General features: G+C 41.6%; 1 long non-coding RNA gene across 1 annotated transcript; it reads left to right on the top strand.

The window, feature by feature from the left end:
• Nucleotides 1-33,737: 33,737 nt before the first annotated feature.
• On the top strand, nt 33,738-49,854 carry LOC140906894 (uncharacterized). The gene is made up of 2 exons (XR_012157288.1): nt 33,738-33,839; nt 49,712-49,854. It is a non-coding gene; the product is annotated as an uncharacterized LOC140906894 (long non-coding RNA).
• The last annotated feature ends 22,235 nt before the right edge of the window (nt 49,855-72,089 follow it).

Genomic DNA, 72,089 nt, shown 5'->3' with positions numbered 1-72,089 from the left:
AGTATTTTTCAATAAATACAAGGCACAAAAAATGTCTCACTTATCTGAAATCTAGTGTAATCTTCAAAAGGTGAACATCAACTGGAGTTGTGTGACTAAATTCTCAGGCAGCACTTGGAAAAAGCACTCCAGAATGCTAACTGCCAAGGCAAACTCAGAAGTTTATCTAATCTACCAGAACAAAATACTTGCATTCATATAATCTGGCACATGGGAAAACAAAGAAGCAGCAGTATTTCTATTAGAGACTGAAATTTCCTCTGAACTGTGTTTATTGCTCAGGTACCAAAGTTATGGGTGCATTAGAAATACCACAGTCAGAGAAAGTAGCTAGATAAATTTAAAAGACTGGATATCTCTGTAGAGGACTAGGGTTATACTTCAGCTGGGGGGAATCATAGAATCAGAAACATAGATCTGGAAGGGACCTCAAGAGGTCATTTAGTCCTGTCCCCCGCTCTGAACAATGTGAGAGCAAACAAAGAAAAAAATGACTTGAAAATGGGACCCTATTTTAAAGTGATTCTAGAAATGGTTCATTTTTCTGTTTTAATTTTAAAATGTTGTCTTTTTAAAAAAAAGTCCCAGTTCTTGCCTGCAGCTGAAGATGACACCATCAGTTCAGGCGGCTTATATCACCTTTCCACTTCTACCTTGCTGTCCTCTGGGACAATCTGAGGATATAAACTACAGCAGCCTAAAGTTCTCTAAATTATATTGGCTGTCTCTAAGGCTACGTTCTAGTCATGGGTATTTTTACTAAAAGTCATGGACAGGTCACAGGTGGAAAAAAAATTCATGGCCCATGACCAATCCATGACTTGTACTATACCCTGACTAAATATTGGGAGTGCCACAGGTGTTCACTGGGGAGCTGTGGGTGCTTGGGGGAGTCCAGGGACAGCAGCCCAGGGCACCGAAGGGAGTGGGCGCAGGTGCTGGGAGGATGGTCTGGGGGGTGCAGCGAGTGCTTGGGTTGGAGCAGCCTGGGACCCTTGCTGGTCCTGGGGGGGTAGGTTGGTGGGGCTGGCAGGCTCCCTACCCGGCTTCTCGGAAGTGGAAACATGTCCCTAAGCTCCTAGCTCTGCGCACTGCCAGTTTCACAGCTCCTGTTAGCCGGGAACCACGGCCAATGGGAGCTGCGGGGGCGGTTCCTGCAGCGGATTGATGTCATGAGGAGTGTGACGCTCTGTACCTCAGAGGAACACCCTACACCATGTTCATCTTTATAAAATGATTGTGTTGTATCCAATGCATAGTTTGTCACATTGGGTGTCTTCGGAAGGCTCATGATGCATTGAGCATGGTTGTTATAGTGATGTTATAGTAATTGTTTCAGTAATGTTATAGGTAATAATTTCATGTATATAGTTATGAGGCTGAAAATGTATCCTCATGGCTTAAAGCAAGCCCTGGCAAAAGAGCAGAGAGGCAGTTCACACCTCATCAGGGCAGGTATTGGACAAACCCAGCCCAGCCTCACAGGAACAAAGGGCGCTGGCTTAGGCAGCAACAAAAGAATCTGTTAGACTCTCGAGGGAGTCACCCCCCTTACTTTGGTCAGTTTGGAACTGCGATGAGTAAATGCTCACCTGAGGGGGGAGGGCAAAGCCAAACGTGAAGAAAGGACATGATTAAAGGGAGACACATTTGCCATGCTCTCTTTCTCTCTCTCTTCCACTTACATCTACAGACATCACACCAAGCTACTGAAGTTCTGATCAAAGGGGAGAGCCTGGCTGAAAAGCAACCAGCCAGCTGGTGGTGAGAAGCATTTACGTTTATAAGGACATTGAAAGTGTTAAGATCAGCTTAGAATGTGTTTTGCTTTCATTTCAGTTGACTAAATCTGACTTGTTATGCTTTGACTTATAATCACTTAAAATTTATCTTTCATAGTTAATCAATTTGTTTGTTTATTCTACCTGAAGCATTGTGTTTGATTGAAGCGTGTCAGAGACTCCCCTTGAGATAACAAGCCTGGTACATATAAATTTATATCATATGTTTATATGTAGCATGGGGCACGGGTCACTTGCTGGAGGATTCTCTGCACCTTGAAGTCTTTAAACCATGATCTGAGGACTTCAATAGCTCAGACATAGGTGAGAGGTTTATTGCAGGAGTGGGTGGGTGAGATTCTGTGGCCTGCATTGTGCAGGAGGTCAGACTAGATTATCATAATAGTCCCTTCTGACCTTAATAGCTATGAATTTCTTTGTTAAACTGACAAACTCATATAAGCTTGCAGCATCCAATGGGCATAACTGGACATTGCAAGACGGAGGTTCCTAGGATTGTGTCTGGGACTGGAGATATTGGCTAGTGTCATTCGGTTGCACAATCCAAGGAGCAGCTTACATGCCAGAGGCTGTGCGTGAACAGCCCAGGAGTGGGGGTTCTCACAGCAGAGCAGGGTAAGGCTGGCTTCCAGAGTCAAGGTTTGGGGTGACCTAGCAGATTACTGGTCCAACAACACCAGAGGGGAATGTCACAGTAAGATGAGGATCTGAGGATTTAGAGAGGAGTTGTTTTAGAATTTTTACTTCACATTCTGATTCCCCATTACTCTGGGGGAACAAGGGTCTGGATGTGATGGGACAAACTGTAGGTCTCAACAAACCTCTGAACAGTCTCACAGGAAAACTGTCAGAAATTACTTGCTCTGGAATCCCAAAACTGGCAAAGATGGGTTTTATCTTCTCCACAACTTCACTTGATGTCATGATGAGCAACTTGGCAACTTCAATAAATCTTGAAAACTAATCAGTTACCAAAGGATAAGTTGTATTATGCAGCTGGAAAAGGTCAGTCCTGACTTTCTGCAATGGTCTATCTGGTAGTGTGGATGTACTAACAGTTCCAATGTCTTGGTACTCACAGGAGCACAATCATCACATTTCTCAACTCTGTTGTAGTTGTTTACTCAGGCCGAGTTACCAAACAGACTGTTAAGCTCTCTCGCTGCATTTTGTAATACCTTGGTGTGAGTCATGTATTCTGTCAACCATTTTCTGTTGCACTGATGTAGGGATAACCAGTCTGAACCCAGTCAACAATAGACCTTGGTTTATGGAAAGAGCCCCCAAAGCCACTCAATATGGGTGCATAGATGTTTCTTGCTTTGTCTGGGTTGTCTATCCTTCTCTGCAATGGGTCATGATTGGATCAGTACTTCATCTCCCTCTTGTTTATTTTTCAGTTCTTACAGGTGTTTTCCTGTGATTGATAAAGTATTAAGTACTGCATCTACAAAACCTTCTATGAGCAGCCCCTCCTGTTTCCTCTCTTGCTGTGGTGCATCTGGGATTTGGGACTGGAGATCATATCGGCCATAGTGAGGCTCTTTCCCAGCACATGAGTAATCGAGCACTAAATCTTCATCAGTCTCAATCTAAAATATTATATCCTAGGTCAGTGATACTCAGACCTCAGTGGTTCAGGAGTCAAATTAGAGATCAACATTACCCAAAAGAGCTACAGTAGTGTGAATTCATTGTTTCATTTACTATTTTTAAGAGTATAAAAGAGTATAAAGAGTATAAAAATATTGCTCGGGCATGTAGGAATGATATCAGGAGGGCCAAATCGCACCTGGAGCTGCAGCTAGCCAGAGATGTCAAGAGTAACAAGAAGGGTTTCTTCAGGTATGTTGGCAACAAGAAGAAAGCCAAGGAATGTGTGGGCCCCTTACTGAATGAGGGAGGCAACCTAGTGACAGAGGATGTGGAAAAAGCTAATGTACTCAAAGCTTTTTTTGCCTCTGTTTTCACTAACAAGGTCAGCTCCCAGACTGCTGCGCTGGGCATCACAAAATGGGGAAGAGATGGCCAGCCCTCTGTGGAGATAGAGGTGGTTAGGGACTATTTAGAAAAGCTGGACGTGCACAAGTCCATGGGGCCGGACGAGTTGCATCCGAGAGTGCTGAAGGAATTGGCGGCTGTGATTGCAGAGCCATTGGCCATTATCTTTGAAAACTCGTGGCGAACGGGGGAAGTCCCGGATGACTGGAAAAAGGCTAATGTAGTGCCAATCTTTAAAAAAGGGAAGAAGGAGGATCCTGGGAACTACAAGCCAGTCAGCCTCACCTCAGTCCCTGGAAAAATCATGGAGCAGGTCCTCAAAGAATCAATCCTGAAGCACTTGCTTGAGAGGAAAGTGATCAGGAACAGCCAGCATGGATTCACCAAGGGAAGGTCATGCCTGACTAATCTAATCGTCTTTTATGATGAGATTACTGGTTCTGTGGATGAAAGGAAAGCAGTGGATGTATTGTTTCTTGACTTTAGCAAAGCTTTTGACACGGTCTCCCACAGTATTCTTGTCAGCAAGTTAAGGAAGTATGGGCTGGATGAATGCACTATAAGGTGGGTAGAAAGCTGGCTAGATTGTTGGGCTCAACGGGTAGTGATCAATGGCTCCATGTCTAGTTGGCAGCTGGTATCAAGTGGAGTGCCCCAAGGGTCGGTCCTGGGGCCGGTTTTATTCAATATCTTCATAAATGATCTGGAGGATGGTGTGGATTGCACTCTCAGCAAATTTGCGGATGATACTAAACTGGGAGGAGTGGTAGATACGCTGGAGGGGAGGGATAGGATACAGAAGGACCTAGACAAATTGGAGGATTGGGCCAAAAGGAATCTGATGAGGTTCAATAAGGATAAGTGCAGGGTCCTGCACTTAGGACGGAAGAACCCAATGCACAGCTACAGACTAGGGACCGAATGGCTAGGCAGCAGTTCTGCGGAAAAGGACCTAGGGGTGACAGTGGACGAGAAGCTGGATATGAGTCAGCAGTGTGCCCTTGTTGCCAAGAAGGCCAATGGCATTTTGGGATGTATAAGTAGGGGCATAGAGAGCAGATCGAGGGATGTGATCGTTCCCCTCTATTCGACATTGGTGAGGCCTCATCTGTAGTACTGTGTCCACTTTTGGGCCCCACACTACAAGAAGGATGTGGATAAATTGGAGAGAGTCCAGCGAAGGGCAACAAAAATGATTAGGGGACTGGAACATATGAGTTATGAGGAGAGGCTGAGGGAGCTGGGATTGTTTAGCCTGCAGAAGAGAAGAATGAGGGGGGATTTGATAGCTGCTTTCAACTACCTGAAAGGGGGTTCCAAAGAGGATGGCTCTAGACTGTTCTCAATGGTAGCAGATAACAGAACGAGGAGTAATGGTCTCAAGTTGCAGTGGGGGAGGTTTAGATTGGATATTAGGAAAAACTTTTTCACTAAGAGGGTGGTGAAACACTGGAATGCGTTACCTAGGGAGGTGGTAGAATCTCCTTCCTTAGAGGTTTTTAAGGTCAGGCTTGACAAAGCCCTGGCTGGGATGATTTAACTGGGAATTGGTCCTGCTTTGAGCAGGGGGTTGGACTAGATGACCTTCTGGGGTCCCTTCCAACCCTGATATTCTATGATTCTATGATTTTCATATATATAATTCTCACAGCAAAATGACTGACCAAGTATTATTATTATAGCAACTACACTTGGTTAATGACATAACAAAAGCATCCTGATTAGTTAATAACTCATACTGGTTAATTATTAAGTCACACAATGTTTTAATATCATGTGCTGAAACACAGGAAACACATTAAAGAGCCACTTGCGGCTCACAAGCATCAGTCTGAATATCACTGTCCTAGGTGGTAACTCATCTAGGGTTTTTTTTTAACCAGGAAAGAGACTAGTGGTTTGTGAGCAGTTTCCACATGGAATGCTGTGCCCACAAGAAGGACTCTGAACTGTTAACAAGCCCATATAATGGCCAGGGCCTCTTTTTCTACTGGTGCATAGTGCTGTTCTGTTTTGGTGAGTGCTCATGAAGCATATGCTCCTGGACACCAGAGTAAAGGAAACTGTTCCTGAAGGAGGACTTCCTGTATCACATAGGGTGAGACATCAGCTGAAAGTGAGAGTTATATAGGGACAAAAGTCATGGGTATTCAGGTCTTATTTTATTTCTCTAAATTCCTCGCTCTGTTTAGTTCCCCAATACCAGGAATTTTGTGGACTTGAGATCTCACAATGGTTTTGACATCTCCACTAGGTAAGGTAGCAATTTTCCCATGGTGTGTTACCATACTCATGAATAGACATACCTCACTGACATACAGACTCCTTCATCTGGGTAATTGCTTGCACTTTCTCTGGATCTGGTCTGACCCCTGATCAATCAATGATCTAGCCTAGAAACTTAATTTTGTCTTTTATGGATTCACACTTGTTATTTAGCGGTATGCCTGTCTTCTCTAATCATTTCAGGACTGCAAAAAGACATTGGTCATGTTGCGTTTGAGTTGATCCATAGATAAGGATGTCATCCATTCGGCAGAGAACCCCTATCAGAATCTCTAGGAATTGTGCCAGTTTCCTCTGGAAGTATTCAGGAGCAGATGATATTTCAAATGGTAATCAGTGAAACAAAACCTTCCAACAGGTGTGATGAAGGTGGTTAACAGAGAGGATTCTGCAACATGTGGTATCTGCCAGCATACCAATTGAGCATCCAATTTTGAGAATTTTGCTTCACTAAGTTATCCTAGGGTATGTTCCATGCAAGGGAGTACATCACTCTCTACAGGCATTCTCATTTAGCTTGTTAAGGTTTACAAAGATCTGAATTTGACATTTGGTTTTGGGACCACTACCATGCCTGCACACCATTCTGTATGGGTGTCTATTCTGGAAGTTTTACCCATTTTCTCCTTGTGGCTGAGCTCTGCTTTCACTCTGGGTAGTAAAGGGATGGAGACTCTTCTAGATGTGAACAGAGCAAATGGTTTTGCATTTCGTATGAGCTTAGTTTCCCCAGTCTTTGAAACAATTTTGGGATCCTCTTAATCTCAGGTTCTAGGTTCATCTTGACTAGTTCTATCCTTATTACTAGATCTAGTGTTGTGATTGCTGGGCAGCCTAGCAGAACAGTGCATAAGCCATCTACAACATAGACCTCTTGATATGTATTCTTCTCTCCCAGTTTTGGAGTGATCAGAATATTCCCTTTTCACATTTAATGGGGACTGCCCGGGCCTTTTAACAACTCTTCTGGCACTCGAAGTTTTGGTGCATTTATCCTCGTATAAAGTGATTCTAGAATCACAGTTACAGTGGCACCTGTGTCTATTTTAAAGCCTATTTCATACTTTCCCAAAGTTTCAGTGATTTGTTGTGGTCTTCATCTAAGGGTCAAAGGTATGCAATTGCAGTATCACCTAGGTCATCTTCTTGAATATAGCTGCTACCATGTGTTTAGACCAAGAGACTGCTGCATCGAGTCATCTTTTTAGACATTTCCTGTATTGACTTGCTGGACAAAACCATTTCCTCTGTAGTGGTTTTCCACACCAAGGGCATTCTTTTTCTTTGCTTCATGTATGCATTACTCTTTCTAGACCCTGTGCTGGTCAGGACGAGTATAATTTTTGGGCATCCTGAGGTACTTTCCTCCCCATATCTGTGACATCTATGCTGGGTCCTCCTCAAAAGCTATCCCTGAGGAGAGTCTGTTGCTCCTTTACATAGCAACTTTGGATGACTATATTGTTGGCTGTCTCTAGTGTGTGAGGTTAGGCTCATATCTAAGCACTGGCTCAACCATCTGTTATCATGACTTTTGGGACCCAGTTCTGCTCTCAGATGTATGTCAGATTGACGTCAATGGGAGTTGCACATTCATTTAAAGGCAGAATTTCATTCTTAAATTTCTTTCATATTATGAGGTGAGTAAGACAAACATAAGCTAGTGACAGATACCATATATGCCCAAGAATCAGTGAATTGGTTCAGCTAAAATACTTTGAATATTATGCTAAAATTCAAATAAAATGCAAACAGACCCTTTTTGAGAGTCAGAATTTCATTAAGCTGTCCCCACCCACTATTTTTAATTTCTTCACCCTTCAGAGCACTTGGATTTTGAAATGCCACCAGAGTGCTTGTAGTATAGATATGAGTGAAGTTTTTCAGACAAAACTTTTTTTTCCATTGAAAAATGCAGATACAGGACAACCAAAATATTTTAGGAATTCATGTCAAATTCACTAAATTGTTTCATCCATGCTAGCCAAAACATATATGTTAGGTCAGGGATTGGCAACCTTCGGCACACAGCCCATCAGGGAAATCTGCTGGAGGGCCGGGATGGTTTGTTTACCTGCAGCATCCACAGGTTCAGCTGATCACAGTTCCCACTGGCTGTGGTTCGCTGTTCCAGGACAATGGTGGCTGCGGGAAGCAGAGGCCAGCACATCCCTCGGCCCTCACCACTTCCCGCAGCCCCCATTGGCCTAGAATGGTGAACCATGGCAAGTGGGAGCTGAGATTGGCTGAACCTGCAAACGCTGCAGTTAATCAAACTGTCCCGACCCGCCAGCGGATTTCCCTGAAGGGCTGCATGCCAAAGGTTACCTATCCCTGTGTTAGGTGTAGTGTACACCACATTAATGGGTATTATGCACACAAATTATAAGTGTTGCAAAGTTATGTTAACTGAATATATTATCCCACAATTCTGTTCACCCACGTCAAGCATCCTACAAGATTTTGCAAAGCTGAAGTCAACTTTGGCATTTGAAAATAGGAAACTTGTCAAAGCAATGATGCATGTATACTTATTACCAAGTACAGTTGAGGAGTACTTTCATGGCTCATTAACACTTGCAATGTAGTATTCAAAACAAAATATTGGAAAGCATAGGGAGGTACCAAGGACAAAGCTGGCACAGACTAGTGGCTTAAACTTAAACCTTAAGTAATGTACAGGGAACTTTTACCTTGTAAACGACCGCTATTTACATAGCAAGCAGGTTTGAGGCATATCTTTGAAGCACACCTTTGGTGTACGATGAACATACTGCAAGATGAAAATTGCTTCCCAGAAGAGTATGTGCTCGTTCACTCTTGCTCTTTCTCTCACTCATATAGTGTACTGCTTTGTCTTCAGAAAATAAGTTTGGTTATTGGCTCTCTTGAACATTTATAATGAACTGTGAGTGTAGTCAAACAATTGGGTACAGCTTTTAATCAACAGTCAAAAAATCAAAAAATTGAAAACATTGAAAGGTTCCATCATTTTCAATTTGAAACTACTTTTCATTTTGAATTTTACCTCAGTTGTATTTTAAAAAGTAAAAATGTCAAGTGAAACTAACATTTCATTGAACCATTTGAAACATTGAAAAATGTTTTTTTTTTAATTTTTCAGTAGTCACCAAACCAAAAAAAAAATCAGTTATTCACACAGCTCTACTAGGTGCTTCCTGCCCCACAAGAAGGAGGAAGTATTCGTAATCTCATGACAAAGCTTGTTCTAGTGAAATTACCAGAACCGCTTTGCTGACCAGCATTTAGGACCGTTTGAAATGCCGTGAACAAAACATTTCTTGTCAGAAAATTGGGTTTTGATGAAAAAAATCAAAGTTTTTCCATAGGAAAAGATGGATCGTGGCAAAAATTTCCATCATTCATGGAAATTGTACCTTCCTGCATCATGTTGCACCATAGCAGCTCAGCCACACAGAGTGCATTAGTGAAGATGGAGCCCAGTCAGGAAGCACAGCCCATAGAGGAGAGTGGAGAAAGGTGCACAGAACTAAAACTCCCATGAGGCACTTCTGTGGCTCAAGCATACACAGGGATTAATGTTGACCCAAAATAAAATGTCCTACATTTCCAAACTGAAGTTTTGCAACAAAAAGTTTCAATATGTCAAATATCCAGATTTGAGCAGAAAAAGAAATGTCAGAATGTCAGTGTCTGGACAGATAAAAAAACCTTTTGAGTTGGACATGAAAATAGCAGCTCTCACACACTGCAAGCAGTCATCTCTACCTGCAACGTTCATTTAGGACAAGTCCCAAATTCCACTGAAGTCATTAGTGAATTCCTGGTTTGGATCAGGTCATACTCCATGTAATGTTCACTTAAGCAGAAGAAAATTATTTATCTAACCTTCTGAATTGAATGACCTTTTGAGGTTTACCCATCACTGGAGTCGCTAGTGTAAAAATGTTCCCCTTTTTTCTAAAGAAAAAAATTCTATAATTAGCTTGCCTGGGCAGATATGAAGCAGCAAGTAATTGAAAAAAATGATTTAGAGCACTAAGTCTGGTTATACAGCTTTTTGAAAGACAAAAGGTATGTAAAAGCTATTAAAAATAAGAAGAAGGAATCCAAATAGGTTTTCACATTTGTCAAGATTCCTTCCCCACTCTGAACTCTAGGGTACAGATTTGGGGACCTGCATGAAAAACCCTCTAAGTTTATTTTTACCAGCTTAGGTTAAAACTTCCCCAAGGTACAAACTATTTTACCTTTTGCCCTTGGATTTTATTGCTGCCACCACCAAGCGTCTAACAAATATATAACAGGGAAAGAGCCCTCTTGGAAATGTCTTTCCGCCCAAAATCCTCCCAAAACCCTACACCCCCTTTCCTGGGGAAGGCTTGATAAAAATCCTCACCAATTTGCATAGGTGAACACAGACCCAAACCCTTGGATCTTAAGAACAATGAAAAAGCAATCAGGTTCTTAAAAGAAGAATTTATATTGAAGAAAAAGTAAAAGAATCACCTCTGTAAAATCAGGATGGTAAATACCTTACAGGGTAATCAGATTCAAAACATAGAGAATCCCTCTAGGCAAAACCTTAAGCTACAAAAAGACACAAAAACAGGAATATACATTCCATTCAGCACAGCTTATTTTATCAGCCATTTAAACAAAACAGAATCAAATGCATATCTAGCTAGATTACTTACTTTAAGTTCTAAGACTCCACTCCTTTTCTGTTCCTGGCAAAAGCATCACACAGACAGAGAGAACCTTTGTTTCCCCTCCCCTCCAGCTTTGAAAGTATCTTGTTTCCTCATTGGTCATTTTGGTCAGGTGCCAGTGAGGTTATCCTAGCTTCTTAACCCTTAACAGGTCAAAGGGTTTTGCCTCTGGCCAGGAGGGATTTTAAAGGTGTTTACCCTTCCCTTTATATTTATGATAACATTGTTTTCAACTTTGGGTAAGTAAACTTTGTTCAATATTGCTTTAACTATGTACTACTGATGAATATGATATTTTTTGCTTGAATCACTTACACTGGATTCATTATTTCTGGATGGCTCAACAGATAATAACCTTGGTTCAGAGATAATAATCACAAATCAAATTCAGAGCATCTGAATAATTTTAAAAATTTGGTATCTAGATTATCTTGACTGTCACAAAATTTGTCCAGTCATCTTCTTGATTTTGTACTGATCTTGCAAGAATACTAGTGCATTTATTCGTTTAACTTGGGAGGTAGATAATTGGACTAATTAAATTACAGAAGTAGGGTTACTCAATTGATCACTCCAGGGGGGTAATCAGCTGGAATTTACATTAATACAATATTAACAGTGTAAGTTAAAAAGAATAGCAAAGAATTACATTATGAGAAACATAGCTTGTTCAAGAATGAATACCCCCCCCCATTTGTTTAGATGTTAGACTGTAAGGCTGCATCAACTTCTTTACAGTTTTATTAAGTGAAGCTTTTCTCCATTTATCTTATCTGTTTACCACAATCAGAGTTTAGAATTCATGGAAAATATATACATCATTTCTAGACAACAAGGTTAGCATACTATTATCATGTTAATCATCTCAAGCTATGCACCAAATCTTTTATCTTGTCTTTAATATGCAAAAGCAGAATAATCACCTTCATTTTTTTTTCCCTTTTCATTTTGCATAGCCTGTGCATTGCATGGTACACACCTGATGCACAGCATAAACTGAGGAGCACAAACTGACCATTTGCACAATGAGAAAACTCATCTAGTTTGATTTGTTTCAGTTAACATAACTGGGTGGATTACCAAAGGCTGTATCTAATAAGTAAAAGTGGAATACAATCACTCTGGATTCAAATGCTCTGAAATGTGGTAAGGCCCTGCTTCAGGAAACTACTTAATGTGTTCAAATCAGTGGGACCAGTAGCTTCAGTGGGACCAAAGCACATGTTTAAGTGCTGTCCAGAAAATGGCTACTTTCATGAATCAGGACATAGATCAGAATTTGAATTTCTTAGGTGACTATTTTTTCTATAATAGACTGATCCAAATCTTCTGATCCAACATCCCTTGAATTTTGGTGAAGTTTAGAATATTTTTTAGATTCAAACTTTGCAATTTGGTCTTATCTCTGCTAATAAAATGAAAGGTAAATTATGGTTTTGAGCTAATCAGTTGCCACATTCATGTTGGTTACTAATTAAATAACCTTTACAAGGACCTAAAGTAGCCTGAAAAATAATTATCAATATGTATTTTGAGAAAGCTCTCAAAAGATCTCAATGCAGTAGCACAGTCCTTGTCTCAGAAAAAGGAAACAAAGTATTTGTTACTTGAAAGAAACTAAAAGCAGCCTATTGTGCAAGAGAAAATAACTTGGTGAATTAAAGTGAGACTGAGAACCCCTAATCAATGGAACCAAGCTCTAAAAACTTTCATAAGCTTGGAAACTATAAAGGGTTTTTCCTTCTCTAGAATATGAATCAGTATCCCTTGCTTAGGCTACCCAGATTACAAGCTGACAGATGTAAGACTACTTGAGTAAAATATGCAATTTACCTGCATACAATATTACCACAAGGAAAACCACAGAGATTTCTCTCTCATCTTTTGATAAAATTGAAATTCAAGATGTTCTCTCAGAGGTGATAACCCAGATGTGCAACCCTTATTTGCTGATTAAGGACTCTTTGAATGAGTAAGGGCCCTGCAATTGCTTACTAAACCTGGTTGTACCCAACTACTTCATGTATTGTGTTGTGTTCTGCATTTGTACAGCACCTAGGACAATGAAGGCCCTGGTACATGACAGGGTCTGGTAGGTGCTAATGGAATAAAAGTTTGTAACTAATTATTGCTATAAATATCATCAATCCCAACCGTGAAGCATCTATTTGAAAATGTAAGGCTGTATCTTAACAGTTGACATCATGTATACAAATGGGTGGAAGTGAAAGTCATATCATCAGGTACTGGTGTACTCAGGCCTCTTTATAAGGAACCTATTGCAGTTCTAAGCCTCATTCAAAACTGTCATGTAAGTGTATGATTTACTGTCTCTTTGTGGCCTGGACCGTGTCCTCTTTGTTTGGAAAGTGCCTAGCACATTTTGGGCAGTACTGCAACCTAAATAAATAAATAAATAATAATAATAAAGCATAATAAGGAGAGAACATGCCTTTAGTTGATTACCTTAGCTATCAGCTTAAATGCAGTCCTCTGTCCTTCATGCATACGTTTGGGCTTCAGTGCGGCTTTCATAAGTAGGGGACTTAATGTCATATCAGGAGTGTGAATAAGCCATCCCCCAGAACAATGTAAGTTACACCAACCTAAGTGTTGGTGTGGACAGCACTATGCCTACAGGGACCTCTCTCCAGTGGGCATAGGGCATCTTCACCAGCTTCACCACTGTAGCGCTTTTAGCGTAGAGTAGCCCTCAGTTCCTGTATCTTTCAGTTCCTATTTGGGGTAGCTGTCCTTGTCCATATACAGTAAAAGCATCTGTCTGAGAGGGAATGTTGGTATACTGATATATTCTAAAAAGAAAAAGAAAGCTCCTCTGGAGGGATGAGATTCAAACAGAGGTGAACAGTTACCTTACAGAAGAACTTAAAGTATTTCTCAAGACACATGTAAGGAAGCTTTTTAATTGTAAAGGAAAACTAAAGCTGATGGATCTACTCAAAGCAAATGAGATTAAATGCAGAAAGATATTACAGAAAAGTTCTGAGAAGAGCTTATGGGGAAATGTGTGACCTATCCATGCTTAACAGGGTTAGCTTTATTTGAAAAAGAAAAAAACTGATTTTTGTCTTTGTTGTTGTTTTGGGTAGATTTGTTAAATATTAGTGAAAATCCCTTTCTTGTATAAGAGAACAGCAGAATTTAAAGGACTAGAATACAGCATGAGAGAAAAAGGAAGGTAGCAGATATGCTGTAAACACCCTTTGATGTTCCTGACCAGGACACTGGGTAACTGCTAATTAGGGGCTTGTCAACACAGCCCCAGAGAACACACTACAGGGATGCGAGTTATAGCATGCCAAGAATTGTTGTGCTGTAGCTACCCTGTGTAGACAGTGTTAGCATGAACCAAGAGGTAATTAGTTTGTATTAATACAGTTCTGTTTCAAACAGGACCATGTTAGAGCCCCATATAATCAGCACTGCAGGGCTGTGTAGATAAGCCACAAGTCACACAACTGAGATGTGAATTAAATTAGGAGTATATAAAGTTTGAATGCAACAGGTACTTACAGAACACAGCAGCACTGCACAACAGATCATATAAAGTGATAGAGAAGAAACTGCAATGGGAATTCAGGAAGGCAGAATGTAATCACTATAGGGCTGGGTGAAGTTTTTTGGGCAAATAGTTGATTCACTGAAAATGCAATTTCCGTTGACCAAAAATTATTTACAAGTTTCACATGAATTTTACCAATCATTTCAGCTAAAAATAAATTTTGAGAGAGTTAGAGTCACAAGGGAATGTATGTGCCATTCACAAAATAGCTGAAGAACAAAGAGGGCTAGTCTTGTTATATCTGTTAGCTCAGTGGTTAGAACGGGGATACGGAAGACCAAAGTTCAAATCCATAGTCTGGAACAGCATTTTATCGTTTCCTCCAGGCATGTGTCTTAACCAGCAGACGATATGCTATTCTGCAGTGGGAATCTCTCCTATAAAAGATGTTCTACTTGATATAAAATACCTGAATAGTCAACAGTGACCTATTCAGGGCTCCAAGTTTACTGTACTTTCTCCAGGTTGTTCCATCAGCAGGTGAGTTTTATATGTGAATAATTTTAACTGGGAACTAGACTGTGAGTTTATTAGCCCTGGTCTACACTAGGACTTTAGGTCGAATTTAGCAGCGTTAAATCGATTTAAACCTGCACCCGTCCACACAGTGAAGCCCTTTATTTCGACTTAAAGGGCTCTTAAAATCGATTTCCTTACTCCACCCCTGACAAGTGGATTAGCGCTTAAATCGACGTTGCCGGCTCGAATTTGGGGTACTGTGGACACAATTCAATGGTATTGGCCTCCGGGAGCTATCCCAGAGTGCTCCATTCTGACCGCTCTGGACAGCACTCTCAACTCAGATGCACTGGCCAGGTAGAGAGGAAAAGAACCGTGAACTTTTGAATCTCATTTCCTGTTTGGCCAGCGTGGCAAGCTGCAGGTGACCATGCAGAGCTCATCAGCACAGGTGACCATGATGGAGTCCCAGAATCACAAAAGAGCTCCAGCATGGGCCGAACGGGAGGTACGGGATCTGATCGCTGTTTGGGGAGAGGAATCCATGTTATCAGAACTCCGTTCCAGTTTTCGAAATGCCAAAACCTTTGTCAAAATCTCCCAGGGCATGAAGGACAGAGGCCATAACAGGGACCCGAAGCAGTGCCGCGTGAAACTGAAGGAGCTGAGGCAAGCCTACCAGAAAACCAGAGAGGCGAACAGCCGCTCTGGGTCAGAGCCCCAAACATGCCGCTTCTATGATGAGCTGCATGCCATTTTAGGGGGTTCAGCCACCACTACCCCAGCCGTGTTGTTTGACTCCTTCAATGGAGATGGAGGCAATACGGAAGTAGGTTTTGGGGACGAAGAAGATGATGAGGAGGAGGAGGTTGTAGATAGCTCACAGCAAGCAAGCGGAGAAACCGGTTTTCCCGACAGCCAGGAACTGTTTCTCACCCTAGACCTGGAGCCAGTACCCCCCGAACCCACCCAAGGCTCCCTCCTGGACCCAGCAGGCGGAGAAGGGACCTCTGGTGAGTGTACCTTTTAAAATGCTATACATGGTTTAAAAGCAAGCATGTGAAAGGATTACTTTGCCCTGGCATTTGCGGTTCTCCTAGATGTAGTCCTAAAGCCTTTGCAAAAGGTTTCTGGGGAGGGCAGCCTTATTTCGTCCTTCATGGTAGGACACTTTACCACTCCAGGCCAGTAACACGTACTCGGGAATCACTGTAGAACAAAGCATTGCAGTGTATGTTTGCTGGCATTCAGCCAAAATCCGTTCTTTATCTCTCTGTGTTATCCTCAGGAGACTGAGATATAATTCATGGTCACCTGGTTGAAAGAGAGTGCTTTTCTTCAGGGGACACTCAGAGGAGCCCATTCCTGCTGGGCTGTTTGCCTGTGGCTAAACAGAAATGTTCCCCGCTGTTAGCCACAGGGAGGGGGGAAGGTTGAGGGGGTAGTCACACGGTGGGAGGAGGCAAAATGCGACCTTGTAACGAAAGCACATGTGCTATGTATGTAATGTTAACAGCAAGGTTTACCCTGAAAGAGTGTAGCGACTGTTTTATAAAATGTGTCTTTTTAAATACCGCTGTCCCTTTTTTTTCTCCACCAGCTGCATGTGTTTCAATGATCACAGGATCTTCTCCTTCCCAGAGGCTAGTGAAGCTTAGAAAGAAAAAAAAACGCACTCGCGATGAAATGTTCTCCGAGCTCATGCTGTCCTCCCACACTGACAGAGCACAGACGAATGCGTGGAGGCAAATAATGTCAGAGTGCAGGAAAGCACAAAATGACCGGGAGGAGAGGTGGAGAGCTGAAGAGAGTAAGTGGCGGGCTGAAGACAGGGCTGAAGCTCAAATGTGGCAGCAGCGTGATGAGAGGAGGCAGGATTCAATGCTGAGGCTGCTGCAGGACCAAACCAGTATGCTCCAGTGTATGGTTGAGCTTCAGCAAAGGCAGCTGGAGCACAGACTGCCACTGCTGCCCCTCTGTAAGCAACCGCCCTCCTCCCCAAGTTCCATAGCCTCCACACCCAGACGCCCAAGAACGCGGTGGGGGGGCCTCCGGCCAACCAGCCACTCCACCACAGAGGATTGCCCAAAAAAAGAAGGCTGTCATTCAATAAATTTTAAAGTTGTAAACTTTTAAAGTGCTGTGCTTAAAGTGCTGTGTGGCATTTTCCTTCCCTCCTCCACCACCCCTCCTGGGATACCTTGGTAGTCATCTCCCTATTTGTGTGATGAATGAATAACGAATGCATGACTGTGAAGCAGCAATGACTTTATTGCCTCTGCAAGCAATGATTAAAGGGAGGAGGGGCGGGTGGTTAGCTTACAGGGAAGTAGAGTGAACCAAGGGGCGGGGGGTTTCATCAAGGAGAAACAAACAGAACTTTCACACTGTAGCCTGGCCAGTCATGAAACTGGTTTTCAAAGCTTCTCTGATGCGTACCGCGCCCTCCTGTGCTCTTCTAACCGCCCTGGTGTCTGGCTGCGCGTAACCAGCAGCTAGGTGATTTGCCTCAACTTCCCACCCCGCCATAAACGTCTCCCCCTTACTCTCACAGATATTGTGGAGCACACAGCAAGCAGTAATAACAGTGGGAATATTGGTTTCGCTGAGGTCTAAGCGAGTCAGTAAACTGCGCCAGCGCGCCTTTAAACGTCCAAATGCACATTCTACCACCATTCTGCACTTGCTCAGCCTGTAGTTGAACAGCTCCTGACTACTGTCCAGGCTGCCTGTGTACGGCTTCATGAGCCATGGCATTAAGGGGTAGGCTGGGTCCCCAAGGATACATATAGGCATTTCAACATCCCCAACAGTTATTTTCTGGTCTGGGAATAAAGTCCCTTCCTGCAGCTTTTGAAACAGACCAGAGTTCCTGAAGATGTGAGCATCATGCACCTTTCCCGGCCATCCCACGTTGATGTTGGTGAAACGTCCCTTGTGATCCACCAGAGCTTGCAGCACTATCGAAAAGTACCCCTTGCGGTTTATGTACTCGGCGGCTTGGTGCTCCGGTGCCAAGATAGGGATATGGGTTCCGTCTATAGCCCCACCACAGTTAGGGAATCCCATTGCAGCAAAGCCATCCACTATGACCTGCACATTTCCCAGGGTCACTACCCTTGATATCAGCAGATCTTTGATTGCGTGAGCTACTTGCATCACAGCAGCCCCCACAGTAGATTTGCCCACTTCAAATTGATTCCCAACTGACCGGTAGCTGTCTGGCGTTGCAAGCTTCCACAGGGCTATCGCCACTCGCTTCTCAACTGTGAGGGCCGCTCTCATCTTGGTATTCATGCGCTTCAGGGCAGGGGAAAGCAAGTCACAAAGTTCCATGAAAGTGCCCCTACACATGCGAAAGTTTTGCAGCCACTGGGAATCGTCCCAGACCTGCAACACTATGCGGTCCCACCAGTCTGTGCTTGTTTCCCGAGCCCAGAATCGGCGTTCCACAGCATGAACCTGCCCCATTAGCACCATGATGCATGCATTGTCAGGGCCCATGCTTTCAGAGAAATCTGTGTCCATGTCCTGATCACTCACGGGACCGCGCTGACGTCGCCTCCTCGCCCGGTATCGCGTTGCCATGTTCTGGTGCTGCATATACTGCTGGATAATGCGTGTGGTGGTTAATGTGCTCCTAATTGCCAAAATGAGCTCAGCGGCCTCCATGCTTGCCTTGGTATGGCGTCCGCACAGAAAAAAGGCGCGGAACGATTGTCTGCCGTTGCTCTGATGGAGGGAGGGGCGACTGACGACACGGCTTACAGGGTTGGCTTCAGGGAGCTAAAATCAACAAAGGGTGTGCCTGTACATCAAGGAGTATTTCAGGCAGGACTGCACGGAGGGTTCCAATAAGAAATGGTGCATCTAAGTTATCGTTGTTATTGGAACAAGGAGGTTAGCCTGGCCTCTGATTGATACATGGCTAGATTTACCTCGCTGCACCTTCTCTGTGAGTGACTGCAGTGTGATCTAGACAGGGGAGGAGGCAAATGAGTACAAAACAAATCTGGTCTATTTCTTGTTCTGACCCACTCCATCTATCTTTTACATCTTTGGCTGGCAGCAGACGGTGCAGAAGGACTGCATGCCATCCACGTCTCATGGCTGCTCGGCAGAAGATGGTACAGTATGACTGCTAGCAGTCCGTATCGCCTGCCCACTCACCATAAGACGGTTCAATAGGACTGACTGCAGGACTAAAGAGAATGACCTGCTCAAGTCACTCCAAATTTAGTCCCTGCGCCCATGTCTGCCCAGGCGCTCCTGATCGACCTCACAGAGGCGACCAGGAGCACCTCAGACATGACGATGACGGCTACCAGTCGTACTGTACCGTCTGCTGCCACAAGGCAAGGGGTTGCTGCTACTGTGTAGCAATGCCGTACCGCATCTGCCAGCACCCAGGAGACATAGGGTGACGGTTACCTGAGCGGGCTCCATGCTTGCCGTGCCATGGCGTCTGCACAGGTAACTCAGGAAAAAAGGCGCGAAATGATTGTCTGCCCTTGCTTTCACGGGTGGGGGAGGGAGGGAACGGGGGCCTGACGATATGTACCCAGAACCACCCGCGACAATGTTTTAGCCCCATCAGGCATTGAGATCTCAACCCAGAATTCCAATGGGCAGCGGAGACTGCGGGAACTGTGGGATAGCTACCCACAGTGCAACGCTCCGGAAGTCGACGCTTGCCTCTGTACTGTGGAAGCGCTCCCCCGAGTTAATGCACTTAATGCACTTAGAGCATTTTCTGTGGGGACACACACACTCGAATATATAAAACCGATTTCTAAAAAACCGACTTCTATAAATTCGACCTAATTTCGTAGTGTAGACATACCCTTAGAGCATGGATGTTCTCTTCTATTTTATTTCAAAAATAAATATTTCTCTAAAAACTAGTCCACAGACATTTTAAACTATAATTTGCAGCTTGATCACTGAATGCAGAGCTTTAACAACAAGCTCAGACTGTGAAACAAAATTCTGCAAGCTTTAAAGTGTCTTGTGATGATACAATACCACCTGGAATGTATAACCTCTTGCCACTGGAATTTCCTGGTCCAAATTTATTGTTGCCAACTGATATGTGGACTTTAGACCAACTGATGTTGGAGGGGCTAAACACATCACAGACAATATGAAGTTCACCTGAGGAAAAGGTCATAGCAAATTAAAAACAGAGATAATTTTCTGAGTTTAGTGAAGGCAATCTAATGAAGCCCATCCATCTCAATAGATTTTCATAATCATCAATGTCCACATCTGAGCGGCCCTCTTCAAACTCATGGATAAAATACAGAAAACTTGGTCACACTTTATATTATGATTCCATTTATAAATGGTGTATAAAAGATTAGTAAATGACAAATAGATGTTAGAAGCAAGTTCCCAGCATGAGTGGTATTAATGAGTGTTATAGATGGTTATAAGAACATCAGTTAAAGGTGTTTATAGATGGTTATAAGCCATGATTATAAGTAACCTCTTGATTGCTTAGATTCCTACAATTTTAAATAATTGATTAACCATTTATTAAAACATCTATTAATCATGTATTAATCCTTTATAAACTATTTATAAATGGAATTTCACTATAAAGTGTGACCAAAAAAGTTATTTTGTTATAAATCTTGGAAAAAACACATACCATGTTAAAAATGAAAATAATATTTTGCATTCATTTCCAAGATCTTTGGCAATATAAGTACATCATCAATACACAGATTTCTATGGGTACAGAGAAGAGGCCTTAATTGATAAATGGTCACATTGACTTTTCAGACAGCAGGTAATATTTACTTCTTGTCAAGGATATCTGCTTGCATGTCAGACCATGACTCAGAGTGAAATCAGGGTCTGAATAACACTGACAGATATAACAGCAGACAACTGTGCTGGGGAAGAAATACAAGAATAAAAAAGGAAAGACATCAATATTCTTTTAAATGCTTTCCTCATTTTCAAGCAAACTGACACAAAGATACCTGTACGGTGTAAAGCAGTTATCTGAACTCACTCGGTCCTCTGGCAATATATTCCCCTCTCTTCTATCCCTGGTACTACGTACCCAAGTAAAAAGACAAGAATAAAACATAATCCATGGCTGCAGAAAATGAGGACCTCTTCTTACAGTTGAGAATCCAGCTTCTAAACTACTTACTGATGAAGAAAGGACTGGAAAAGCATGTCAACTTTATGCACTTATAAAGCCTCACATTGTGTGGTCCTAGCAGAACTGTTAGAGCAATAGGGTCATAATTTTTGAAAGTATGCTTTATTTTAGTTCATTAATTTATTATGCATCTAGCACTATAGTGCAGGACACATTACATACATTCAAACCAGACTGCAGTCAACATCTGCCATCATCCCATCATCCACTGGTCAGCTAGAGCTCAAGCTTAAACAAAGAAAACAGCACTATAACTCTATTGTTTGCCTCTTCCTCCAACAAGAGCCAACAATAACAGCAACATTGGAAGGCGACACATAAGATGGTTCAAGTTACTTATCAACATTGTTGTAGTAAATGGAAGAGTGCCTGAATATAGGGGAGCATAAAGGAGTCTAAGAGTATTATGCCAAGGAGATGGAAGAAATAGGGGGTGCCCTACTTTAATGGGCACTTCATACCATCTTGTTAATCGATTTACATTCCTTCTCCCGCTACACTCCTCCCTTCTGGCTTCTTTGCATGGGAATTATGTATAGTATTCCTGAGGCTTTTGTGACTCTAAGCACTCCTGTACTCACATCCTACACACTGCAGCAAAATACGAGCCTAGATAGAACTACTATAAGGTAAGTGCATAACTGGTTGGAAAACCATTCCTAGAGAGTAGTTATCAGTAGTTCACAGTCAAACTGTAAGGGTGTATTGAGTGGGGTCCCACAGGGATCAATCCTGGGTCCAATTCTATTCTGTATCTTCATCAATTATTTACATAATGGCATAGAGAGTACACTTATAAAGTTTGCAGACGATACCAAGCTGGAAGGGGTTGCAAGTGCTCTGGAGGATAAGATTAAAATTTAAAATGATCTGAAGTAAATAGGATGAAATTCAGTGAGGAAAAGTGCAAAGTACTCCATTTAGGAAGGAACAACCAAGTGCATACATACAAAATGGGAAATGACTGCATAGGAAGCAGTGTGGAAAGGGAGCTGGGGGTTATAGAGGATCACAAGCTAAATGAGTCAACAGTGTAACACTGTTGCAAAAATAAAAAAAGCAAACATTCCAGGATGTATTAGCAGGAGTGTTGTAAGCAAGACACGAGAAGTCATCATATTGGGCTGCATTAGGAGCATTGCCAGCAGATCGAGGGAAGTGATTATTCCCCTCTATTCGGCACTGGTGAGGCCACATCTGGAGTATTGCGTCCAGTTTGGGGCCCCCCACTACAGAAAGGATGTGGACAAATTGGAGAGAGTTCAGCGGAGGGCAACGCAAATGATTAGGGGGCTGGGGCATGTGACTTAGGAGGAGAGACTGAGGGAACTGGGCTTATTTAGCCTGCAGAAGAGAAGAGTCACTGATGCTATCTCTCATCTAAGTTAGTGCGCTAAAACTAGTGTCGGCAGGGTTGTGTGGGCAGTGGTGAGCAGCAGTATGGGCTAGCCACCCTGAATATGGACCCATGGGGTTCACTCAGGCCAGCTAGCACAGTGTTGCTGCTGCTGCCCTGCTACTGCAGTCACACTACTATTTTTAGCATGCTATTTTTAGAGCTAGTGTGAGTATGGCTATGCAAGCTGGGAATCACACTCCCAGCTCTGAGTGTGGAAGTAGCCTTAGTTACCACCTCCCTGAAGGTCAGACTCGAAAACCGGTTCGCTCTGGGTAGAAGCCATCTCTTTGTCCAAGGTTGCTCCATTTAAAGTTTTAATGACCCTCTGTTGTTAGCCCTATGCCAGATCCAAGAATTCCTCTTGTTACCTCCTGTGGGGTTGAGCTCAACATGGAGGAAAATGACAGCAGAGAAGGCAAAGACTAGCCTTGCAATCAAAATGTGGTTTGCAACTTGATAAAAATACATACAGAGTTTGCAGTCTCAAACAGAGCTAACAAATTGTGCATAGGCAGATTTTCCCAAATCACCACAATAACATTTCAAAGATTTTTCAGTGCTAGACTAACTCATTTTCCATTATTACAAAACAATTGTAATGACTTTTCTTCATTTCCTGATGGTATATCTAGTCTATTTTTTAAAAAAAAAGTTTCACAAAAACTAATCTAAAATGTTCAGCCTAAACTACCAGGGTCCTGTTTAATAGAAGACTGAATGAAAGTTGAACAAATACATTCAAGAACCAGAGGGAAAAAGGGAAACTAGAAGACAGACATATGAGTAAACTCTTAGCATCCCCTAATTATTACTGGAAATGAGCCTCTGTCTCAAGTTTAATTTATACTTACCCCATGTGAAGCCCCTTGAGTTAATTTAAATGGAATCTGTAGGTGGTCTGGTCCTACCAATGTACGCACATTAAAAAGATGCACTTTTTATGGAATGTAAATAGGAATCAGATAAATAGATCATTAAACCATTTGGTATCTAAAAATGGAATTCTCTTCATTAAGTTTGCCACCTCCATAGGTCAAGTAATGACTTGGGGAGAGTATCAGAGGGAAGTGAAAATATTTCCAAAGTTCAGAGTCTCAAGGAGTACCGGCTAGTATGCACCTACCATGTGAAAATCAGGTCTTGTGCCTTTAAAGGTGTCTCAAGTTGGCACCCAAAAATCATTAATCATTTTTGAAAATGTATGCCCCTGTCTTCACGTATCTATATGAGTCTCTTCCAAAAAAGTTTAATTGAGAGTATCTTCCATTAAAATAATACAATCACAGTAATATTTCCACAATAAACCTTACTTTTGTCCTCTTCACTTCCAGCACTAAATATACATGTGGAATATTGTGGAGTTACCACACGCTCCTCTTGTAACTGCCCACTTTCCCTTGCCATTGCCATAGCAACTTTAATTCTGCTGGCACACTGGGAGAAGTGACTTCTTTGAGCTTGTCTACTGCAAGGGGTAAAGGATTGTGACAATTGCCACATAAGTGGCGGCTCTTGTGGGATTCAAACTCAGATGCTCAGAATAAAACTTCGTCTGTACAGAGGAAATATGTAACCTACCAGGCAGTGTGTATTGTGTGTCTTCCTTAGTGGGTGATCTACAGAGGATATGAATATAAGCGGCCAAAAGAGAGAATATCTGTCCCACAGGAAGTATCTAGTGTATTGACCAGAATGGGGTCTGTCAAAAGCATCTTCCACTAAAAGTTTTAATCTTGTTACCCCAACCCTTAAGGGAAAAGGAAGAGCTAAATGAAATTTTAACTATATTTAAACTATTCTTCTTTCACATTGTAATTGTGAAAGGGGATCAATTTATGAATTTGTCAGGGTGCCAGTTAGATTTTAAAGCTGAAATCTAACAAACTAGGTTTGCCAATATATTAGAATCCAACAGGATAACCTCATTTTTGGAGTCCAGGAAGCATTAACTTAATAGTTTAATGCTGGGTTCTTTTCAGGTCAACTTTTAACTTGAATAGTATTTCCTCAAATCAGGACACTTCCTTATTCTTAACCAATTAATTTATTAATTCACCCAGAACCATATTAATATATATTTAATAGTTTATCACTCAAATGTAGACACAATCAGATGTGCGTACTACACACACAATACAGTCCTGCAAACAGACTAGTGTTGAAGCTTAGTAATTATATCAAAGAACAATGCAAAAATTACCAAGATTTCTTATTACATTTACTTTTGACCAGCAATTTTCAGTTCTTTAGAACCTAATTCATTTATTACACTTGCAAGAGTACACCTGTCTTTAAGGCACTTTGAAGAGTGTGGTTATTTCTCTTCGACTACAATGGTCCAAAAGGGACAAGTTTAGACTATTAAAAGCAATTCCTTAAAATACTTTTTTTCACTCTTTCTTAGACCACTTTGCTTGGACTTAGAAAGGAGTTAAAATAGAAAGTATACTTACTTAGTCTCACTAGAGAGTGTAGACTTAGGGCAGGTCTACACTTAAAATGCTTCTGTAGCTCTTTAATGAAAACACTCTCTGCCAATGGGAGAGAGCTTCTCCAGTCAGCTTAGTTACTCCACCACCGCAAGAGGCAGTAGCTATGTTGGTGGGAGAAGCTCTCCTGCTGACACAGCGTTGTCTATAGCTGTGCCTAGGTCAGTACAACTACAGTGCTCAGGGGTGTGAATAATCCACACCCCTGAGTGACATTGGTATACCAAACTAATTCTGTGGTGTAGACCAGAGCTTAGCAAGATAACCTACAGTTACTGCTATTAAAGAATGAAAGGAGAAATACAGTCTTTGAGATAAAATATCATCACTTCTTATCCTCTTAACCCTGGGATGGGGGAAGACCTCTTTCTAGCTGGCTGGTCCAGGTGCCAGTTGCACATAGAATTCTGCGGCTTCTTGTGTTGGGCACAGTCAACTCTTGAGCGCATGGTGACCTCAGTTTATATACCCTATTTTCGGGGCTGTTTGGAGGGGGGCCACCCTCTGATTCCTGTTGGATACATGCCAAGTCGGTTCTCAGATTTCAGGTCTTCGTGTCTCTGCTGCTTCCATTGAGATCCAGCAGATTGTGGTGGTACATACCAAATTTCCTTAATCCTTTTCTTATTGGTGGCTTTTTAAGTTTGATTAATTTCAAGGGCTGTATTTCATTATTTGCCCTGACTGTCAGTTGGGATCCCATCTTTTAAGCAATTTCTCTTAATAGCCCAAAGCTATACTCTGGAAGTATCTTTCAACATTTCTACTTCCTCGTGCCAAATAATTCCTGTTACTTCTAGAGTGCAACAATTATTTACAATGAAAACCAACAAAATCCTTATAATCTTCTAAATTGGAGGACATACTCTGTACATTCTTTGATTATACTAAGGACTTCACATTATTTAGGACAACATTTTCCACATATAGAAGGCTATCAATCTGATTCACATGGCAAACAAATATGCAGACTCTAATTTTGGGATGAAAGATTATCCACAGTACATTTGTTTTACAATATCAATAAATCAAATTATAATTTGAGGTGAAAACATGTGGCTTGGATTTCTTGGGGTAACAGTTTGCCCAATTTGACCTTCAATCTTACAGCCACATTTCTAATTAGTTTAATTTGAAGCTCCCCCACCCATCTCTTCTTGGCCCATTGCACACTGAGTGGATCAGTTTGCAATGGAAAGCAGAGTATGACTCTTATTTGCTAACTTGGAGTTTTTTAGGTGCGTTTGGAGGGAGAAAGAGGTTTGTACATATGCAAATAATGAGAGATGACTAGGTAATTAACAATACCATCATTTAGCCATTTTAGTTTCTATAGTTGGGAAAGGGAACACTCGACCTTGGCTGATCTGTGGTCCTTAGTCCCACAGATGTGAACTATTTTCTTATTGTCTTAAAAAGTGGATTATATCTTGGGATAAACAGAGGCGGGATAGCTTTTCTAATTTTTGAGGACCAGAAGGAATCGTTAGTTATTAATCATTCAAGGCACATCATTCCTATATATCCCTTACAGTATGCATCAAGTCAATATCTAGATTATTGAGCCATCTAATTGCTGCATCATAAAGGGTAGCAAGGTGTTGTAATCTACCCTCCAATCTTCTAATTGTGCTCCTCCACTACATGCTTGATCATATTCATCACTGCCCCAGAGTCACACTGTGAAGATTGGGCTAAGCCAAATTTCTGCTTTGTGTCAACAACCTTGGCAGTTCCAGTCAGGAGCCTGCTAAGCCTAGTCCAGGATCTGCATCTCAGGTTGCAAATAGGCAGATACAAATTATGCTAATGAATTTCAGAAGACCTGGGTCTCTATTCTAGTGTTGCTGCCACTCTGCAAGGACATAGCTGCTGGCTATGAGAAACTGATGAAGATGTTTAGGCCCAGTGGTCAGAGCCAGAATCAGTCATCCAGGATGAGTTGGAGTGAGACTGGAGGCTGAAAAAGGGTTGGAGCTGGAATAGTAATAAGGCAGGATCAAAAGCAGGGCTGGAGCAGGCCAAGGCTTAGGAATTATGTTGCCATTGTTAGGCAGGAGTGAGTTCCAAGCCCTGGAGTGACATTGAGCAGACTGAGATGCTGTTCCTCCTGTGAGGCTTACATACCTGGTCTGGGAGTCACAAGACCAGTTCCTGGCTTGTGGATTGGCTGCAGCCTAGCACAGGGGTGACACATCACCTTTCACTGTCCCTGATGTTCTGTTGTTCTTCCGAGACTGGCACTAGGCCAGCAGCAGTAGACATGAGTGCATGAATCACCACCGCGAACTGCAGGTGTAGCTGTTTTTATCTGGAGGTAGGCAGATCTTCTTATCGGAAGTGTGCGTTGCCTATCTGCATCTACTGGAACCATTGACAGCCTTGTATGCAGCAGGTTGTTTTCATCAGTCATAGCCCTCCTTGAAGTTTTAAGGGTAATCGCATCTCAAAGTTTAAGGGATCAGTTAGATGTTGATGAGTGGCTAAGGCAACCACTAACGGTATGGGTGGCTGTGTTCGGCTCCGAATCAACGAGAAGCATATGTGACTTCTGCTCCAAACTAAAGTATCATATTCAGCTGAAGCAAACACCAGTGTCTGGACTGAGGTTTGTAAAACATTTGCATCTACTCCCCAGGAGGCTTCTGCTAGCTGTTGGATCAAGGCAGTGCAGAAAGTGAATTTTTTCTTTGTGTTCTAGAAGGGACTAGTCAGTTAGGCTATTGTCCAGTTTGACCCTTAAATAAGTGACAATTGTCTGGAAAGGGAATGGATAGTCTGCAACATAGACTGTAAGGGGGCTGACTGGCCAGTTCATTATTCACTTGGAAGGTTGTGACCAACATTTTAGACTCACTTAATGCAAATCTCAGCTGATGAGGGTAAGTGGCCAAAGCATGTGTATCCTGGCTGAGTGACACTTTGATATTGTGAAGATCGTTACTCACATCAGCATGACAGATGTCAACTACATATATGGTACTTATTGGCCTTAGTTGTTGGTATGTAAACTATATATCTATCTTTTAACAGGAGAGGAGATGGAGCAGATCCTTGAGGGAGTCCATTACGGAGATGCCTAATCCAGCTGGTTTTGTCTTTAGCTTGCAAGATGATCCTCAGATCCACCAGAATGACACCAACTTTCTTGCCCTTCTTGAAGGCATCTTTGATGTCTTGTGTTAGGCAAATAACTTGAGCTTGAAGCCAGCCTGAATAAAAGGCAATTGTGGTTCAATAACATACCTGATGTGTGTCAGATTCTCTCCATAAGCTTGTATGTGATCCAAAGGAAAGAGCTGTGTAATCTAATTTTAGCTACGCAATCGAGAAGCTGCTATTTTCAGTGGCATTAATGCTGATTTTGCATTTAACATATTTGTAAGAAGGTTGCTTTTCTTTGCACAGACTTGGGTTACACGTTTGGGGGAGACAGAACATTGCCAGATCTGGTTCTCCTAACTCAGGATGCATGGAGGCCTGCATGTGAAGAGGCAACAGGAAAGACTCAGCTATGAGAAGAATTGGTCCTGATTACCATTGCCTAATGTGCTAGAATGATGCTGAAAGCACAGCAAAACAGGCTGTCCTACGATGACCCAGATGTAACATAGTATAGAGTAACCAGTGCAGGCTAACTTGGAAGGAAGATCAACCAGACAGACCTCCTGGGTAAAGGTGAGTTTCTGGAGAAGCCAGGAGGGCCTTGCTCACAGGCCAGTCCTAAATAATCCAGCTGGATACCCCTCTTTGTAAAGTGTAAATTCTATTTCATTTTGAGGTCTGAAACCTTGTGCATCTGCAAATACCTGTGCACATCAAAAGGGGATTTACCTAGACCCAGAGAGTGTTCTACAGTCCAGTTATAACATTCCCCTGAAATTTGTGCTTTGAACTTATCTGCAGTTTAACGAAGTAAATCAGAGTGAATCTGTGTATCCTGGAATTGTGATTGGCATCAGCATAAAGTGTGTTGTTCTGTGAAAGCAGCTGGTTAGATCATCAGTTCCCCCTCTCCATGGTGTTATTCATACCACTTCTTATATTAGGTGGTGGGGGGGTGCTCTACTGTAAATTACTTCTCATTCTCCACCTGAAATCTAATGTAGAAACCCCTGGAAGGCACTTATTCTGCACCAGCTGGAGGAACAGGAGTCCCAGCATCTGATCATTCATACACTCTCATGCCTCCCCATCTCAAAACTGTATACAGAGTTGTTATAGCCTTGGCGATCCCAGGATATTAAAGACACAAGGCGGCTGAGGTAATATCTTTTATTGGACCAAGAGTTCTGTATAGTTGGAAAGTTTGTCTCTCTCACCCACAAATTTCAAAACTGACTGAAATATTTCAACAATTACCCAAAACAACGCAGGCTTGCTAGATTCTAGGAAAGCCAGCTCCCATGATCGCATTAGCATTTTCCAATGGCATCAACTACCTTTCTTACTACAGTATAATTCCAATAAACCAGGGAAAGTAATTGTCCTGAATATACAGGTCCATATCAATTTGCTAGTCTAAAATCACAGATCGCTTTGCCACTGGATGAAATTGTTTATAGACAGTCAGTACAGGCAGAAAATTATGGAGTGGCAAAAAGAAAACTCCATCAGGTAATTTCTTGGCCATTTGCCATCTACTGGTGGTGACAAAAAGAACAGGAGTACTTGCAGCACCTAGAGACTAACCAATTTATTAGAGCATAAGCTTTCGTGGGCTACAGCCCACTTCATCGGATGCTAATCCGATAAGTGGGCTGTAGCCCACAAAAGCTTATGCTGTAATAAATTGGTTAGTCTCTAAGGTGCCACAAGTACTCCTGTTCTTTTTGCGGATACAGACTAACACAGCTGCTACTCTGAAACCTGGTGGTGACAGAAGCAGTTCAGATAATTAAGATCGGAGTCACTAAATGTTCAGTTATCTTAGTTATGTAAATTGACATCAACCATGCATGAGTGGCTTAACACTTGGTAAAAGTGAAATTCTTTTATTATCCCTTATTTTCTACCTATGATAAAGTTCTGCCTAGTTAATTAATGTTCCATTCCACAGAGAAGTCATAGGGCTTATGCTATTGTGTGGGAGAATTTTCCACATCTCTCTTCACATGGTAATTAGCAGTACTGAGAAATTGTCAGTTTCAGGAATTTTAGAGATTAAATCTACTGCAGTAAGCTGAGCCATACCTATTTAACAGAACCTAGTACCCAAAATAGATTTCATATACTTAAAGTGCACTGAACATGTCAGACAGATTTTCCTGGAGCAGCTTTTGGGCTGGAACCATTACCCTTTTCCATGGAAATAATTTTAATTAGTTCAGATGAAGATTATGAAATGCTGCTTTATCGTTCATCAAGGTCCCGTTGAATTTAGTGAGCCAAACCCATCCTTGACGTAAATCCTTTGACAAAGGAGTTATCCCCAGGATGATTTAAGACCAATATATCTACTGTTTAGGATTTCCATTTTATTTATTGTCTGTTCATTTATATAGGTTAAACCACAAAACTAAGTTAACCACTTCCATGCTGGTCTTCTACACCAAATCTATAGTCCTGTGTTCTCCTAACGTCCTACTGAAATCAGAATGGAAAGGCCTGATTTAGCCAGCACCATTAGAAATGCATTTCCCCGTGTATTTGGCACATTCAGCACCAGCACATTGGTACCAAGTGGGTCTTGTACAAGACCATAACAAACATACCTTATACCCGACCATGAATTTACCTGCTGCTACAAAGTGGGGATTGCTTAGCTGTCACAGGTTTAGCCATTGCAGCAGTGGGCTGTGATCTCCCTTCCACTGGAAGTCATATAGGTGGTAGAATAGTGTACTGCTTTCATTGCTTTCACTCTACGAGTGTCAGTTATTGAGTTCTCCTTCCAACACCCTATCATCAATAGTCTGGTGGAATGGCAGACCAGAAAGTATCCCTCTGTGGGATGGCTACATCTGTTAGCGCACACAAATAACTTCCTGGGTATCTCCAAATCTTTCTGGAGAGGAGGGACAGGAATACCCATGTGATCATCACTGATGGCATAAATACAGGAGATATTGTGAATTATAGTAATTATGCAAGGCTTCACCAGACTACCAGCTCTCTTGTAGCGTAGTGACAGCCAGTGAGAAAAAATAATTACAGCTAAGAAGATTCTGAAGAAGCAGCAGGAATAGCCAAGTGGATGACTGAGTTCAGTGAGAGCTGGTAGGTGTTCAGTACATTAAAATCAAGTCACTTGTTTAAGTGCTGTAAATGAGGATTTAGTAGCCTTATACACTTTAGCCTTATAAACTTTATACTCTAGTTTTTTGAATATCTTGTCCTTCATTTCTAGAGTGCTTTAAGTCCCCATCTATAAATGGGAGTAACAATCACACATCCTTTCTCTCAGCGTTTGTCTGTCTTGTGTGTTTATACTTTGGTACATGTATTGTCTTATGTGCATGTAAGTTTCAAGCACAATGAGGGCCTCTGAGTACTCCTGTAGTACACAAAGGATAAGAGGAAAAGAGAAAGACAGGATGTGAGTCACTTGCACAGGCTCACACAGTGTGCACAACTTGATGTTTTGAATCATGTAAGTATTTCTCAACCTGATTTACAGTTTGAGGGTCCTTAGTATGAGAGTGACCCTTGGTTTAAATGAGAAACAGGACCTTGTCTGTCATTTTTAGATATTTTTAAATTTTAGGTATAAAAAAATATCCCCTGTTCTCCTTTAATATTAACCTCCTCCCGCTTCAGAAAAGTGACCTTGGGTTCATTTCTATTATATTTCTCTTATTATTATTTATTTACTTCAGGCTGCACAGATGTAACTGAGGGCAGGATTTAGCCCTCACTATGACTTAAATGTACCTTGTTATCAAAATTTAAAGAGTATAAAGGAAGTTTGTGTGTCAATCTCTATCATGTAACAGAGCAGACAAGAAGACCATAACAGCAAATGGGTCCTGAGAACTAGTATATAAATACTTAGTTGTAGGCTTTTGAAAGTGTGTATTATTTAATAAGCAGCCTGCAGTGGCTCCAAAGGAATTGTTGCAGTCCATAATGTCAAGTCCTACTTATAGGCACTTTACTCTATAGATTTTTAAGCTGACTGAACTGCTATAGTGCATTAGTCTATCAGGTACTACATATGCATGGTAAATCTGAGTGCTCAAAATTGGAACGTTGTGCTGAACTTACTGAGCATGCAAAATGGGAATTAGTGAACCCCCAAAGACTGCAGTGTTTGAGTTATTCAAATTAGTTGCAAACTGCTTGAATTATCACCTAAGAACTTTTTGTTTCCATGATGAGTACATACCTTTATGAGACTTGACTCTCATTGAAGATCTAACAGGAGTCCTAGAAGTTTTACACTGAAATAACCAATACTTTGAAAAGGAGTACTTGTGGCACCTTAGAGACTAACCAATTTATTTGAGCATAAGCTTTCCTGAGCTACAGCTCACTTCATCGGATGCATACTGTGGAAAGTGTAGAAGATCTTTCTATATACACACAAAGCATGAAAAAATACCTCCTCCCACCCCACTCTCCTGCTGCTAATAACTTATCTAAAGTGATCACTCTCCTTACAATGTGTATGATAATCAAGGTGGGCCACCTTGATTATCATACACATTGTAAGGAGAGTGATCACTTTAGATAAGCTATTAGCAGCAGGAGAGTGGGGTGGGAGGAGGTATTTTTTCATGCTTTGTGTGTATATAAAACGATCTTCTACACTTTCCACAGTATGCATCCGATGAAGTGGGCTGTAGCTCAGGAAAGCTTATGCTCAAATAAATTGGTTAGTCTCTAAGGTGCCACAAGTACTCCTTTTCTTTTTGCTAATACAGACTAACACAGCTGTTACTCTGAAACCAATACTTTGAGCAAGTTTACTAGTAGGAACATTCCCTAAAACAGAGTAAACAATGCAGAATCTCTCCAGACAGCAAATTCCAGAATCAGAATTACAATTATTTAAACTGAAAACTTGTTTATGCTCATCCATTCACAAACAGGATTATACCAAGTAATGCTGGTGTCCAGTGTAAAGAAACCTAATTTTGTATTGTGAATATATTAAAGTACTCAAAGTTGTCTTCTGTAACCAATTTTCATACAATCTGCAAGTGGAAATATGTTGGCAGAAAATATTAACTGAATAAGTTTGAACATCAAATTTATAAAAACTGAGCTGTTCAGACAATTTGTCAACAGAAAAAAGTCTAAATTCAATATCTAAAGTATATGCTGTGAACAGAGTGTTTTAGTCTTCATTTTCCTTTTCCACAAAAACAAGGTAATATTGCTATGTGTGCTGCTTCTACAAAATGCCCTATGACATCATTTAGCAGAAAGGATTGTTTAATGCTGTATATTATACCACAAGCATAGAGAATGTTCCTGAAACTTTTACATTGAAAAAGATGTTAAAAGAAAAACTAATAGAAAGAAGCCATTCAGCATTGTTATTTTGTGTCTGCTACACAGTATACTCAAAAGTGTTGCAGAAGCAAAATACCCCAAGCTGAATGGCTTGCCTACTCTTAGTTTTCAATATATTTCTCAAGGGAGTCCTGGTGTTAAGATAAATATTGAAAGATGCCTGTTGCTAATGTAAGCTACCAATTTACTGCACTGATCAATGTGGCTGAAGTTAGAAAGATGACTTGATAACCCTTTTGTTCCTGTCACAGGGTTTCAGCTACCTGCTATGCATCACTGCTTAGCCTGTTTCCATGGTCACAAATACACCCATGCAGTTTCCTTTTTTGCCTTTTTTCCACAGTTCTCCAGGGAACAGAATATGACAGAGGCATATTGTAGCAGGAGCTTTCCACACAGCTTCTGTCCTCTGCACAGCGCACCCTCTGAGCTCCTCTCCCATTCTCTCTCTCCTGCTTGATTTTTGTGGCATAGCAGACTCAATTCATGTAAGTAAGTAAGACTCAATTCCTGAATTTATGGCTGCCATGCACTGTACTTCATATCTAGTGCATGTCTTAGTGTCTCACTTTTCCCAGTATTCTTAAAGAATTGCAGAAGAGCTTTTTATTGTTTTATTTTTAATTAGGCCCTATTTTCCTTGTATTCTTAATAGATGTTGCAAAGGAAATTGTTACTTTAAGGCCTCTGAAGTTTTTTATATTAACACCTCCTTTCACTGGTACAGTCTTTACAATCCCAAAGGATATTATCTGTCTTTTCCCGGATATTACTCATAATCCATCTTTATGTTTGTTAATTAGAAATAGATTACAATTTAATCCACAATGCCCTGTTAGAATTCTAACTACAGCCACTTCACTCTTCCTCACAGGGCCTTGGATTATATCAACTGCTAGTCTACTTCTCAGAATTTTTTACCCCTCATTTCATTTGCCCACAGTTTTTGCCATTCTTACTTAGCTCATTTTTTATTAGGTTTTTAAATTCTAGTTTTCTTAAGGGGATCCCTAGGTCACCTTGTTCATGACTAACAGCACAGTTTGCCTATCCGGCCTCCACATTGTTGCTTTCTATCACTGCACATGCTGGGATCCATGCTATTACTATAGTTATATCCAATTGCACCAGTTTGGCTGTTTGGTAATATTTCATTAAGAATATAATTTCTGCTGTCAAATTTACCATTCTAAATTAATTGAGCCCTGATAAAGAAACATAGAATAGCCACAGCAGCTAGCCACACATCTAAAGCCCAGTTTAGTGCTAACATAATCCCTATAAACTCACCTGTAAAGCCATATATAAATTAGCCATCACTATGGCTTTCTTTAGTCTGAGTGAGGCATGCAGATAGAGGTTTCCACTCTTCCTATTGCTTCCACTTTGGAGCCATATGTATATATTTGGCAATAGTGTCCCCTCTTATGACAAATATATTGATTTGCTATAGTTTGTATATTTATCATTCTTCTTTTCTTTATTTCATTCTATAATTCCATGTCTAACTCAGGGAGAGGGGACTGGGGGGATGGCTTTCCAGTGATAGAGTATTTTCTCATAGCTATACATTTTTGTTTCTTTCAATCCTGTCTTTTCATTAAGATCCTTTATCCATTTCTGTACCTTACTGACATGGGGAATTTTGAGTTTCTCCTACTTGGCATCCACTTAATTCCCAACAATCATAATATATTAGCTTTGTGTTATCTTCGCTATTACCTGGTACTTTGGCCCAGGAGGTCGAGTCTGAAAACTTCATTTTAAGTGTGATAGACATTTCAGTGGCTGCCCTCTGTAGTACACACAGATGTGTTGTAATGAAGGCACCACATGTGATACGCAACACTTGTGCTTGGATATTGTCTAGTTTTCTCAGATTTGTGTTCATTGCTGACCCAAAGGACTGACATTCAGATTCAGCTGGTCTAATTAGCCTTTGTATAGCATTTCCAGTTTTCTTATCTTCTCTCCAGGATGTTTCAGAGATATATTTAAATAAGATAATTCTGCCTTTGCACTTATCTTTAATATTTTCAATATGCTCCCTCTAAGTGAGCTTGCTATCAAATATCACACCTAACAATTTGTATTTTTTCACTATATGTATCTGTAAATCATATAGATGTAACTTTATATCTTCTGGGATTTTCCTTATTGTGAAGATCATTCCCTTAGTTCTGTCCATGGAGAATTTGAAGCCCCACCTGTGCTTAAGTGCCCCATTGAAAGTGCTGCCAAAAGATTCAAGGTTTCTGCTTTTGGTCCGGATGTCACAGTTGTCTGCAAATCATGTGTTTCCCATTCTTGTACTCATCTCCTTAGGGAGGTCATTTGTCATGATGTGAAAGAGGGTTGGGCTAATTACACTTCCCCTGTGGAGTTCCATTTGAGGTTGATTATACATTGGGGAAAAAAAATTCCATATTGGAACTTTTGCTTAAGAAGTCCCTTTATCCGTCTGTGCATTCTTCCTAAAATACCCATAGAGGCCACCATAGTCCCTCTCTCTATAACATAACACACTGTGGGCTTTTTCTATGTCCAGCAAGGTTAATATAATGAATTCTTTGGTTCTCAGACTTTTTTATCCTTCTGTCTCTATCCTTACAGAGTGGTCAATCACACACACTCCTACCTCTTCTGAACCCACTTTGCATTCCATCTTTGAACCTGTTTCTTTCTAGGCATGCTACTAATCTCTCTGTTTCCATTCTTTTCATGGTTTCACCTAAACATGCTATGAGGGCAATTGATCTGTAAGCCTGAGGTCTTGAGCACAATTTACCTGTTTGCTCATTGGGACAATAATCACATGTTGCCAGTCCTTAGATATTCCACATTTTCTCCCTACATTATATAATTTTAGTCTTACCCTCAAACTTCCTTCACTTAGGTGTTTATTTCAAAGCTTATTTTGTCCTTGTGTGGGGTGGTGCTTCTGCTCCTTATTATCTCTCTTTGGAGTTCTCTCATATTAAAATTTTTAGTTAAAATAATATCCAAACACTTCATCATCCATGATTATCTCTAATGAATATTCTTTTCCTCTCCCTAATTTAAAGCTTCTGAGCAGTGTCATTACTGACTTTTTGAAACACGGGGGGCCAGAATTCCCCCTTCTTTGTTGGAGCTTATTAGTCCATACCCTGCAAGGCTTGATATTATTGGCTCTTACTCTTTATTCCATTCATTTTCCTAGTTTGTTTATATATCTGCTGTATTTCTTATCTGTGACCCTCAAAGCATCCCAGTGCCAGTGGGCTCACTGGTATCAGGTATGGAGTTTCAGTTGGCCTTACCACTGCAGTGTACCCCAACTCACTATGGTTATAATCTGTTTCTAAAAGGGGTTATGTAATATGTTGGAAAACTAATATCTCATTGATCATTAATATTCTTGTGTGACGAATGTATGTGGTGTGTATTAAGAGTTATGGATATATGCTGGAATGATGACTTAAAATATGGTTAAACCAAGGGAAGTTGGATAACTGGTCCGCCCTAAACAAAAGGTATGTGTATTTGCTTCTCTGACCAGACTGATCATCAGGCAGAGACTATCAAGGTCAATTTAAATATTTGGTAAAAAAGCTATCAATCTAAAGAGTGGGGGAGGAGACAGCATGGCATCTACACCCAGGAGGAGAGAGAAGTTTGGTCTGGGTTTTCAAAAAATACATTACAAAGATCTAAAGATGAGAGTGGGAGCTGAACCTCAAGTGATAAGCGCAATAAAATCAACTGATTGTATACAGTATTATTGTATTATAAAAGTTGACTGATGTGTTTTATGAAAGTATAACACACTGGTGATTAATATAAAAAAGTACATATTAACATTATAAGAAAGTGTGGCTATTCAGTGATATTTACACTGTGTCCAAATAAAGAGAGAAACAAGTCTCTCCCAGATAGATAGCTGTGACTTTCCCTCCTACCTGTCTTCTATATAAATTAAGCATGGCAGAATCAAAACATTGGAAGCCTCATTTACATACAGGGGGATGGGAAGCCCACAGAAAGGACTCTTGAAACACTGAACTTGAAGATATAAACAAGACTGAAGCTATCTTTTGGCATCCATCAAAACAGATACAGAGGAACAGAGCTCTTGAAGCTGAGAGAGATGCATCCTTCAACCAACAGTGGACTGAAGTCTCTGGACACTGCATATAGGTGGGATCTATTCACCTAACAGATATTTCAGCTTGGAAGACATGGGAAACCAGACCATTGTGCTTCTATAGAAGGTCGTGACAGAGAAAGTCAGCCATGACTCGAAAGAAGATTGGTAAGAAATTTACATTGAACAAAGACATTGTTAGGTTAAGTCTAAGCCAGTAGAAATTGTTTTGTTTTACTTGTAATTCTTTATCTTCATTCCTTATACTTAACTCACTTAATCCTATGTATATTATATATATATATATATATATATACACACACATACATACAGACAGACACATAAACTATAAACCAACTCAGTGCTGTATTTGAAACAAAAGGGTGTGTTTTCCCCCTCCCCCGGCTAGTTAAGTTGATAAGCTGTGATGTGCTTTTGTCTCTTTAAAGGAACAAACTAACCTTATTATTTCCCTGAGAGGTGGGACTCTTCAGGCATATGGTTTGGGGGAAGTTCGACACTGGGAGTGTGTTGGGGTAATCTTGCTGGTTATAACCCCGGCAGGTAGAGCAATAGAAAGGCATCTGCGGTCAGAGCTGCTGAATGAGCTGTCTGCCACAGACACTCACAGGCGTGACCTGCATGCTTGTAGGCTGGCTGGGAGCATTCCAGGCTGGGAGCTACAGCAACAAATCACTGTAGGGTTGCAGGGCAAGTGGTGACAACCCCTCACTGGTCTGAATTTCACCCCATAATGTGACAGTCTTTATTTACTCCTCCGCAGTATGTTCTCTGCCTTTCTCTTTTTATCGCCCTTTGTACAATGTCCTTACTTTTTTCACATTTCATTCAGTCCTCGCGATTTAAAGAATTTTTTGCTCTTTTGTATGCCTTATTCCTTTTCCTAATTATTTGACAGTCTATGTTCCACCATGATACTAACACTACTTAAAAGACAGCAGGAGAGTGGGGTGGGGGGAGAAAACCTTTTGAAGTGATAAACATCCATTTTTTCATGGTCTGTGTGTATAAAAACATCCTCACTGCATTTTCCACTTTTATGCATCCGATGAAGTGAGCTGTAGCTCACAAAAGCCTATGCTCAAATAAATTGGTTAGTCTCTAAGGTGCCACAAGTACTCCTTTTCTTTTTACTTAAAGACAGCCAGCCTGTCTTAGGAATAGCTAGGCTGGCTGTCTTTGATTCCCTTAACTGCATTACTACAGAATTCTCAATATCTTCATTTATACATTGATCATTCATGTATTCCTCACTTTTGTTTTAAAAGAGTTTCCAAGTTGCTTGTTTTAGTTTCCAAGTGGGGATATTATCCTTGCTATTCCCTCCTCTCTGTAAATTTCCGAGCTGCATTGACTTGCTATAGTGCTAGAAGCTATTCATAGACCCAGGCATGAGAAGCTTCTGTCAGTTGTAATGAACCTAGTAGGTGCTCCATTATTTAAAATTATTTTTAAAATGTCTTCAAATAATTGCTCTAAACACTTTTTTTATATTTTTTTCTTATTTCTTCGCAATCGGTTGTGACTATTCAGATCACCACAGATAGGCATGTGACATCTGCAATTGATTCTTTCAGATTCAAAGTCTCTCGTTTGCTGTATGGGCTATAAATAGGGCCCTACCAAATTCACGGCCATGAAAAATGCATCACGGACCGTGAAGCCTGCTCTACCCTCATGAAATCTGGTCTTTTGTGTGCTTTTACTCCATACCGTACAAATTTCACGGGGGAGACCATTGTTTCTCAAATTGGGGGTCGTGACCCAAAAGGGAGTTGCGGGGGTGGGGGAGTTGCCGTATTGCCACCATTACTTCTATGCTGCCTTCAGAACTAGGTGGCCAGAGAGTGGCAGTTCTTGGCCAGGCACCCAGTTCTGAAGGCAATGCTGCACTAGCCGCGGCGCGGAAGTAAGGGTGGCAATGCCATCCCATGCCACCCTTACTGCTGCGTTGCTGCCTTCAGAACTGGGCAGCCGAAGCATGGCAGCTGCTGACTGAGGGCCCAGCTCTGAAGGCAGCAGTGCAGAAATAAGGGTGTCAATACCATACCAGGCCATCCTTCCTTCTGCGCTGCTGCTGACGGCGGCTCTGCCTTCAGAGATGGGCTCCTGGCCAGCAACCATCACTCTCCAGCTGCCCAGCTCTGCCGGCAGTAGTACCGCAACCTCCCCCTACAATAACCTTGTGACAACCCCACCACACACACACACACCTTTTTGGGTCAGGACCCATACAATCATAACACTGTAAAATTTCAGATTTAAATAGCTGAAATCATGACATTTATGATTTTTAAAATTCTATGACTGTGAACTTGACCTAAATGGATCATAAATTTGGTAGGGTGCTAGCTATAAACATTATATAAAGTTTTAGAGATGCAGAATGGTTTTGTATCGGAATCTCAATAGCATTATAGTTGATATTGAGCTTTTTAACCTTTATTTCAAGGTAGTTCAGGTTCTCTTTAATGAAGTCCACCCTTTCCTATTTATCATGTCTATATATACCATATCCCAGGATTTTATATTCTAGTTTTTCTATGAGCCAAGTCTCTTGTAGGGAAATTATATCAGGCTTTGTTTTCATATCAATAATATTTTTCTTTAATTCCTGCCCATGCTCGGTTAGGTTCTGGGCACTTCAGCTGAAAAATAGTCACCACCATTCTTTTAACCCTCAGTATTTCTCTCACTTAGGAAAGTATGAAGTTGTTCCACAGATAGGTTGTTAGCATATAAGTACTTTTCAGCAGCTTTGATTGTAATTCTCATTTTCTTTGTTTTCTTTCCTGTTTGAGATGTACAGTTTTATTCCAATCAATATCTCTGTTTCTATAAATAGCATATCATCTCCTTTTACCCCAATGTTATTCATGATTTCCTTTCCATTAGTTTGTTGCTGGCTATTCCCTTTCCCCAGATCATATTTTCTTGTCCCCTCTTTTTGGTATCTCCTAGCAGCTTTTGTATATGAAAGGTTATTAGTAGTCTTTGTTTCTGTATTTCTTTAACTCGCTTTGCCTCAGTACAGTCACCATAGGCTGAACTGTGTTTTCTTCCACAGTTGCAACACTTTTGTTCTGTCCCTTCCTCACAATCATCATATGAATATTCACCTCCACATTCACTACACCATGTTTTCCACTTGGAATTATTTGCTATATGACCAAATTTTTGGCATCAGTAGCATCTCACAGGATGAAGAATATACAGCTTAGCGCAAAACATGATACCCTAAAAATACTGTCTGGTAGCATTCTTCCCTTAAATGTGACCTGCACAGCTGTCGTGGGCTTGCTACTACCTCCTCTTCTGCTAATTAGCCTCTTAACAGTTATCTTGTATTCACTTATCCCTTGATTTATTTCCTCTCCTGACATTTCAAGTGGCACGCTATGTGCTACCCTCTTGTTTCTGTGAGGAATTTGGGTAACTGACAGCTTTTTTTTTTAAACCTAGCCTTCTTTCATAAGGTGCTTCCCTGCTTGTTTTTGGTTTTTACATTCCTCTAACAAGTCTCCAAGTAGTTTCTTAGCTCTTACTAGATCTCCAGCACTCTTTTTGATCCATTCTCCAATTTGCAGGAGGGTTGATCTCTCTATGTCCTTATCTAGGGATTTTACTAGTATGTAATTTTCCCCATTTCCCTTTCCCCTATGTGCTGGTCCTTCTTCTAGTTCCAGAGAATCTACCCTTTTCTTTCCCTTTTTTACATCCAGTCTTCTACTGTCGCTTTCCTTATTATCTAGCCTGATTGCAGTTTTATTTGTTATCTCTTCCATTGCACGCTGGCTGGCCGGCCGGCCGGCCGGCCGGCAGTGTACTGAACCCTAGTTCACCAGCCCAAGCACTCTTTTCATCTAGCCCTCTCCTCACCCCCACTTCCTGTTCCTCCCGCTTATATCCTCCCAATTACTGCCAATTACATCAATAACCTACTAATTACCACCCAGGTGCTTATAATCCCCAAATTGAAAGTGGGTAACTGCTTCCAGCCGAGCCTGCAGCCTCTTCTGTGCTGTTGCTATCACTCAGTCACAATGAGGCATGATCCTTGGCCAAAATGCTGCATGTAAAATAAAAATGTTTTCAGTTCTTTAAATGCCCACTGCTTTTGTAAAAATAAAACTCCAAATTCCTGCTTACTATAACTTGACTGAAATCAATGAAGTTATACCAAAGATGACCCAATACTAGTGTAAATTGGCATAGCTCTATTAAAGTCATTGCACATGTTTATTTTTATTAAAACTGGCCTGAATCTCTAAAGAAAAATGGCTCTTTTTCTAACCCATCTCTTTTCGTATATATATGTGTGTGTGTGTGTAAGATGTTTCCTATGTTTTAATCAGTCTATTAGTATCTCAGAAAGGATTTCTCCCTCACACCTGGTTAAGTTTTCAAACAAGTTCCTGTGTTTTCTCACATTATGACCCTCATGCTTGGGATGAGTCCCGAAAAACATATGCAAAGCTACCTCATTACTGTCCTCCAAGACTCTCCATGATGCCTACAGAAAACTTGACAATGGTTAGGCCTCTGGTGTGCTGAGACCACGGTCTATCATGCCAACCAATACCGTCTCATTTCCTCATAATCCCCCATCTCTTTGTGTGTATCCCACTCTTGTGTCTTGTTTTGTACTTAGACTGTACCCTCTTCAGGACACAAGGACATCTTTTTCTTCCCTCAGTGGGCTGAGAGGAGACAGAGAATCTATGGGAAAGGAGGGACCACCCTTGTAGCTCCCTGATGTGCTCTCCTCTCCTTCTGAGGCTATCCATCACCCCGCACTACCAATCAAGTCTTCCACCTGTTGTGCCAGGTGGATGGTAGAGACACTATGGTAATACAAAAAATAATTATAGTAGTAATATATACTGGTCTATTCTAAAATAGCTTCTTGAGTTGATCATTTTTTAAGTAATGCACATTTTAGAAATATAGTTTTGTAAATTTACACAAATGATTTACCCAGTCTATACTTTAAAAAATAAATAAATCAGCTTTGTTTTAAGGTTATTTCTAGAGTTATGGCTCTACCATGAAATGTATGTCAATAAATTGTCAGTCCTACATTATTCCCTCAAATAATGCATAATATCACAGGATTCAATTTCACAATTATTAGCACCAGTTAGCCCTTTAAATTTAACAATAGATGAAAAGCCATGTCTGTTTCCTCTCATTCGTTAAGTAGCCAGGTCCAAATCAAGGTGTCTCAGAAGCTAAAGATAGTCAAAATGATTAAAGCCAAAGCTAACAGCAATTTTACTTTTGCTTAAAGCCCTTTCACATTTGTTGTTATATTAGCATGACAAGAGCTCCGATGCATAACCTAAAGAGTGGTCCTGAGAAACCTGATCCTAATGTGTGTTCTATCTATATATTGCTTGCAGGATTAGGGTAGATAAATCAATTAATCTGGGTGACAAAGGCAATCAAGGTGAAAAATTGTCTAAATTTTAGACCGACTTCCCTACACTAGCAATTGTGAACAAAATTAATCTCACCACATTTTCCCTGCTAATTGCTGCTGTATCCCTGTGTAGCAAGGCACTGCAGTCCCCTCTTGGCTCTTGCCCCTGCTGTGCTGACAAAATCACTCAGAGACCCTGGGGTTCAGTAACCACTGGTGCCATTTATTTACAGGCTGTGCTCCCACCACCTTTTGACCATACACTGCTTTGGTTCCAAGCCGAACAAACTTCCACTCCTCCTCCATAGCTTCCTTCCTCTCATCCCTTTCTATAGCCCAAGGCTAACTGGGCAGGCAGCTGTTTCTCATTCCCCAATTAGGTACAGTTTCTCTCTAGCCAATTCCAATTTACCTCCCTTAACGGGAGCTGGCTTGACAGAGGGCTGAGTCAGCAATTCTTGCCCAGCACCCTGTCACACCCTCATTATTCATTTTTGTATTTATTTTTTTATAAATATTTATTGAGATATGTAAGCTTTGGCTACATACACACAAGAGAGAGTCCCCAGGGGTTTACTCATGGCCAAAGTCATTAAATCATTAGAGAGGTCAGGATTACAGGATTTAACCTTCCACTGACACCTGTGATTTTTCTTTTGGGGTATTATATATTCATCCTCATGATGAACTTCTATAAAAGCTTTAAAACATCCCCTAAATCTGATGGTGAAAAATATTATTGCTCATGTATGGAAAAAGAGTTCCCCACTAGAGACTTGTCCTGCAAGGTACTGAGTGGTGTCAAATCCTATTGATTTCAGCAAGAGTTAAGAGTGTGCAACACTTTAAAGGATCCAGACAGCTAGTTCCAGGACTGGACCCCTACAGCCTGAATTGAAGTCTAGAGTCCCATTGATTTCAATGGGCTTTGGCCCTTGAGGAATTCCACCATGGTTTCAACAATTTCCATCCCACCATCAACCTCAGTCTAGACCAACCAACACAAGTGTTCATTTCCTGAACACTACTGGGCTAATAAGCGATGGTCACATAAACACCACCCTATACCGGAAACCTACTGACCACTATACTCACCTATATGCCTCCAGCTTCCATTCAGGACACACCACACAATCCACTGTCTACAGCCAAGCTTTAAAATACAGCCGCATTTGCTCCAATCCCTCAGACAGAGACAAACACCTACAAGATCTCTATCAAGCATTCTTACAACTACAATACCCACCTGCTGAAGTGAAAAAACAGATTGACAGAGCCAGAAGAGTACCTAGAAGTCACCTACTACAGGACAGGCCCAACAAAGAAAATAACAGAACGCCACTAGCCATCACCTTCAGCCCCAACTAAAACCTCTCCAGCGCATCATCAAAGATCTACAACCTATCCTGAAAAATGATCCCTCACTCTCACAGGTCTTGGGAGACAGACCAGTCCTCACTTACAAACAGCCCCCCAACCTGAAGCAAATACTCTCCAGAAACCACACACCACACAACAAAACACTATATCTTTATCTAGGGATATCCTTGCAACAAAGCCCAATGCCAACTCTGTCCACATATTTATTCAAGTGACACCATCATAGGACCTAATCACATTAGCCACGCCATCAGGGACGCATTCACCTGCACATCTACCAATGTGATATATTCCATCATGCACCAGCAATGCCCCTCTGCCATGTTCATTGGCCAAACTGGACAGTCTCTATGCAAAAGAGTAAGTGGACACAAATCTGACATCAGGAATCATACCATTCAAAAACCGGTAGGAGAACACTTCAACCTCTCTGTCCACTCAGTAACAGACTTAAAGGTGGCAATTGTGCAACAGAAAAGCTTCAAAAACAGACTCCAACAAGAAACTGCTGAGCTTGAATTAATATGCAAATGAGATACCATTAACATGGGTTTGAATAGAGACTGGGAGTGGCTGGGTCATTACACATATTGAATCTATTTCCCTATGTTAAGTATCCTCACACCTTCTTGTCAACTGTCTAAATGGGCCATCTTGATTATCACTACAAAAGTTTTTTTCTTCTGCTGATAATAGCTCTTCTTAATTAATTAGCCTTTTACGCCACTTTTTCATGTTCTCTGTATGTGTATCTTCTTACTATATGCTCCATTCTATGCATCCGATGAAGTGGGCTGTTGCCCACGAAAGCTTATGCTCAAATAAATTTGCTAGTCTCTGAAGTGCCACAAATACTCCTGTTCTTTTTGAGGATACAGACTAACACGGCTGCTACTCTGAAACCTGTCAGAATGCATAGGGTATCTTGAAAATCAAACTTATGTCATCACAGTGAAACTCTGTTTTCATGTACAGAAAATTTCTTTTGCTTACCAAATTGATTTTTAAGGAAACATCAAGGAATGAAATAGAGCAGCACAGACTTATTAAAACAAATGTGAATATGATCAGCCCTGTACCCAATCTATTACTGTCACTACAACCCTCTGTGTCCACCATTCTTATCCTACATGTCAACATGCAGATACACAAAAGTAAGAAGAAAACTTCATGTAGGTTAAAGAAAGCAATATTTCTCCTGTATATTTATTGTACAATATAAATATGGTTATGTACCTACATTAATGCTAAAGGATGTGTTGTATTTATGCTTAACATTTGGCACTGGGAGTTTAATCTCTTTTGTTAGATCATTAATAAACATGTTAATGTGGTAATTATGCATTAAATATAGTGTTAGTACCTGTTGAGATCTATTTTATTTCCAAATTTACCATTATGCCACACTGCCTGTTGAGACTTATATACAGAGAGTAACTATCACAGGCTTCCACCCATAAGAAATACAGGTAAGTCAGTTATAGCACTGGATTGAGACTGTTTTTAGAATTCTATGACTTCAGCAATCTTTAGGAATTCATAACGGGGATCAGCTTGCAAATGAATAGATATCTGATGAGGTGTGAATTCTCCCTTCAGCACCACCAGTCTCTAGTGAGTAGAGTTCACCACCATGAGTTTGCACAGTTGACCGTGTTTTCTTAGTTCAGGAGACTAAAGGCCGTGGCTACACTACAGAGCTTACAGCAGCAATGCAGCTGTCGTGCAGCTAGTGCAGAGGCTCTAAGCTGAAGGCAGAGAGCTCACCGGTCGACTTAATGACTCCAGCCCCCAGGAGCAGCAGTTGCTATGTCAGTGGGAGAAGCTCTCCCACCGACATAGCGCTGTCCAGATTAGTGCTTAGGTCGGTGTGATTTACATCACTCGGGGGTGGCTTATTCACACACCTGAGCAATGTAAGTTATACTGCAGTAAGTGGTAGGGTAGAGGTGGGAAAACTGCGGCCTGCAGGCCACATCCGGCCTGCAGGACCCTCCTGCCCAGCCCCCGAGCTCCTGGCTGGGGAGGCTAGTCCCTGGCCCCTCCCCCGCTGCTCCCCCTCCCCTGCAGCCTCAGCTCACTGCGCCACCGGCACAATGCTCTGGGCAGCGGGGCTGCAGAGCCGCGGCCTGACCCGGTGCTCTGTGCTGCGCGGTGGCGGGGCGGGCTCCAGCCGGGCGGCCCGGCTGCCTGTCCTGGTGCTCTGGGCGGCACAGCAGTAGCGCCGTCAGCCACCAGTGCTCCAGGCAGCGCGGTAAGGGGGCAGGGAGCAGGGGGCATTGGATAGAGGGCAGGGCAGTTCAAGGTGGTGGTCAGGGGGCGGGGGTGTGGATGGGGGTGGGGCAGTCAGAGGGTGGGGAGGAGGGGGGTTGAATGGGGTGGGGGCAGGGGTCCCAGAGGGACAGTCAGGAAGGATAGGGGGGTTGGATGGGGTGGCAGGGGGCAGTCAGCAGCAGGTGTTCCAGGGGCGGTCAGGGAGTGACGGGGGGCAGTCAGGGGCAGGAGTCACAGCGGGACTATCAGGGGACAGGGGACAGGGGGTATTGGATGGGGCAGGAGTCCCAAGGAGGCTGTCAGGGGGCGAGAAGCAGGTGGGGTTAGATAGGGGTCGGTGGCCAGGCCACTCCTGGCTGTTTGGGGAGGCACAGCCTCCTCTAACTGACCCTCCGTACAATTTTGGAAACCCGATGTGGCCCTCAGGCCAAAAAGTTTGCCCGCCTCTGTGGTAGGGTGTACATAGCCTGAGTCACTTCTCATTAATGCAGGTAAGGGTTAAGGTAATTGGTGAAGAATTATAGGGGAAGCTGACACAGCAATCAGCAGCCAAAATGAAGTGTGAATAAATATATAACTTATTGCCTTCAGTACATTCTCTTCAACAGCTGCATGTGGAGAATACAGACTCTTTCATATCAGAGTAAAGATTTGGAAAACATAGTATTGTTAAAGCCGTATGGTTCCCAAAATAGTATTGTTCCACAATATGAAAGTGTTGCTGACATATTTTATTCAGAGTGCATTTTAGGAGAGAAGATCTTAGAAATATGAAATTTACATTTTAAAACTTTTTACAGAAAATCTATAAAAATGAAGTAATTTTAAAAAACGATTAGAGGAACATCAATTGTTGTTAGTGAAAAAATTAGAACAGTTAAGCTTACAGGAAAAGTTAAGAATGTGTGACCGATGTGATTTATGAAGCATGGACTGTGTAATCTATTTAAAGTTTGGTGCTGCTATGTATTGCTAAATCAATTGTTCTCACACAAACTATGACCTGAAAAAGCAGTAATGTCATTTACTAATAGTTTCTAACAAGGGGTTCCAGAGAAACAAGTTTGTGACTTTTAAAATAACCATCTAAGTGAGGTTAAATAACAGTATGGTGGATTCAGTGATTAGGTAGTGCTAACTGTAGGTCATGAGATGAAATTATCAACTCACCTGCCAATTCAAGTGGACGTCAAATGACTGTTTTATAATATATAGGAAAATACCTATATTTGGGGGGGGGGAGTTGATTTTTAACATGTGCAAAGATTCATGAACGTAAGGCCTTGACTGCACTACACAGTTTTGTTGACAAAAGGCAGCTTTCGTCAACAAAACAGTGGAGGTATACACACTGCAATGCTCCTCCTGCCGATTTAACTCTCCTGCTATGCCGACATAGTAAAACCACATAGACGAAAGACATAGTACACAGGAGGGCGTGGATCAACTTGGTCTGTGGCTGGGGCTGCGGGGAGAAATCACTTGAGGAAGGCGGGGGGGGAGAATCACAAGGACTTCCCTACACTCCCCACCCCATTCCATGTATCTTCCAGGCCCACAGCAGTACCCAGGGCACTCCATCCCATGAGAGATTAAACACAATGACAGCCGCACATACATAGGGCCCTATGAAATCTGTATTAAGGAGAACACTAATGGAATCACAGAATTAAAACATTAACGCAGAATCCTGCTCTCTCCAGCACTCGCACCGCAGCAGCAAACAGGGCGGCCTGCAGTGCTGAGCTACGTGCAGTCACACTTAAGAGCGTCAAACTGCTCCGGGGTTGGGAACCTCCTGATCTGCTGTGCTCTGCAGAGCTGGGGCAGGGGGCTGATGTCAGGATGTCCCCCTCCCCCCACCAGTGTACCCGGTCTCCACTGAGCTGGGGTGGGAGGGCTGAGGGGAACCTGTCTGTGCACCAGCCTCTGGCTCAGGAGTGGTTGCTGCTGGCGGCTCTCCGAAAAAGTGTTCAGGCTGGTGAATGCTCTGCTTAAAGAGACAGCATGCGGACTCACTCACTCAGGCACACACATACTCCCCCCAAAACACACACTTCCCCCAACACACATACACACACGCTCCTCCCCACACATACACAAACTTCTGTGGACATCTTGTGATACTGTTCAGCAATGTCAGTTTGGTGATATTACCAAGTGCTACTTTAAAAAGTGATTTAAAATGTGTTACTTTTCGGGCACACACAGCAGTCATTACAAGGTTCACAGCATGGTGCAAACAAACAATGCCAGGCTCAGTACACTACAGCAACACACATTACTGTGACTCAGTGTTAAAATGCTCCTTCAAAGCCTCCCTCAACCAAATATCCCCCCCACCCACCCATTGAGCTCCTCTTGTTGCCTTGTGTTCATAAGGCACAGCACAATACTGAAGAAGAGTGCAGGATCCATGCTTTCTGACAGAGATGGCTGGTTCACAGGTTACCAGAGCAGTTGAAAAGTGTCTGGAAACCTAGTAGGATGCCCATGGAATGATGGGATTGAGAAACCTGCATCATGCGACTCTGTATCTGCCCCATGAGGCATTGCAAGCCCTTCCCAAAGCACGCTGCGGCGAGCTGCACAGTGGGATAACTACCCATGGTTCACTGCCCTCTGTGTCAATGCAAGAGCTACTACTGTGGATGCGCTCCACTGAAACAAGGAGCATAGTGTGGACGTGCAACAGCAGTTTAATTATAGCACTGGCTATACATCAACGTAACTTAAGTTGACTTAACTTTGTGGTGTAGACATAGCCTAAAATCGTGCTCTAGAAAATGAGACTACGTTCCTAAAATTGATTTTATATAGAATCTTTTAAGTACTACTGGACATAGAGGATTGACACCATATGATCAAGAGATAACATAATGTGTGTGGCTTAAGTCATTATTACCAATGAAAGCAATGGCTTGTGATACTATGACCCATCCCAGCAACTTCAAGTCAAACAGTAATTGACTCATTCCGCCACTGTAGAGCATAAAGTATCACTTCCATGACCTTAGATCATGTGCTTGTATGACAATATATGCTAAATAATATGACCTTCAGAAGCCAAGATATGCAACTGCAGCTAAACAAATTATTTGGCACAAAATTAAAACATGCCTCATTTTGAGTTACAGATTCTTCCACCAACATGCTGTCTGAGCAAATACCAACTGAGTTCATCCATGAGAATTCCTCCAAGTTACCAACACAGATCTCGGAGGAAATTCAATCACTCTGTACTGGCTCTGCTAGGAAATAAAGTTATTTTTTTCTGGTTCTGATGGTTTTTATTCTTTGCCATCTGATTTGTACTAGATTAGTCACTTTAATTATGATAAATCAATACCTGAAGAGGTTAAAAGCACCTTCATATCTGGTTGAATTTCAGTTGCCTCACTCACTGAGGTTTTAGGTTCGGGGGTGGGAGCAGAGAAGGAGGGAAGGTAGAAGCTTCGGCTGCAATCATGCCTATCTTGGAACCGTGCCCTCTTGATAAGGAAACATAAGCAGGAGTGTTTTTGGACACATTTTGTTAGTCAACATCATTGTCTTCCCTGGTGGGGAGGAATGTAACAGCTTCCTTCAGATCAGCATCTCTCTTTATATGTGCATTTTCCATAAGAAGTGTAAGAAGATGCCATTCCGAGTAGAGTTAATCAAAAAAATTTGGTCAACATTTTTTTCAAAGGAAATTAGCTTTTTTGACAAAATGATAATGAGGGGGGAGGGATAGCTCAGTGGTTTGAGCATTGGCCTGCTAAACCCAGGGTTGTGAGTTTAATCCTTGAGGGGGCCATTTAGAAATCTGGGGCAAAAATTGGGGATTTGTCCTGCTTTAAGCAGGGGGGTAGACTAGATGATCTCCTGAGGTCCCTTCCAACCCTGATATTCTATGATTCTATGAAATGTCTGTTTGTCAAAACATTTTGGGGTTTCATCAGGAAAACCTGATTTTTGTTACCAAAACCTAAAATTTTTCAGGTTGGGGTTTTTGAGTTTTCTAATTAAAAAACAAATAAAAATGTCTAAGAATGTTGATAAATCTGAAAATATTTCATTGTAAACAAAACCTTCACAGGGAAAAAAATTGTTTCCCAATCAGCTCTAATTCTGAGATTCTTTCTCAGAGAAAGTGGTTGCATTTCATGTGTTGTAACCAGGCTAAGCAGAAAACATGTCATGCTGTATGCAGTTGTTCACGACCATCCGTGCCAATCTCAAGGCACCCTATATTTATTTCTTCCAGAATTCCAACTGATGAGACATGCCCTTTTGCATGGCAGCCTCTTCATGGGTGTGTGGGACAATTAGCAAAGTCTTTGTATTGTGATGTCTCACGGTGGCCCATATAGTTTTGATAGGCCTTCTTGATGGTTAGGAGATGATCCGTCCTGACTGGGTTTGCAGGATCAGAGCAAACATTTTTTTCCAGTCAGAAAGCAAAAAACTGAAATATTACCTTATAGCAGGTGATAAAGATATTATAACTGAGATTAATGCATGCAGCAACTTAGAAGCATTTCATAAAGTCTAAACACTAAACACATTGTTATAAATTCAATGTCCATATTAACCACACTAGCACACAGGACTGATTTCTACGAATTTATTTGTCAGTACTGGGCTGAGGTGTAAAGCCTTGGCAAGAGCTGGCACCTGGTTCGCCAGCATCACGCATGTAGGGTGAGATTTTCAAAAGATTCCAGTCAGAACTCATTTATCTGAACTTTCATTAACCAAAACACTCCATTATGCAAAGGCTTACTCTGCCCCTAAGTCTCTTTGAAGCTTTAGTCCTGCGGAGCATATGTACTCCCATCCTGTGCTGTTCCTAAGAAGATATAGTCCTGCAGAGCTTATCAACATGGTGAGTCAAACAGCAGTAGATCAAAATGCACCATGGAACTTCTAGTGTGGATTAGCAAGGTCCCCTCAGACAGAGAAGTGCAACGTAGATGTACACCCTATCTTGCACTCATTAACTGCCCACATAGACAAGCCCTCAGAAGCTCCTTTGAAGTGAACAAGGATTGTGGAGTAGGATTGGAGCTTTCAAACTCCATAGGACTGAGCTATTCAAGACCTCCAATACCGAGATCTTTATACAACTCAGACTTTCAACACTCTGAGGCCTGGTCCACAGTGAGAGTTAAATCTTTTTTCCAGAGGAGTATTCTCAACATCTTACCTGAAGGCATGATGCCCACTCCTGGTCACTGCATGCATCATGACTTCAGCCACTGCCACTAATATGGTGTACCTCCCACTCTGCACCCAAATCTCTAAGACCTGCAACTGAGCCCAAATAGTGGAGTAGTTAACATGTTGCAATAGTATATGGATAACATTATAGTTGTGTTACTGTTCTGTAAAATACTCTAATTAACATCCCGCTCCTAAGTGCATCCATTAGTATTTAAATCAGTTCACAACTAGTTTCCAGGAAATGAATGCTTATCTAAGCTTTACATCTGGTCATAGTAATGCTCTGATTTTGTACCTGATATATGATTATGCAGCTTAACAAGGGGAAAAGGTAAATACATATTGATATTTAAATTTGATCAAAGGTCTTTAAAAAAGAATTCAGGTTTCAAAATCTGGCCTCTATTTATACAATGATTTGCACATACAACTTCTGTGCAATCTAATTTCTACACAGAAACTACAGCATTGATAGAAGCAACACTCATTTGCATGCCCAAAAATGAGTGCAAATTACTAAAAATTACAAATTTGTACACATAAATTCTGTAATTCATATTTAGAAGAGTCAATACAAAACTATTGCACACACAGGTGATTTACTGGCAAAGTTACATAAAGTCAAATGGAGACTGAGTTGAAAGCACAGCCCTATGTTTCAGGCTTATTAAAATAGTTAATCCAGAAGAAGCAGCATGTTCATTTGAGAGGAGTTTCCTTTTAAGAATTTCAATCAATTCACTTAGAACTAGATTGTTTCTGGGCCTCTGTGGCCACCCAAAGGAGTAAAAAATCCATGAGCTAAAAAATAGCCCATTGGTACCATTTGTGTGGGCAAAATCTTTTCCTTCATTTTGAATAGTGCCATGTCAACAGATTATAAAAAAAGTTATGGTGGACCTTCCTGTAGAGTAGCTTAGTGGTAGTTGTTAGCAGTCAATTTTTGGAAAAAAATCTAATATGCAGATTTTTGTTATATAATGACTTAAATGAAAGGAAATAGACATTGATTAAATTTTATTCAACACATTGTAAGCAAAAAAGAGCATTCTGATATCATGTTAAGGACATTCATTTCAAATGTAAATCTAAAATATATATAATTAAACCATTCCTGCCATCTAAATACCACATAATGTAATAGAATTTTCTCTCCCCACATTTTTCAAGATTTTGCAGTTCTACTGATGTTTTTGTATGTTCTGCCAGAACTACATTGAAGAGAGGCAAATTAAGCCACAATAATATAAAAGGGATAGCCCACTAACAATCAAGTATTCAGCAGCTGACCAAAATGTCATCTTCATTTGAATCATCATCCAAACTATCACATCCTCCTTATCCTCATTCATGTTCTCACACATTTGCAGCCTACATGTTGGAGAGCAAGGCACTGGCAATCAGGTAGTTTGCATTTTTTCGTGCATTTACAAGCCATCAACTGCAAGTCTAACTCAGGGTCAGGAGGGCCTTTCATCCATTGTATTGTTCACTCCTGCCCTGTTTCAGAGCTGAGTATGACAGAAAACATCTCCAGGTTTCTATTCCAGACAGCAGTCTGGTAACTGGAACACAGAGCATGCAGGTAGCGGCAGTCTTTGCAAGGACACAACTGGTCAGATTCACTTCTTAGCTTGGAACAGCTGATATCTTAGCTTATTCACCTCTGTCATATTTGACTGAGCTGCATATATTCTACAGGTGAATTGAAGAAGAAGGAGAAGGAGAAGAGAAGGTCTGCAGATAAGACTTAGTGTTGCCTTAGCTCTGCCAGTGCTCTCTGAAGATTTTTTTCTCTGGTGATCAACTTTAGGCCAGTCACTTTTCCATGTCCTGCAAATGCACTATCAGAATCACACCAAGTGCATATGTACATTTCTAACAGGGTTGTGCAGACCTCCTTTCCTAGTGATGTGTCAAGTTTGCTTACAACTAGGTACCTCATTCGATTTGATACCAGACCTTACATAGGTTTTGCTAATGTCCCTGAAGAAAGACATTAAATTAGAACATCGGTGTCCTCAGATACAATAATAACTGACTCAGGGTTCTTTGATGCATGCTTTGCATGCAACATGATCCAAGGATCTGTTTCTTCTTGTGAAGAGGATAAGTTCAGAAAGTTTGATGCTCCTTCTCTGGTAAGCTTGTTACAATATTTCTGGACATGTAATACACACATTGTTTTCTCACCTAGTTACTCCAAGAAATAGGCTTTTTTTTTCTCCATTCATCACATATGAACTCAATGAGAGTAGTCTTGGAGTAGGACATCCAAGAATACACCTCCATTGTTGAAGCTTGTGGCCAGATACAATGTAGTTCAATAGCACTCCAGGGCTTGACCTTTTATTTTCCCTCTCTGAATTTTTAGTGGAAATGTCTTTGTACACACCAAAAATCACGTCTATCCTGTCACTGCCAGTTACATCTTCAAGGTCAACATAAAGACGATCTCTGACAGATCCCTTTATATTTTATTCTCAACATTTACTTTGTGTACAAGAGCCATTCCATCCATGGTGTGGGCATGAGGACTAGGGATTGTATAAACTGTTACTGTTTTCTCAAGATTCTTTGCCACGGCTGCTTTGTCGATCTCCTTCATGGTGCCATCAACATTGGCAAGAGCCCAGGGCAGTAATCCTAAGGGATGCTGCAATGGATGATTTAGTTGGGGATTGGTCCTGCTTTGAGCAGGGGGTTGGACTAGATGACCTCCTGAGGTCCCTTCCAACCCTGATATTCTATGATTCCATGATTCTAACACTTCCCTGCAGATTCCTACTTGCTGCTACCAAACATATGGCCAAAAAATCTTGTGATCCACCTTTAATATAACTTCCTTGTCTGAGGCTTTTATTTTCCTGGATTTCTTTATGTCACTGAAAGGCTGGTAAAGCAAAAACTGCAGACAATCATAGTTCTGGGTTGGTGCTGTTTCTAGCCTGCTATGTCTGAATGCTGTGTAAGTATCTTCTCCTTTCCATGTAACAGATCCTCTCAAACATCTACAGAAGCTACAGAACCAGTGGAGAGACAGATTAATTCATTTGATTCTGAAAAGGGAATGATCCAAGTCTTCTCCTCTGTATATGTCAGTGACTGCACATCTTTTTCACCTCTGTATCACTGATGGTTCAAGATCTGCATTAAATATGTCAGGTGTCTGGACTTGTATCATTTGCGTAAGACAAGTGCTTCTGTATTCCTCAGTTAGGTAATATCCAGTTCACTGCCCCAGACTTAAGACTGTGTGGTTATTTACATTTGTTTGCCTGACCAGCGACCAAACTTGATTCTTAAGCCTGAATGGCCTCTTCATAGTCTATCGCCACTGGTTCCATCACAGGAGGGCCAACTCAGTTACCACCGTTATAGGGAGAAAGCAGTAATAGCAGAGTACAGATCCTGCATTTTTTCAGTTTTTTTTCTCAGCATCTGGAGGTTTTTTGGGTTGTCCAACAATTGGTACCTGAGGCTGCACTGCTATACCATTTATTCTGCACCAGTGAGTGTCTCCTCACTTCTGTCAATGTTAACATATGCCAAAGTTGTGGGTGTGCAAGGCAGAATGTTGGATGGTATTGCCACACCTGACTCATCCTCATTAGATAGCTTCTGTAGACAGAGGTCAGTGTCCATTTCCTCCAGCTGACTATAGGATATCCTATGACCTACTCAACTGAGTATTTTAAATCAATTCTGCATTACCTTTGAAGGATTTCACCACCCATGGTAACAGGGTGTGCTTGTCAGGTTTCTGCAAACCTCCACCACTAGCATATATATAATCTGGGGGAAAGGACTGAATGAATCTTTGAATTCATGAGGATGGTGTAGTCTCTTTTGTGTCTCCGGTTAACAATACTTTGAGGAAGTCCATGAGAGATTTTGGCATTGGGATGTAATCATTATCAAGCCTTTCTGGTTGTGGAGTCCATGATTGATAAGTGTTGGATTTCTTCAAATCCAACCGTATGACTGTGGCACATAACTTCAAGACCTGATCAGGATCTTCTGAAAAAAGTGAATCCAGCTCAGAGGCCACTTAGAGTCTCCTTGACTAACATTGCTTTACACATCTTGTCTGGTATCACCACGTTTGCCATTATCTTCTGATATAATCTCTGGACTAGTATGAAACTCTGCTTCTTATTTTCTCCAAATGTGTGCTTTTCTTTGTGACTTGCATAGTTGTCTGGTTCATAAGAACTCCCATGTCCTGTGTGGATTGAAAGGGGTGGGAAATAGGCAGAACCACAGCTCCACCTAGCACTCCCACAAACTCACTGAAAAGTACAGCTGAGCCAATGCAGGGTGTGGAGGTTACTAATTTACAGATGATATAATCCAGCACCAAATTCTTAAGCCTCCAGAGCAAGAAGGAAATAGAGGAGGAATTGCAACTCAGAGTCACAATGCAACACAGGGCTGTTCCTGGGGTGATGCAAATTATGTCCTGCTCATCACGCAAGACTGTGTCTAGAGTTGCAGTCTAACCCTTGATCGGGGCAGAAGAGCTCTACTCTAAATGAAGCAAGCAGGGTGAAATCCTGACCCAACTGAAGTTAATGGAAATTTTGCTATTGGCTTCAATAGGGTGAGTATTTCACTGCCTAAGTATAAAAACAAAGCAGACAAAATGAGATCGAGAACAATGGTTCACTGTGCCTGCATGTAACTACTGAGATATGCCTTTTTATTTTATTTAGGGCTGATGAAGGGATTAGCCCAAAATCCAGTAAGTAATCAGAATGATTTAGAGAATTATTTATGTCACTCCATCACTATCAAAAAATTGCACTTTTTTAACCCTTAAGATTCTCTATTTTGAGATAGTCTCCTTAGAGTGTCCTTCCCAGTCCTTCATGACAGCAATAATTTTAAAAGATATAGGAACAGAAGTAGGCAGTCTGTATACACATTTCTTTTCTTTTCAAGAGCCCCTCTGGATGATCTACAAATACTTTTGATGCTCCAGGCACAGCAGCTTTCATCATAGGCAAAATCTTTATATCAGATGGAACACTTTCAAATGCAGAACTCATTGTATTCCATATCTAATTTTATTTAAATCCACCACTGTTACAACAATGGTGCTCTGATCAGCATTAAATACTTTAATTGGGTTTATCTTATTGCAACCATTGCCATATAACACTTTCCTATACATTTCGATCTACTAATTGTTCTGAATTGTCAAGTCTTTTGTTTAGCTTCAATATTGTCGCACAGAGTCAACAATAACATAAAGCGGTGGAAACTTTCATGAATTCTGATTTCGTTATTTTGTGCTGCCAACATTTGTTCTCACTGAGCTTTTATGTTTTTTCAACAGTTAATTTATTGCACTGGTGACCTGTTTGATCCTAATGCTGCCAAAATGGTTAATCATTTTGAAAGACAACATTTTTTAGCCATTCTGAGTTACACTGAGTTAATGTTTACTGTACCTTACATGCACTGCTTGTTTAATTAAAGACTAAAGGGTAAATCCTGCCCCAACCAAAATGGAGATGGAGGTCCACCTGAAAGCAAATTCAGTGTGTTTCCACTGCACAAAGGGGACCAGTATTTGGAGAAACTGTTAGACTGTTTCACCTCCTTGCATGATGCAAAATTCAACAACTCCCTACTTGCTTGTGTGCAAGTGGGCAGGTCAGCAAAGAGGCAAGGCAGGAGGACCCAATGTTATACAGAGCATCCCCCACTGCCATAAAAGGAGTCCCTTAAGGCTATGGACAGGTATTCCTGGGACTCAGCCCTGTGCTCTGGTATGAAGGATTTGGTTCTAAGAGCTACACCCTGAACACATTGGTCAGTTTTTATTCAATCCTGGCCATGGCTTAGTCTTGGTCCAGGCAAGCTCTAATTTTGTTAAAGTCTACATATGCTTTTTATTGCAGTTAACATCAAGTGCAGTTCATTCACTATTATATTTTAAAGTATATTCATTCACTTACATTTTAAATTGAAATCTAAAATCTAGTACTACAATTAAAATTTGATAGTCCAGAAGAATGTTCTTCTAAGATGGATGACATACAGGCATTTTGGGTGACAGAGATGTCTAACTGTGGGTGTCGCAGGGCAAATACACCCTGTCCCCTTTTGGAACTGGGTGAAGGGTGTTATAGCCCCACAGCTGAGTCCACCTGACCACCCTTAGCCTCAGGGCTGCATGACCTCGTAGTCAGACTCAATATAGCTGCTCTCTCTTGCAGGGTTGCACAGCCTAATGGCCAGAATCAATACGGCTGCCCTCCTTAGAAGGGCTGCAGGGCCTAGTGGCCAGAGTCAATATGGCTGCCCTCTCTTGCAGGGCCATGCAGCCCAGTGGCCCGAGTCAATACATCTGCCCTCCTCAGCAAGGACACATGGCCTAGTGGCCAGAGTCAATATGATTGTCCTCTTTAGCAAGGCTGTGCAGTTTGATGGCCAGAAGGGGATGGACCACCACACAGTGTGGGGACTGACCAGGATATGGGGACCCGGACCCTCCCTACTTCACTAGGTCCCAGTCCAGGGCCCTGTCAGCAGCGAGTGTACTCGCCCCTGAGTTAACAGGTATCTGACCAAAACACACTAACTTAGTGCCCAGTCCTACACCCAGATCAATGGCTAGTCCACCTGGGCTACTTCCTACCATGTCTTCCAGTGGCATGGTCCACAGATCTCCTGGATTTCCAACCTGTGAAGCTCCCAATGGTTCCAACGTTTCTTGCATGTCTGTAGGTAGCCGAATATCTGCCTGGGTCTTGGCAGGCTTGGCCTCCGCAATCTTGGCTTTAGCAATTCCCAGCGGAAGCCTGCAATGTGCCTCCTCTTTTTTCAGTGGTCCACCTGACTGAGTTGGCTTGCTCCCTTTTATACTGACACTCCAGTGAGATAGTGTGGCTTCCTCTGCCCAGAGTAATGGGATAACCCCTCCTTGTCCATTGCGGGGCAAGTACACCCCAGCCAGTGTGATTCATAAAAATCAGGGTTCTACTTTATGCACTTTTAAACCACAAGAAATATGTACTCCATGGTTCTCCAGTTGAGGCATCCTCTCATGAGAGGGAACCAATGAGACATGGAAGAACAAATGCCCTTAGATAGGAATCATCCTCTGATAGAAACAGAGAAAGCTCATTAGTCCTCATTCGCTGAGGAGGTCACTTCAGTTACATTAGACAGGATTGAAAAATTGCAGATATAAACTCTCATACTTCAGGGCATAAACCAACCTATGACTGATGGGTTTAGGAGAAAATGTCCATGTTATTCTATAATTGCCACTTAAGGAGGTTATTGCACCTTCCTGTAAGGTATGGTCACTAACAGAGACAGAATACTGAAATAGATGGACCTTGGGATGTTCTTGTGCTCCTATTTTAGTTTTGTGTAAGCTAATTAAGGAAAAGTGAAGAAAGATTGTTCAGCTATACCAAATGGGGACAGGAGACATTACATAGGGTTTTAATCAGGCTGTAATTTTATTAGTAGATGTCTGGGACTACCTGGCAGATAAAAGTGTATAGTGCAGGTAACCTCATGTTCATTTAATAACTTCCCAGGAGGCTTCCACCAGTCCCTCCCCCATCTTTTTCAATCCAGGTCCCCCAGCCAACCCATTGCTGGGACCTTAAAATCTGTCTCCTCACCCCCACAGGAGGATTAAGGTAGGCTATAAGAAAGGGGGGGTTGCCCCCTACTGTACCAATCATAGGAGTCCCCCACCCTCCATTCCGTTCCTTTAACTAACACCTCCTCTTTAAGTCCTTTACCAAGCCATTTATCTGGTCACTGTATAGCTTCCCTATGTTTCCCCTATGGAGTACCTGCACTGGACATCCACCACAAGGAGGCACCAGCCATTGATCTGCTGACGTGTGAAAGGGGGCTTCACTGCATGGGCTGCCCCTTTTAAATCTTTCTCCCCATCTGAAATCCCGTGGATGAGTCAGTGTCACCCTTTGCCCCCTTTTGCAGCAGTTTGACCTGGGCTCCTCCCCAGCCATAAAGCACTGTACCCTTCATTCGGCTAGCTAGACAAATCCCCCTGACCCCTGCTTAAAGGTGCAGTGTGGTCAAATGTGCTGTTAATAGTTTGAAGTGCTCTGGGTTAAGGCTTTAAGAGAGAGGGAAGCATTTTCTAGTGGTCTGAGCACAGCAGATAGGGGCAGAAAGTCACAATTTCTAATACTTGTTTGGATGGACCCCTCCAAATTGCCTTGGGCAAATCATGTAACCTCTCATCTTCCTTTTCGGTACAATGGAAATAATAATATTTACCTCAGGATGCATTGAGGGAATGAAGTTGCCATTTTTGTATAGCATTTTATAAATGAAAGAGGTTCTGAGTAGAATTTTTAATTTGGGAAAGTTGCAGCAATTTAGAGGTACTGTGCCCTATTTTTGTTGCTGTTTTTCAGCTAACCTTGCAAGCTCTCTTTCTCTTGCTAGTACTGAGTAAGAATATAGTGCTTAAAACAGGGTTATTTTACAGTATGTTATAGCTCTTTTATGGTAGGCTGGAGAGCCTTGTGACTAGAGAACCATCATTTTATCATTCTTTTGACTGAGCAGCTACTAGCTGAGGATATCTCAGAGGTGCATTACTTTCTACTATCCATTTTAAATAATGGCTTGAAAAAAATTCAGGGGGGGAAAAAATGTTGTGGTGGATTGTGAGGCCAAACCCCAGAGATGCCAGCAATCTTTCACTAAATCTTCTGAAAAGTCATAAGATATTATTTAAAATTAAAAAAACTTTCAAGAATTACAGCAAAAATGAAATATACTGTAAAAGAAAGGTATAAAGCGGCACAAGTATTTACTATTTACACTATGTATGTTAAGCCTAGAGTCATTTTGAGGTTAATTACTCAAAAGCTACAATTAGGGTTAAAGCTGCTTTTAGAATTATTGATTCCAAATGCTTTTTACTTGCCCCATTCTTTAAATTAACATTCTGGGAAGGAGTTTCATTCTAACCCAGTTGGTGACTCTTTTTCATTTCCAGTTACCTTCTTTTAGATATTGACAAGGGGTATTTAAAGAAGTGCCATGGAAAACTCCAATCCCTCAGGAGATAATAGATTATCCAGGGCACGGTGAGCTGGTATGCCCTGCACAATTTTATCTTGTTTAGTAGACAACTACCCAACACCAATAGAGCACATAACATTCTGGAGATGAATTATATGATGTAGTTTGGGCAGATCTATCAATTATTGTATGTCCCATTTGGCAAGCATTGAGTTATTCATCAAACTGAGGGACTATCAGAATATGACTCAGGCTTCTGTTAGTGGAACGCAGCACAACTGAGTATGGGATGAAGAGATGAGCAAATGACAAAACTAAGCCTATCACTCAAACACTGAATGTTCTTCACACTGTCAGGGCACAATCCTACCAGGTGTTGTGAACCTTCTGTGACATGCTGAACATCCTGAGTTCCTTTTGACATCAACAGGAGTGCTCAGCAGCACCTGGAAGGATTAAATCCTGGAACCCTGAAAAGAGCTTTCACTTTCTAATGACTAACTGGCTTTGTCTTATTTGCTTATCCCCTATCAGCCTTTTCCTCACACTTTCCATCAGTATGTGACTTTAGAGGATGCTAAACCAGCCACCCTCAAAACGATAAACTAAACCTAGGTGGTTCATATCTACAAATGATGTGTAATAAATGTATGTAGTGAGTTAAGAGTGGTTTAGGAGGGGCAGCATGAGTGGATTATATTATGCAGGGCAGCAAATGTCTTTTTTGGTCCTGAATAGTTATTACTTGACGGCATGCTACAATGATAACAAGTACATTAGCTTAATTCTCATTGGTATGCACAGACATGGAATGCCAACAAAATTATTGCTATTTAAAGGCCCGGATTCACTAAGATACTTAAGTATGTGTGTAACCGTAAGCTTTTGAAACGTCCCATTGATTTCAATAAAAAAATTATTGTGGCAAGGATCAGTGTCAATTATAGTGTTTATGGGACATACCCAGTTATGATTGAGGTGCACATTTAATCTGTTCGATCAGAGTTGTCATGGTATAATTAAGAATTTCCTTTGTACCAGAAAACAAGTCAAATTTCTAACTACAGTGCTCCAAATGTATTCCAAATTACTGAGGCTGTATTACAACTAAAACTGTATTACAACTGTTGTTTAAAACTTGCTCATATGGTGAATCTTGCCCATATGCTCAGGGTTTGGCTGAGCGCCCTATTTGGGGTCAGGAAGGAATTTTCCTCCAGGGCAGACTGGAAGAGGGCCTGGAGGTTTTTCACCTTCCTCTGTAGCATGGGGCACGAGTCACTTGCTGGTGGATTCTCTGCTCCTTGAAGTCTTTAAACCATGATTTGAGGACTTCAATAGCTTAGACATAGGTGAGAAGTTTTTTGCAGGAGTGGGGGGATGAGATTCTGTGGCCTGCATTGTGCAGGAGGTCGGACTAGATGATCATAATGGTCCCTTCTGACCTTAGTATCTATGAATCTAAAACTTTTGTAGTGATAATCAAGATGGCCCATTTCAGACAGCTGACAAGAAGGTGTGAGGATACTTAATATGGGGAAATAGATTCAATTTGTGTAACGACCCAGCCACTCCCTGTCTCTATTCAAGCCCAAGTTAATGGTATCTAGTTTGAAAATTAATTCCAGTTCAGCACTCTCTCATTGGAGTCTGTTTTTGAAGCTTTTCTGTTGCACAGTTGCCACCTTTAAGTCTGTTACTGAGTGACCAGAGAGGTTGAAGTGTTCTCCTACTAGTTTTTGAATGTTATGATTCCTGATGTCGGATTTGTGTCCATTTATTCTTTTGGGTAGAGACTGTCCGGTTTGGCCAATGTACATGGCAGAGGGGCATTGCTGGCATATGATGGCATATATCACATTGGTAGATGTGCAGGTGAACGCTCCCCTGATGGCGTGGCTAATGTGATTAGGTCCTACGATGGTGTCATTTGAATAGATATGTGGACAGAGTTGGCATCAGTCTTTGTTGCAAGGATAGGTTCTGGGTTAGTGTTTTGTTGTGTGGTGTGTGGTTGCTCATGAGTATTTGCTTCAGGTTGGGGGGCTGTCTGTAAGTGAGGACTGGTCTGTCTCCCAAGACCTGTGAGAGTGATGGATCGTCTTTCAGGATAGGTTGTAGATCTTTGATGATGCGCTGGAGAGGTTTTAGTTGGGGGCTGAAGGTGATGGCTAGTGGCGTTCTGTTATTTTCTTTGTTGGGCCTGTCCTGTAGTAGGTAACTTCTGGGTACTCTTCTGGCTCTGTCAGTCTGTTTTTTTCACTTCAGCAGGTGGGTATTGTAGTTGTAAGAATGCTTGATAGAGATCTTGTAGGTGTTTGTCTCTGTCTGAGGGATTGGAGCAAATGCGGTTGTATCTTAAAGCTTGGCTGTAGACAATGGATCGTGTCGTGTATCCTGGATGGAAGCCGGAGGCATGTAGGTAAGTATAGCGGTCAGTAGATTTCCGGTATAGGATGGTGTTTATGTGACCATCACTTATTAGCACAGTAGTGTCCAGGAAATGGACCGCTTGTGTAGATTGGTCCAGGCTGAGATTGATGGTGGGATGGAAATTGTTGAAATCATGGTGGAATTCCTCAAGGGCTTCTTTTCCATGGGTCCAGATGATGAAGATGTCATCAGTGTAGCACAAGTAGAGTAGGGGTGTTAGGGGACGAGAGCTAAGGAAGTGTTGTTCTAAGTCAACCATAAAAATGTTGGCATACTGTGGGGCCATGCGGGTACCCATAGCAGTGCCACTGACTTGAAAAGTATACATTGTCCCCAAATGTGAAATAGTTGTGGGTGAGGACAAAGTCACAAAGTTCAGCCACCAGGTTTGCCGTGGTATTATCCGGGATATTGTTCCTGATAGCTTGTAGTCCATCTTTGTGTGGAATGTTGTGCCAGGAATGCCCCTCTGCCATGCACATTGGCCAAACCGGACAGTCTCTACGCAAAAGAATAAATGGACACAAATCTGACATCAGGAATCATAACATTCAAAAACTAGTAGGAGAACACTTCAACCTCTCTGGTCACTCAGTAACAGACTTAAAGGTGGCAATTGTGCAACAGAAAAGCTTCAAAAACAGACTCCAATGAGAAAGTGCTGAACTGGAATTAATTTTCAAACTAGATACCATTAACTTGGGCTTGAATAGAGACGGGGAGTGGCTGGGTCATTACACAAATTGAATCTATTTTGCCACGTTAAGTATCCTCACACCTTCTTGTCAACTGTCTGAAATGGGCCATCTTGATTATCACTACAAAAAGTTTTTTTTCTCCTGTTGATAATAGCTCATCTTAATTAATTAGCCTCTTAGAGTTGGTATGGCAACTTCCACTTTTTCATGTTCACTGTATATAAATTGTGACAAAGCTCTGTCCTTGCCTCCGTGGGTCCCGCATTTCCTGGAGGATTTCGCTATCCTCAGAGACTCAGTGTGACCCTCCATATAACCCTTCTCCCTTTAGAGACAAGGGTCACAGTCTACTGAGCCATTTTCATCATAAGCCAGTGAGGAGAAGTTATCCTTCCTTGCACAGTCTCTGTTGTCTCCCAGTCTCAGTGATTAATCAGGGGCAAAGGTGGGTGTGGGCAGCCCAGGCCCACCCTCTACTCCGGGCTCCAGCCCAGGGACCCTAATAGTATCAGCTATGGTAGCTGACCTTTTAGAAACATAACACGTACAATTCCCTGGGCTACTTCCCCCACAGCAACCCTCACTTCCTCAAGTTCCACTTCACCCTTACCTCAGGGCCTCCTGCCTTGTGCCTGATATGGTGTGTACTACTCAGCCTCTCCACCAGCGCAACTTCCTCCCACAGCTCCTGACATGCACACCCACCTGACTAACTGGAAGGCTTTTAACTAGTTTCAGCCAGCCCCTGATTGGCTTCAGGTGTTCCCAGTCAACCTAGCCTTCTCCCTGCCTTCTGGAAAGTTCTTAATTGGCCCCAGGTGTCTTAATTGACCTGGAGCAGCTGCCATTTCACTTATTCTGGTAGTAGGGTTTGTTTAGCCTGGAGCTAATATATCTATTTCCCACTACTTTTCCATAGACATCTGGCCTTGCCCCGTCACAATATATATATAATCTTCTTACTGTATGTTCCATTCTATGCATCTGATGAAGTGGGCTGTAGCCCACGAAAGCTTATGCTCAAATAAATGTGTTAGTCTCTAAGGTGCCACAAGTACTCCTTTTCTTTTTGCGGATACAGACTAACACGGCTACTACTCTTAAATCAAATAATTGCCTCCTGAGGTAATCCTTTTGATGTCAATGGAGTTACACTAGAGATAAATTTGTATCAAAATATATAATCTTAATATGTATTTATAAATGTAAATTATAAATTTACACTAAACCTGTACTCATTGATTCTGGGGTGTAACTTCTGTAACTGAAAAAAATCAATATAAAAATATGAATTTGTAAGCACAGTCCTGATGTTCCCCTAGATTTTGTTTGAGAGCAAGACATTTAAGTCATCAGATCTCTGGTTTTTAACTTGGTGTGACATATTTTCACAGCAAATGCATTTGAAAAAGGAAGAGTACTTATTCTGTCCCAATTATTGCAAATGTTTGTTCTTAGTTGTTTTCAGAACATTTTTGTTTATTCCATGGCACCAAACAGGATACATTAACTGTCACCTGCAATAGGAAATACAAAGTAAATCACAGATGGAAATGGTTTATAACAATTACTCAAGTGTCAGATGGGGAATAAGCCATGAGTAGGCGGTGGAAAATCTGAAGAGGACATTATGCTTTGGCAGATGCGAAAACTGCCAAATTGAACCTTTTTAATATTCCTCCTATTTTTCGAATGAAATAAAATAATTTGAGTACAGAGAAAGTGTCCTGTTATTGACAATAATTGCCATCAGCTCTTGGCTGCTGTGTTCCTTTTCCTTTTGTTTTACTTAGTCATTTGACAGACACTTATCCTGTATTGAGAGATACCATACACAGACAACTGAACCTTTCAAAAGGAAAAGTAGATTAGATTAATTTCCTTGAAGATATCCAAAATAAATACCAGCCAGTGAGGGACCTGTGACTGCTGAAAAGTCATTTTAGTGCAGTTTAGTACAGGAACTTTGCCACAGTTAAATCCCATATGGATATACCCCTGAATACTGTTGCTTCTCAGCAAAAATAAAGTTGCAAGAGCATTTTTCTATCAGCAATGGGTTGGCCTGATTGACTTGTACTAAACTGTTCCTCATCTTGCAGTCATACAGACTGAAAGTGCTTGAGGAAAGGATTGCAGATGTCTTTAAAGCACTCATGGCTCGATTCAATGTAATGCTGAGCACTTGATTTAGCAAAGCACTTAAACATGTGCTTAACCTTAAGCTTGTGAGTAGTCCTTTTGTTAAAGGAAAGCATGAGTGTTTTGCTGGATCAGGGGCAGAGTGCTCAGCACACTGCAAAATCTAAAACATTGTTGATAATATACAGGCAATAAATATCACACCGTTTTACTACAGAAATCTATGGAACGGATCTAGATTGAAACGACTGCCAGATACCAAAAAACCATCAGGCTGCAGTGTATGCAGGTAAGGACTCTATCTGTTGCTATCGCTGTAAAGCTTTAGCTTCATTTTCTTTCTCAGAACTCTTGTGTTCCATATTGCTAAAGCTCTCTTGGACTTGGAAATATAAAACAAAATCCAGGGTAAATCCTTCCCAGAGCTGTGATGCAGGCAGGCTCCATTAATGCACAATGAATTAAAAGTGTGAATTGAAATACTGCCTTATCTGCTATGTTAATTGATGCACATTTGGTTTTCAAACAACGTTTTAGAGAGTCTTGATGTCATTTGCTCTTTTTTTGCTTCATCCTCCCCTTTTCATTGACTTATGTTCTGTTTTAACAAGTCCTATATTTCTAGGCATGCAATTCCGCACTGGGGATTCTGGGTGCTTAGGATAACCTCTCTGTCCATGCAACCCAATTTTGAAGATTTAGAAAAGCTAATTTTCTAAAATTGAAATCCTTGATACCCTAGGAACCAATCTCAGCCTGTTTCTTATCCTGAAGTGCCCCCTTGTGTTTTACTAATGGAAGCAAACATTTCCAGTTTCACTGTGCAACATGCAGAGGCTGGTGGTAGGCAAATATTTATCAAAACACCTGCTGGCATCTTTTGAAAACAGTGTTAAATCATAGCTCAGTGAATATAGTTACACTGTACGGTTTTTGTATAACCAGAAGCTACATATTCTGCCATTCTCATAATAAGAGTGCTTTACCATGGCATATGACTGGGAGTGTTTATTCTGACTATACACAGATGCAAAGATTTTAGAGATGCCATAAGGTTTTGATCCACAATATTTAAGGATGAGGGTTATCATCAATTTGAACTATCGTGATAAATTTCCATCAGTACACATAAGCTTCTCTTCTGTGAATCAATAGCAGGGAATTTAGAAGATTAAGTGTGTTCAATGAATTGCACATTAGAGTTAATCTCCCAGTTTCTAGTAAACCTTTTTCTAGCTGATAACATGTTCCCTCAATGAAAGTAAAATCAGTGCTAACACAGCAAAGCTGCTCTTGATGAAGGAATCTTGAGAAAAGAAATGGATGAAATAATTTTTTTAAAAAAAGTAAGCATTCCTCTATCCTCCCAAACATAATGCAGTTTAAGAACTGAACATGAACCAAACCTTTTGAGACTCTGAAGTACCAAAGTAGATTTGCTCTGCCTCCACCATCTGGCTGCAGATCTGACCTAGGTGCTAAAAATACTATGAGATATACTGTTCTTGTTTTATTTCTGGCCATCCAAAACTTCTCGAGGTGCATCAGCACATCAGACACACCCTGAAGGGATAATGAGGATTTTCTGGCTGTCTGCTAATGCAACAGAGAGAAGAAGGTGCCAACCACTTATTTCCTATGTAAAACAAAGAGGAGGTTCAGACCTGTCAGCTCTTCCTCATGTTAGATTGCTCAGGAAAAGGGTGAGGTGTAAGAATTTACCCTGAAAATGCCAGAAACACATACAGGTTTGAGGATGGTAGAGGATGACACAGGTCACTACCTTTCCACACCTGCAGAGCACAACAACAGTTGGGAGTCTGTTGAGGAAAGAGGGGTTGGAGGTGGCAAGGAAGGGTGGGCCACTGGTATTCCTAGACTATAAGGCTAGAAGGGACCATCATGATCACCTACTCTAACCGCTTGCTCATTGCAGGCCACAGAACCTCACCCACCCACTCCTGTAATAGACCCCTAACCTCTGGCTGAGTTACTAGAGTCCTCAAATCAGGATTTAAAGACTTTGGGTTACAGAGAATTTCCCATTTACACTAGTTTAAACCTGCAAGTGACCCATGCCCCATGCTGCAGAGGAACACAAAACCCCCCAGGGTCTCTGCCAATCTGACCAGGGGAAAATTCCTTCCCAACCCCAAATATGACTCTTTCAAAGGTTTTGATGATTTGGAACATTGGAGAAATAGCTGAAATTAGATTGTAAGCAATTTGAAACAAAGATATTCTTTTGTGGTGGTGTGGGGGGAGCATACAGTGCCGAGTACCATGGGACCCTTATTAGAGTCTCTAGTCTAGACACCACTGCAATATTAGAATAATAATTAATACATTTTTCAGTTCATATCCAGACAAAACTGACTTTCTGGAACCTCACTGATTGCCTCTTGAAGTTACAGATTAGAGCCAGTCAGAAATTCCCATGGGAAATTCCAGCATTAACATTTATTTTCATTCCAAATTTGAATAAAGAATCAAAATTTCAAAGTCTTGTGGAATGGAAATTCTGAGAAGTTTAAAATTGGAAACATCCAAAATGTTTTCTTTCAATAATGTCATTTCTTTAGATAATATCAAAACATTTAATTCTGATCATGTTGAAACAGTACAATATAATATAAAGTGTTATATATGTGTATAAATAATATTTAAAATGACTGTATAATATGAGCCAAAATGAATGATAGAGTCAAAATGAAGTGTTTCAACATTATCGGAACAAAATTAGAAAGTTGAAACAATTTGTTTCTACACTTCTCCACTGAATATTTCACTGAAGTCAATGTGTTTCTGCAAAATGTTTTGATTTCTGACAGAAAACCGTTCTGTTGAAAAATTTTCAACCATCTGTATTACATATTATTAAAAGGTTGGGGGAATTGGTAAGAAGAAACCTAACTTCTTATTTTTGCATTATGTACATAGAAAAACAGACATATCTTTGCCTCCAAGTTTATAATAACGGGAGTATATTGAGCATAGCTGAAGGCAAGCCTACCTTTGTGCAGGTACAAATTACATGCACCAAATCTACACTTTCGTACCCAGAATATGAACAGATGGCTCTAATCTGAATACTTGCTTCAGTCTTAGTTTTGGAACCACAATCAGATTTGCATCTGCAAATCAGATGCACATGCAAAAATTCAGGTACAAACTTAGCAGGTGTAAAATGTAGCTGCAAAAAAAGGAGCTATACTTTCTGAAAAATTGCCCCTAAATGTATGCCACATTATCCATTGAGGGCCTGATTAGGATGCCCTCATGTTGATGTCAATGGGGCTACGTGAATGAGTAAGGGCTCATCACGCTGGATGAGGGTTCCGCAATCTGGTCCTTAGTGTTCAGAACAAACAACAATATAAGAAAGCAGGATAAGCAGGTACAAGTTAGGAACGTCTGGTTGAATATAGTAAATCCTTTACTTGATGCTTGAAAATGTGCTGTGTAAGAGAGACATGTCAGAGCACGTGCTAAAGAAATGTAAGCAGCAAGCAAAGGAGTGGTATCTAACCAGCACAATAATCCCTTTGAGTGCATCAGGATCTGGAAGGTCAGCCTCCCTATAGGGCATTTTTAGCAAAGGACTGTACACCCTCCTCCCCACAAAAGAGCATCCATGATAGGCACATAATTAATTTATGTTAAGAATAAATTCTGGCAGTTCCTTAAATCACAGCCACCTTGCTGAATAAAACTGTTTGTGTGACTTTCTGGGGAAGCTGAAGGCAGAAACCCAAAAAACCCACACTGTATTTGGATGACATTCAGCTACATTTTCATGTGACTTCTTGTTTTTCATTGGGTAACATAAATCTTTATGACATAATATGGTAAAATGAAACACAATCAGAGGTATCAATGGCATGCTAGTCCTCTGCAGGAAAACTTCAACAACTATTCAGTCCCAATTCACCCCAACATGTCCATAGATATAATTTGATATTGACACCAACAAGACTCAGCACAATCATTAGGATCATTAGGGCTAATTGCCACTAATAATACCACTGTTGCCAGCCACATTGTAGACACAGGGAAGTGCGGTTGATGTATGGCAGAATGCAGTACCATCCACAGCAACCAGGGGATTTCTGGTCTGACAATAGCTGCTCCAACAATTGGAGGTTGGAATACACACCTGGCTGCCACAGTGGTCTCCTGGCCTTGCAGTACAGGCAGCAGAGGGAAGAGGTTCTGTGGAGCTATTTCCCATTAGCCCCATAGAATCACACAAATGGGCTCCTCCAGCTACAGTCTTACCCAGCTGCCTCTGCTCTCTCAATGTGTAGTAACATATAGGCGGGTTCTGCTTCTCAGCCTGGTGATAGTGGATGGCAAGGATTCTGAGCCCAGGGACATCTTTTTCTGAACCTGGAGGATTTGGGAGGGATCTGAGGTAAGCCTGGGGGAGTCAGGCAGAAGAGGTTTCTGAGCTGTTAAGAGGTTAGGTAGGAAGAGGAGAAGTTCTCGGGGTATAGTTATGTGGGGGCGTTTCTGAGTTGGCAAGAGTCAGACCGAAGGGAGAAGAGGGCCTGCAGAAACTTTAAGTCAAGAAAGGGATGGGTTGGGGGGAAGGTTTGAGTTTAGGGAGAATGCAGTCATTTGGTGAATGAGGGTGTGGGTGAAGTAGAGCTGTAGGATGGCAGGAGGACACAGGAGATTAAGGGCTAGATTGGAGAAGATGGAACTAGGAGAGAACGCTGGTGGCCTCACTGTAGATTAAACTCTGCCCTTTCCTGTAAACCATCCCAGGTTTTCTTTCTGAAAGAGGAATGACATGGCAGAAGACACACTTTTTCTTTACACCTCAGCCCTCCTGCCAAATCACCAGTTGAGTCCACCCCCTTCCAGAGCAAGAGAGTCCAAGAAAATGTACATCCAAAGTTTCCGTAGGAGAGTCTTCAGCCCACATCCAGCCCCCTGTGGGCTGCACACCCATGCCTTAGGACTTATAATATCTCTCTCCCCCTTATCTCTGGGGAAGGAGGGGTTCCCCATTCATGGGCATTGGCAATTGGCAAGAGAGCTCAGGTCCTCCCTCTCTACTGAGCTCCAACCCAAGGCTCTGTGAAGGCAGTGATAGAAAACAACCAGGAGTGCTTCTGGGCTGCCTCTCAGGACCACTTCCTACCACTTACGTTCCCTGTCCAGGGTGTGGTCAAAGTCTCACAAACTATTCAGCAGATGATGTAATACAGGATTTCCTCGTCCTAGGAAAGGCTAGAACCTCTTTGAGGGCCTGGAGTACCTGCCACTTGCAGACTTCTCCCCTACAGTCAAGATTCCTCTGCAGCCTTACTTAGACACTCTCAAGAAACGTCTGTTCTATCTTGTCTACCCCTCTTCTGAGCTGTCTCCCCTCTTTTAAGCCCCTCATCCAGCTGAGCAGGCTCTGCAGGTGCAGAGGGGTGGGGTGGGGCTGGCTGGCCCCAGAAATTATCCTTATCCCCTTCTGTCACAGTGTGAGATTTGTATACCCCATCACATTTTCTTATTCCTCGACCAATAAAATTTCTTATGACCCTCCCACCATCCCCAATCACAGTGTCCCCCCGTTTTTCACTTTGACAATATGATCAGCCTGTAGGAGGTATATGTTTGGAGGGGTAGATGGGCAGGGTCAGACTGCACTGGTGGCTGGTTCCCAAAATAAGCGGTGGCCACTGCAGGAAGCAATGTGTATACACCCTAGGATCAGTTAACTTTGCGGATAGATTGATAAATCCTTTGCTGATCTGATTCATCTTGTTGGGTCTCACAAAAAAATCACATTTCTACAACACATGAAATAAACTATGTATTCTGCTAGCTTGTCAGCTACCAAATTGTTCTGGCAGATTTAAAGAGGATTAGGTCTCTTGAAATCTACACAAAACAGCAGCAGTTACATCTAGGGGGCAAATTTTGCTCTCATTTACACCAGCAGAGTTACTCTGAATTTACACCAGCATAAATGACAGCCAAATTTGGCCCCTAGCAT

The sequence above is a fragment of the Lepidochelys kempii genome, chromosome 1 (genome assembly GCF_965140285.1).
Source record: "Lepidochelys kempii isolate rLepKem1 chromosome 1, rLepKem1.hap1, whole genome shotgun sequence".
Lineage (NCBI taxonomy): Eukaryota > Metazoa > Chordata > Testudines > Cheloniidae > Lepidochelys > Lepidochelys kempii.
Note: the sequence above shows the minus strand (reverse complement) of the source record. Positions and strands in the feature narration are given on the sequence as shown.